We start from the raw sequence: 72,089 nt of genomic DNA, 5'->3' as shown, positions 1-72,089 counted from the left end.
TTGCACATTGTTGCATAGTTTGTTGTCTATAACAGTTCCCAAGTCCTTTTCGTGTGTTGTTATCCCTAATTTGCTTCCATTAAGGGTATATGTTGCTTGTGTATTCTTTGCGCCGAAGTGCATAACTTTGCATTTTTCAACATTAAATTTCATCTGCCATTTGAGTGCCCAGTCCCCCAGTCTAAAAAAACAAACAAAATGCATATCTAAAAGTAAAATACATAAAAACACTTTTTTTTTTTTTTGAGATATTTACTTTGACAGGTCAAGGATGGCAGGCAATAGTGAAGATTTTGATACCCAAGCTAAAAAGTTCTCTTCAGAAATGGATTCTCAACCTAATGTTCCTTTAGAAAGGAGTCCATTAAGTGGCACAAGGGTTGGGGGGGGGATAGCTGAAAACATTTTGACATCGTGAAGATATGAAGGCTGTCAGAAGAATCATTGCAGTATGTCCTCAATATTTACTACCAGAAGATTCTTCGACAGCGAGGTACAGTGTTCCATCAAGAACAATGAGACTGTCAAGATTTTACCAGGTTTTATGGAGTGGGTATACAATACAGGAACTGGCCATTACATTACTAGGATGCCTTGGGACAGCCATGGTTGAATCAATTTGATGGAATAAAGTATGAAAGTATGACACCATGCAATAAATAGGAATCTGGGCTTGGGAAATCTCTTGATAGATTTGGTATAAAGAAAGAACCATATCCATACCCAGCTCAACTTGGGATCCATTTCAGAAGGACTGCTATAGGTTAGATGTCAGCCTCCACAATCAGAGATTTGGCTGAGATCTGAGTGGTAGCAAATCTGCCCTTGCAAAGCCTAAAGGACACGTTGTGCCTATACATGCTAACTCTTGGTGTTGGCCCATTTCTTATTATGTGTGATGTTATTCATAAGAAGTTTATTATACACAATTTTGAATACAACTATACATGTTTTTATGTGTGACTAAACACGTTTCATCTAAATGTGATATTATGGCACATGTTTGTATTAAAATTGTATATTCTTTTATTTCCACAAACTATTAAACACATTTTTTTTTCATATTTAATTATTTTCTAACTCTAGGGAATTATGTCAGCCATTAATATATTATATAGTTTTCCATCAGCAGCCCAACAGAAAATACAGAGATCATTTTCCGAGGACTTTTCTAACAATTACAATTTTATAACATGACAGGAGGCTTCGTATTTGCTTAAGTCTCTCTTTACTAGAACTCCACAGCAGCACAGAAAACAACCAATCAGAAAAAAGTTAGGTACTATAAAACTCCCCTCCCCATGCATCATTTCCTCTTTCTTTGCTGCTCCGCATCAGTACAGGTCAGAGTACCTCTGCCTCCTGCTAATATTAGTTGGTGGCTTTGGGTTTTATTATGATTTATTTAGGGTATATATTTGTTATTTTAGTCATGTTGTTTTGCTTATATATATATTGTATTTTCATATATTTATTTTTATGTTATAGCATTTAGTTATACCTAGGTTATGTACATTTTTTGGTCATATAATTATTTTGAATCCATATTTTATTGATTATACATATTGTTTTTATATTATTTTTTCGTTTTTGCTTTTATTTCTGCTTCATGATTTCTGCATGTTTTTTTGCTCGTTTCCCCTGTGTCATTGGGGATGTTTGTGGTATCGGGGGAGCCCCTGGGGATTCCTGTTGTTTGTTTCCCCCTCCTCTCCACTCCCTGGCGCCATTCTACTAGTTTCCCTCCCCTGTGGGGATGCGGGCGCTCCGCTCGGGGTGTCAGGAGACTAGCCGTTTGTCTGCCTCCTCTGACTCCCCGAGCTCTGGTGTGAGACTGCCGGCGCCCGGGGTTCCTCGCGGTCAGACGCGAGCACCCCGCGACCGGGTCTGCTCACGCACGTGGCCGCCTCGCCGCGGCCGGGTTTTCTCTCAGCCTCGTGGATCCGACCGGCTGGAGAAAGGGGTGCCTGCTCACGGCTCCTCCTCCTTCCACGGTCGGATCTCTGCGTTTGTTGCCCTGCTGAGATTCCCCGGCGGGTCTCAGCAGGTTTTTCCACATTTCCACATATATCACTATAGTTATTTAGTGTAGATCTCACAGCTTGCTGTGAGCTTTAGGGCTTTTTATAGGTCAGACTCCTGATTTTCTATGACAGTTCTTATCTTCTGGCTGTGTACTTGTCTCACAGTGTATATGAGATTGCTATGCGTTTTTCTCACAGTGTATATGAGATTACTATGCGTTTTTCTATCAGTGTATTTGAGATTACTATGTGTTTTTCTGACAGTGTATATCAGATTACTATGTGTTTGTCTGACAGTGTATATCAGATTACTATGTGTTTGTCTGACAGTGTATATGAGATAGCTGTGTGTTTTCTGACTATATATATCAGATTACTATGTGTTTTTCTGACAGTGTATATATGATAGCTGTGTGTTTTTCTGATTATGTATATCAGATTATTATGTGTTTTTCTCACTGTGTATATGAGGTTGCTAGGTGTTTTTCTGACTGTGTATACGAGATTTCTGTGTGTTTTTCTGACTGGGTATATGAGATTATTAAGTGTTTTTCTGACAGTATATAGGTGACTACTGTGTGTTTTTCTGACTGGGTATGTGAGATTATTATATGTTTTTCTGTCAGTGTATGTCAGATTACTATGTGTTTTCTGACAGTGTATATCACAGATTGCTGGGTGTTTTTTACTGACAGTGTATATCGCAGATTGCTGCGTGTTTTTACGGACAGTGTATATCACATATTGCGGTGAGTTTGACTGCTGTGTATATCTCAGGATACTGTAGTTTTGCTGACAGTGTATATCGCGGTTTCCTGTGAGTTACAGGTATTGTGAGCTTGCATTAGTGTGCCTCGCAGTATATACCCTTTCGGGTCCAGCTATGGGGTCTCTGAGGAGACTACTCTGGTATGAACTCACTGTCCATGGCATACATATAGTGTTAACAGAACTGGATCTGGAATACCAGTCTACACTGATTCTATTCAATATTTTCAGAGATGATGATGATGGTATCTATATTTACGAGTCATCAAACAGTTCTATGTGAGCTTGTGCATACCAATTCACAGTTTAAGGTGAGTATCGCTCTATGTATCTTACTTTCAGGGACATGGTAATCACTGTGACAACTTCCGCTTATACCAATACAGCTGGGATACCGCTGTTTGCCTGCTGGGCATTTAGGGGCTGCCAGTCCCGGTTCAAGTTACTCAGACAGCATTACGCTGCCTAAAAGGGTTGTTTGCCTAAGGGCCCTATGTCACAAGATGCCCTGAGGATCTACAATTTTGGGGACCTCTACCCGAACTCGGAGGTCCTCGTTACTCATTCGATACCCACCGTAAAGCGCTACGGAATTGGAAGACGCTGTATATAAATACATGTTATTAATAATATTGGTATCACTCAGCCCATTGATTGGCCTGCTATGTCTGTGCCCCATTGATTGGCCTGCTATGTCTGTGCCCATAAGATTGGCCTGCTTTGTCTGTGCCCATAAGATTGGCCTGCTTTGTCTGTGCCCATAAGATTGGCCTGCTTGGTCTGTGCCCATAAGATTGGCCTGCTATGTCTGTGCCCATAAGAATGGCCTGCTATGTCTGTGCCCACAAGAATGGCCTGCTATGTCTGTGCCCACAAGAACGGCCTGCTATGTCTGTGCCCATGAGAATGGCCTGCTATGTCTATACCCATAAGAACGGCCTACTATGTCTGTGCCCATAAGAACGGCCTACTATGTCTGTGCCCATAAGAACGGCCTACTATGTCTGTGCCCATAAGAATGGCCTGCTATGCCTGTGCCCATAAGAACGGCCTGCTATGTCTGTGCCCATAAGAACGACCTGCTATGTCTGTGCCCATAAGTACGGCCTCTGTGCCCATAAGTACGGCCTGCTATGTCGGTGCCCCAATTATTGGCCTCCTATGTCGGTGCCTATTTGTATGGCCTACTATGTCGGTGCCTATTTCCTTGGCCAACTATTCTGTGTCCATTAGTTGGCCCGCTGGGCCTGCTCTATCCCTTTTGGCCGCAGGCCTGGGGGAATACCACTGAGGAGAAACCAGTGCCCACCAGTGACATGGAAATAGGCAGGTGTCCGGACAAGCACCATTGCCATACTATCCAAGAGGACACCAATATACGGCCATCTGGATATGACAGGTAGGGTGAAGGCCCTAAACCTCAGACCTGAAGGGCAAGTTTTTTCCTATGAAGACCCCGGACACACATCCGCGGTTTGCGCCAATCCGGCGACGGCACATCTCCAAGGAGAACTTTGCACAGGCAAGGACCGGTACTCAGACACCTACAGGAGAACGCAGTGTTTTTTCCTTGTCTTTATCAACTAACTTCGTATCTGCCTCCCGGTATCCGGATAGCTATCGGTAGTTATCCCTGCGCGAGGTTAGCTTCTGGCCCTGTTCAGTGGGGCTTACTTGTCTTGCCTTCTGGCCTGCCTTTTTGCCTTCTAGCTGAGATAGAATTTGCGTTTTTTCTCGTATCTACGTTTTTGTTGTCTTTTTTGTTTTCGTGACTTCCTTTTCCTTTCGCTCGGGTCGTCGAGAGGCCGGACTCGACCTCCTCCGACCTCCTGGGTACTCGTGGATTGCGGAGAACGTCTCCAGCTTTCCCCAGACTACCAACGGTCCGCCTGGACCCCGCGCGCGCGCACGGGATCTGGACGGTCAGTTGATAGTTTTTCCAGTGTTTTTCCCTTAGATTTCCCTCAGCCTTATGCTGATACTCGTTTTTGGTGTACCCTATAGTTGGTCACCCTGAGTCTCTAGGGACTCTAGCTTGGATCACAGGAGGGTGCGGCCCTCCATCTCTTCGATCCGAGAATATTTTATCTTCTGGAGCAGAGAGCGAACCCTCTCAGATACGGAACCGGTCACTGATTTGTTATTGGAGGGCGCTCCCTCAACCTCAGCCAGAGACTGAGCTGGATACAGGGGTCATGTTTGGAGGAAACGTTTTCATAGAGAGGAACGGTCACGGATGCAGACTCTACTGTTTGGTTATTTACAGGTGCGGCCCGCTCAGGCTATCAGCCGGACGTTGGCACGTTATTTGATCACATTAGTAGAGAGCGCGGCTCTCTCATACACTCAACGCTCTACGGTGCCATCCATTTGTTCAGCACACAGACTTGTACCTGTGCCAGACGTCGATGACTACATGGAGGGGCGTCCCTCCTGCATTCCAGTAGATCTGACGTCCGTGCTCCTGATTTCGATATAGAGAACTGCCTGGTCATGCGAGATATCCATATTTAGACTGGATTCCTCTAGTCTATCTACTGTAATGGAGGGATATTCTCACAGAGGTATAACGAGGGGTGACTCCCTCTTATTTATACACACTCCTGGAGATGGTACGGCTATCGGATGGAACTCAGGTATTATGTGAGTGCAGGTTTTGGGAATATTCTGCACCATAAAAAAACGGAGGATTGCTTTCTGTTTTTGGATATCCAGACCATTGTGAACAACTGCTCAGACAGTTTCTCCCATAATTGAGTGGCAGGAGATATGGGGACCTTCATGGAGCAAACGGGCTCTGCCCAACTCGGATAACAGGATTAGGAGGGCCCATTACCCGCTCTGAGGGTAAAAATCGTACGTATGTTCACATGGTAAGACCGGATAACCCGGTTTGTCTTGACCTTCCCGGTCATCAGATCTTGGGATAAGTTGGCAGGACTGCCCCGTCTTCTCGAATAAGAATCCTGGTGATCTGGGATCGGAGATGGAGGACCCCCGTCTATACTCTAGTTATTCCTCAAGGGAGCCGTTTTTGTTGGATTCGCGCTTCCCTACTTTTCAACTATCGTCGAGGAGACCTACGAGACCTTATGGTGGTACCTGGTATACCCCGACTCCTACACAGACATCTTTCACTCTTGGACGGGGGCATTTCTGGATGGGAAGCTGCGTTCCTGTTTGCACTCCCCATTCCTTTGAAGATTTCCGGGATTCCCTATCCCCAGAATAGTCGACCACCGTTCCTCCACTCAAGTTCAGTTCGGAACCCTGAATGGACGTCCTTTGGAGCCTTTTCTCTACGACGTCCGAAGTTTACTCAGTCCGTTTGGAATGTTGGAATCACTTAGTATACGGCTGGTTTGGCCACACTCTCGCCTGCATTATGAATTTATGCTTGGTTGAGACACCCCACCGGGTAGGACAGGAAGGTACGAAAGTTCCTCCTCGGTTACTATTGCGATTTTGGTGGTGGTCTTCGGTGCGTTCCTTGAGATTGGAGATCTCCCTGCAAGGCCGCATCGCCGAATGGCCCTGGCACGATCGGAGGAACCGCCTTACGGATCATGAGTTGTGACTTGGTGTCAGTTTTCTTCTCGCGACCCTAAGTCCTAGATCGGATTTCGAAGTTATACTACTACAGGAAGGTAGCTGATAGGTCAGCTTACCAGCTCATGGACCGACTTCTAGAAAACAGGTTGCTACACCACGTACAATGGATTTACCGGCGGAGGGTGCTTTTTTCCGTATTTGAGATACTTCGTCGGTTGACATCTTCTTTGACCCGTCGGCTGTCATTTATCGTATTTGGAATGTCCGATTAGGATTACTCTGATATTTCCTGGAATAATTACCAGCGACACAAACAGCGTTGGATTGGTGAACTGAGCGTTGAAACAGCAAATACGAAGCCTCCTGTCATGTTATAAAATTGTAGATTATGCTAGCTTTAGTGTACCTATAATCTTAATTTTATTAATGACAGGAGGCGAGTATTTCCCACCCATTCTTGTCCCTCCCTTGTTTAATGTTATGGTTTAGATTATCAGGTAAGTATGCAACTCTGTTTGTTGTCTCTGCTACCTGTCGCTTGTTCCTTATGTCTGTTTTTTTCCATAAGTAGGGTTGGGATATTTACATATTAGGTTAATTTGGTTGCTACTTTGGGTACCTACATGTTTATTCAGAGTACATTTCATTGGATAATCAACCTGTTCGATTCTGTTTTTCTCTCGTTTCAGTTTACAGTCCATCTACACTATCTAGATTGACGGTTACACTTGGATGGTGGACATCGTTATATTCATCGTACCTAGGACTTCGTTTCTTCCCCATGATGTTCTCTGCCTTTTATTCTGTTTTGTCGCAGCTTGAAAGAGGAAATGATGCATGGGGAGGGGAGTTTTATAGTACCTAACTTTTTTCTGATTGGTTGTTTTCTGTGCTGCTGTGGAGTTCTAGTAAAGAGAGACTTAAGCAAATACTCGCCTCCTGTCATTAATAAAATTAAGATTATAGGTACACTAAAGCTAGCATAATCTACAATTATAGCTTGTGCTAAGCTCCTCTGAAAAGCTGCTCTGAAATAGTATATATTTATATTTGATGTAATACCTGAAATTTTCATTAGCTATGGAAGGATTAGCTTTAAAGAAAGTTAAGCTTTCTTTTACTGCATTATCTTACAGACATACTGTAAGTGAATTTAATCATGCTTCTGACTTTGGCAGACATGCTGAAAAACACAGATTTTTTTATTTCTAAAGAATTAACTATTTCATGACAGAAACTGCCAAAGACTGCCATGATATGAAGGAATATAACTCCCTGTCTCAAGAAAAAGAAAAGAAAAAAACTATTTAGAACATTGTAAAAGCATAGAGTTAAATATATTAGAATTTAGGGAAACCCCTTACTATATATATATATATATATATCCTGTGTGAAAGCTCTGACAAAAATGTAACTTGAAAATCTAAACTTTTATTTGTTTTTAGTTTGTGGTGTTCCAATAAGAAAAAAATATATTTAAAAAACCCTACAGCAGCTAGCTTGAGATAGTGGGAGCAGTGTCAGGGGCATATAGAGTCCATGACTAGCCTATTCTCTCTTCAGCCTGGTTTCTATGTAGTTTCTTTCAGGGAAGGCCTTGAGTCTCAATTATTTCACATGACTTCATGTTTATTACGAAAGAGGTACCTTCAGTTTCTACTTTTCTGTCTATAATATTTCTTCCCCTTATTAATATTTAGCAGGCCCTCTACAAATCCAAACATAACTCACCCTGAATTCTTCCAGTGTTGGTACCACTCAAGATGACTGTATTTTAATGGCTATAATAATCCCAAAGTTGTAACAATGTACTAATTGTACAAATGTATGGCAGCCATCCCAAGAATCCATTTATCTTTTGCAGCAGCTACAGTGTCCTGATCCTACATCCTCCCTTAACTTGGATACATCCTGTATTAAACCTTATTAAGGTTAGAACCAAGCTGCAACGTCCTATGCACCATCTTCCTTTTAGCAACCAAGACTTGGCTCTTTCCTAACGTGAGCATGTGTTCTCTCTGTGGGGAGGTTTTGGAGCCAAAAACTCAACATTACTCCTTACATATCTCCTGTTCTTAACACCATGGAGCAGGTTGGATGCCTGCAGCAATTCTCAACAACGTCCTGAGTATTATAGGAACTAAATAAACAACAACATTGAGACAGTGAGTAAATATATTTAAGTTTAACCACTTAAGCACTCAGCTAAATGTTCATGTTTTGGTCAAAATAAAAGGTAAACAAAACTTGGAATTTGACTATATATCTGTTCAACCATAATTCACCTCTTTCATATTACGTGCACCCACACTTATTATATATCATTTTATTCAGGAGAAATAGGACTTTCATTTAACATCAAATATTTAGCTATGAAACATAATTCAATATGAATAAAATATAAAAAAAAATTGAGAAATGTATAAATTTTATTTTTTAGTTCTATATGACATTTTAACTGTTGATGTCATAATACGGTTTGCTTTTACTGCAATGTAATACACATATTTGTATTCAGCGATGTCTAACGTGTAAAACAATACCCCCTATGTACCGGTTATATGGTGTTTGGGAAATTACGGGGTCAAATATAGCATTTTAAATTTTTCAGCTTTTTCACATTGAATAGCATAGCACGCCCGCCATCCTTAAGGGGTTAAATGTGTAGCTGTACTTGCCTTGTGGACTAGTGGAGCTCCTATCTTTATATTTATAAATAACAATTCTCACTAGAATTTAAATCGTTCAGTGTCTCACCAACTGCATTTCTTAGAGGGAAATTTTTTTTTTTCATCATAAGACAAACCTAGATTTTGGGTTAATAAAACAAAAGAGAGTGTACGAATGCCACCTGCACCCACAATTTCTGTGGTGGAAATAATTGGCAATTGTGGCCTCCAGACTTGTAGACAAGAAAACCAACCCAACTTTATTAGCCCTCATTGCTGAAAGTAGCTTTCATCCTGTAACAAAAGACCATCAATGACAAGATGTCACAAAACAGGTGATTTGGTGATTAGAACAAAATGTCTCCTGGTTAATAAAAAGTAAACTCCATGTCAGATTGGACTTGTCATCAGCATAGAACATTGGACATAATTTACTTACAATTTAAAGCCTTATCAGTGTAACTAAAATCCCCCTTGGTGAAACCAGATGGCCATTTTGTGACACTATTTGCCTAACTAATTATCGGGGTTAGATAATAAAACACCTTCTATAACATCCCATAAAACACAAAGAGAGAGAATAAAATTATATGTTTAATGTTCAACTTCTGTCAGAAAACACACTGTATAGATAGATGCTCTATGTACCAGGTTATTCAAAGGAATAGGAATTTCAGATCTTATCCCCCCCCCCAAAATTCAACCTACAATATTCTCTCACTCAGCTATGTCCTTTAGTATTTTGGCATAAACTGTAAAATCCACATAGCCCTTGTTTGTTGCAATTTTACAGAAAAAAAAAACCCCCACACAAACACAGGCAAACTGAGATTCTATCCATTGCTGTATCACTTTTACTTTATTAAGAAGAGCAAAGTGAGAAATACAGCAGCTCACCTGAATTTCACCTTTCTCTCTGGCAGCTTCTGCCTGGGGAGAATATTTGCTGAGGTGGCCCAGCTCTGCAGTACTTTAAATAAAGAGACTGAACATGTCTGATATTACAGCTATCCACATGAATCACTCGTAATCTATATACTACTGCATACGGCAATCTAAATGGGATTTCTGTGACCTGCATAATGACAAGCATGTTGAACTTGACACTATAGCGTACAGCCTAATGTAGTGGTACAGCCTAATGTAGTGGTTCTGGGGCATACGGTATTGTCCTGCAGGGTCAGTAGTGTAAAGCTGCCTTTTTTGAGAACAGGCAGTGTTCTAAGCCACCTTTAATGGCTGTCACTCAGACAGCCAATAGAGGGACTTCCCAGAGGAAGTCCTGCAATCTTTGCATGGAGACCTTGAAAGCTCCTTATAGAGATGTACTGATTCACTGCATCTTTGTGAGAAAATGCTGATTGGTGCCGTGTGTGCGGCGCATGCACACTAGTCTCCCAAAGACTCCAGCACGCTATGGGATATAAGATGAGTCAAATTGTTTTTTTAGTTTTAGGTTTTTTTTTGGTTTTTAAAGAGCATTACTTTAAAAAAAAATTTGATTTTGAAAGCATTATTCATGCTTTTTTATGGTAGTAATCTGATTTTAGAAATATATCTATATATATATATATATATATATATATATATATATATATATATATATATATATATATATATATAGGTCTTCCCTTACCATTACACTCCCTATTTCTTCCTGCTGCTTTTAGTTTAAAAACACACATACTTTATATGCATCAATGTGCATAGAGGGTACACATGTATATTTACATATATACAAGCACCTTTTTTATTTTACAGATTTTCTTTAAGAATATATGATTAAAATCCCTTAACTAGCACTATAAATCAGCTCAGTCTTAGCAATAATGTGGATTAATAACCATATAAAATTCAAAGTCAAAGCATTTCCTAAATGTTCTCTACTCTAGGAAAGTTGGAAGAGGGTTCTGTAGGTACCTGTCAGAAAGGAACATTCACACTGCCAAGAAGCTACAAGGCTTCTGATATCACATTATAGACTGGGTGGATGCTTCTCTCTAATTACAGGATCAAATCACAAGTCTAACATGAACTGTAATTGGCTCTTGCTTGATAGGTAAACTGGTTTATAGTCACAGCAGCTCGCTATTACCTAAACACTGCTCTAGTCAGTACCCAATATTTCCAATTCTTCCACTTACAGTGAAATAGTCAGGCAATAAAACCTTCCATTCATTTGACAGAAAAATAATAATAATTAAATTAACAATTATAAATCTGTTTGAAATAATCCTGTAGTTTAAGATCATTTTACTAATCAACTGAACTCTGTTTGAGAGCTTTAAGAAAAGGCTGGTATCTAAAAAAAAAATCCCTATTGATTTTTATATTAGTTATAAAACAAGCTACATAAATGTCAAAATATACATAATGAGCAGCAAAATCGGTAGAAAGCCAGCTGCATCCTTGTAAATATTGTATGCGAATAACATGTAATGAATGTGCAAATGTGCTATTAAAATAGCTTAATCATTTATGAGCTATTTAAAAAAAGCAGCTAAAATGTTTTGTTATATTTCGCCTCTTTAAGTAGACACCTCAAGTACCATAACCACTGCTCTAAATGTCATTGTAGTGGTATAGTACAAGACGACTACTGGTACAGTTTTCATTACTTATTAATAAGTGGGCACACATGGGGTGCTCACACATTGCAATAAAATGCTTTATGCAATGAGGTATATGAGCCTGTGTAAAGGAAAGAGTCAATTACACAGCCAAATTCTCTTACACTCCCAAGGAATAGAGCCAAGCATGGCACAGGATAAACATACATTGTGTGCTCACACTGTGAAAATATGCTGGGTAGATAATAACGACAGTTAAATCACAAGCAGGAAAGGTCGGCTTTGGGTGCCAGGGAAACCTCAATTTATTGTCAAACTGCTGAAGAATGGTTTGACAAAATCCAGAAACACAGCAGCCGTAGCACTATACATATATATTTATATATATACATATACACATGCATACTACAAAGAGCAGTAGTTGTTATGGTACTCAGTGTGTCCCTTTAATGGAAATAAAATGAATGTAAGTAGCTACATGGCATTTTATCTTGTATGACAGCACTTTAATGACACAGTGTAACGTATGCAAGCTGATCTAGTCACTTACAGTAACTCACAAAAGCTTTGCAGTAAGATGTTTTATTTTATATGGATCAATAGAAAAGACTTGTACGTATCCTGTACTAATCTCCTAGTAAATCAAGGGTTACTTACAAAGAGAGGACATTACTACCTGGTCACTGCTGCACTGACAGCTGCTGACAAGCTTGATCTGTTATCAGGCAATGGTGAGCAGAGGTGACTGTAAAACGAACTGCCTGCAAAGGTTTACGCTTGTTATGTAAGATGATGCTGTCAGCCTGATTTTAACCAATGCCTTTATGCAAAAGAATACAAAATCAAAATTTATTGTAAAAGAATTGCCACAGTCTTAAAGCGGTGACAAGGTGGGGATGGAAAGGTGAGTTTTACTTACCGGAACCAATACCTCATCTTATGGACGGCCCTATTCTGCTCCCGCTAATTCGGTGCCAGGACGTCACTGCTGTACTCTAGCACATGCGCGAGAGTACAGCATTGAGGTCTATGGAAGATCTATCCAATTCCCTGCAGCCATGACTTCTTGCCAGTGTCAAAAAGTGACAAGCGGAGGAAAATACTGAGACAAAGTAGTCCTTTGACTGGGTTGATATTTCAGTAAAATTCCAACATAGTCAATATGAGTATTTCAACAATCGTTTATCTTTATGAAATACTCATTTTGCAGTGGGGTGGGTGACAGGTAAAGTCTAAAGCTAGATGTAAATTGGCTGTAAGTGTAATATAATGTGATGTTATTGAGACAGACTCAATTTGAAGAAGCAGCAAGGAGAAAATATTCTTGTACTATCATGTAGCATGTTAAAGTATGTCACCGGTTTCCAGGGTAACTGCTCCACTTTTAACATTTTAATTAACCTTTCTCTTAGAGGAATATGTATAAATATAGGTCTACATTTGTTGTTCACCTTTAGTACATAATCATTGTTTATTATTAAAAGGAATCTATAGTGTTAGGAATACAAAGTTGTATTGCATCCTAACACTATAGTGCCTCCCACCCGCACAGAAAAAAAAAAAAAAACGAACCTATTGCACATGATCCTATTTAACTGATTTTGGGGTATAGATGCTGCCCTGCAACCTTGCAAATGAAAGCAGTGTGGTTTCTTAGAAACTATTTACATTTTGCAATCCTCCTGTACCTACCTACTGGTACGTGTCAGACACTAGGAGCTCCGGACTTAAATAGATTCTCTTATTGAATCTTTTGATGTCGGGCATCAATATGCAAAGCAAGCTGACGCTAAACACTGTATGCTTCCAACGTTTCTCTAGGAGACACCTTAGAATTTGTGCTTCTTTTTCCTGGAATTATTAAACTTTAAAAAGCATAGGTGGAGTGCAACAAGTAGTAAAAGTTAGTCTATCTGCTGGTACAAATAAGTCAATTTGTTAGAACAAGCCCTAGTAAGTCCTACAGAATCTGAAGCCTCAAGATATCGGTCTGCAAGTGAACAGCACAGTGAACCCTAAATAATCCAAAAGAGAACTCTTGTTTATTTTTTTAATGTTTTAAGGGTGAAAGAAAATGTATCCATGAATCTAATTAAAGACGAATGAATCTTATGAAAATACGTATATATTACAGCTCAGGTTTAATAGACACACTGTGAGGCATTCTAATCTTACATACTATATAAGTGAAAAACAGATAAGAAAGAGGAAACCTAGTTATTTGCCCCCAGGCACATGTGAAGCATGTAACGAAAACTGAACATTTTAGGAGCATTCTAATTAATAATGTATATTAATATATTAATATTATATACATCATAAATTAGAATGTTTCTAAAATGTTACATTTTAGTTACATGATTCACATGTGCCTGGGGGCAAATAACTAGGTTTCCTCTTTCTTATCTGTTTTTCACTTATATAGTATGTAAGATTAGAATGCCTTACAGTGTGTCTATTAAACCAGAACTGTCACTTCTCTGGAAGTGGCAGTTCCTCATTCGCTCATATTTGTAAAAACTACTTAAAGGGACACTCCAGGCACCCAGACCACTTCTGCTCATTGGAGTGGTCTGGGTGCCAACTCCCACTACCCTTAACCCTGCAAGTGTAATTATTGCAGTTTTTCATAAACTGCAATATTTACATTGCAGGGTTAACTCCACCTCTAGTGGCTGTCTATTAGACAGCCACTAGAGGTCACTTCCTGGGTTCTAGCACAGGTTTCCTGTGCTAGAGCGTCGCTGGACGTCCTCACGCTGTGTGAGGACCTCCAGCGTCGCTCAAAACCCCATAGGAAAGCATTGAAATGATTTTTCAATACTTTCCTATGGGGAGACGTAATGCGCATGCGCGGCATTTCCGCGCATGCGCATTAGGTCTCCTCGGCCGGTGAGCGAGATTAGTCTCGCCCACCGGCCGACGTAATCATTAGGAGGAGCGTCGCGGAGGCGGAGACAGCGGCGAGGGACATCGCCGCTGTCCCAGGTAAGTGACTGAAGGGGTTTTCACCCCTTCAGTAACCGGGGATTGGTGGGTGGGAGGGAGAGGGACCCTCCAGTGCCAGAAAAACGGATCATTTTTCTGGCACTGGAGTTTCCCTTTAAGTTTTTTATTGTACTAAAAAAAAAAAAAAAAAAAAGATCACTTGCCTCCTCAATACTTGAGCGTTCAGGGCAACATCCTCACCTTATTACGCTCCAATTATGCTCATGTGTACCGTTAGAGAAATGACATACACACACACACGTGCTCTCTCATATAGTGCTGTATGAGTGAATGTACCCCATCCATATAGCACTGGAAGGGTTAAAGTAACATGGGCATGCTCAGACTGCACCAGGACAGACAGGCATGCTAGGTAAATTATAAAATATTACTAATGAGAGGGGAAAAAAAAAACCAAGCAGTAGATAATGTTAAAACGGCACTTTACAGAATTTGCAAAGATCTCCTACGGTGACCACGCCGTAGTCTGTCCGAAAAAGGAGCAGGAGGGTATAGGTGGGTTCTACTTACCTGAACCTGTCCCTTGCAGGCGCCGCCATCTTGTTCCGCTGTGTCCTGTTCAGCTCTTGGCAATTCTGGAGTCGACATCACTGCTGAAAACACTCCTGAATGTTCGTGTATTGATATCTATGAAGGATTCACAGAGCCAATTCCTTGCAGCCGCGGGAGGGGGGCACTCCAGGAGCCTATAGTGCCAAGAAAACGGGTTTGTTATTCTGGCACTATAGGATCCCTTTTAAGTTATCCCCTCTTCATTTTGCATTTACATATTTAGTAGATATACCCCTAATGAAAACATGCAAGCATTTGAATTATGCATTTTTTTCCATTGGGGGTTTATAAAAATAGACTGCAAAAGCTGAAAATCTCTTGTCTGCAGCCTTTGCAAACCCTCCACAGACTTTCTGTGTCCGTTCAATCACAGCTTATTCTGAAGTCTTTGCAGGTGATCTGAATAATTGCCTGTCTCTTGATTTTAGCTCCACTGTGCTAAGCAAACCAGGAAGTAACAGGGCAGGCTATATGAATGACAGCCTGGGGGGGTGTAACAAGATTAATTTAAATTCTACTAATATCTGAACTTTTTGTTAAAATGAAAACGGAGGACTGGCTTTTCATATATGAAGTAAACTAACATTTGGGTATATAATTAACCTTTAAAAAGATCTCCATTTAATGTCAGTAACTTCAGTTTTTTTAATCTAATATACATGACACTCCCCCCTCGATTTCTTATGGGATAAAAACTAGATATGCTTAGCTAAAAGGGAATGTAATTTATATTGTGCCGTGTATGTTTATGTGCAGAATGAACTGGTCAGGTGCAGAGATTAGTTCTGCAGTAATTTATTACATAACCGTATCTTTACTCCTTTGATTAGCAGACAGTCAGACAGTCAAAGGTTTTCAGGTGAAAGGTTCCTCACCTATAAACAGGCAGGACACATAGACTGAGTGCCTGTAATACTGTTTATCGCTGAAAAAAAATGAATTCTTTAGAAAGTCTTAGGAAATCACTACTTAAACGATATTTCCAATCTATCGTCTAAGTTATACTTAGAAACAGAGACACAGTATTGATAGATGACCTCCTATAACAGGAGCACTTACATAATTTGAAGGTTTAGCTGGCTTTAAAATTGGCAAAAAGTTGTAATATGAAACATTTATGTAGGAGAGGTGTTCCAAAATGGCACTGGGTCATGTCTCACATGGACCATGTGTAAATCTCTTAATGTTCACAATATAGGCATAGGGTGAGGTAAGACAATACAGGGACTAAAGGAAACAAATGAAAAATTATCTAAATTATATTGCTGGTTATTGGAATTTTTTTTTGTATTATTAATTTCCTTTAGTCCCTGTATTGTCTTACCTCATCCTATCCTTATATGGTGAATACTGAGAGAACATTGAGAGAATATTGAGAGAACATTGTCCAAATCGCGGGTGTGGAAGACCAGTGCCGGTAGCTGCATCCGGCACTGGATAAGGTAAGTTTTTTTGCAGTTTTTTAAGCTCCATAAGGCATTTATAATGTCAATGTTTTGTTTTGTTTTTTTTAATTAGGAGATTGTCCTAGGAAAGGGAAATTGGGCTGTTGTCTACTCTCCAACACTGATGTTACCAATTGTGGCTGCTATACACTTGCATCTTTATAGGGCGTTTCTGACACTCATTTTTAATGCATTGCTTCCAGTCTGCTTTCATGTCACACTACCTCCTTTTATTGGGAGTGGCACACCGGGCATATCATTGGCCTGTACAAGTCCTAAAGCTAGATTGGGTTCAGTGCCTGGCCATTTTGTTTGTGTGTCCCTACAGTTCAGTCCTGCTCCATTTTTTGTTTTCGCTATTTGCTTTTGCTCAGTATTTACTATAATGTTCTCTTGGTATACTGCCTTTTCTTTCTTGTGTGTTCATTGTCCATTGCTCTAAGGTGGTTGTGTTTGGGAGTCCTGAACAACAACTGTTTCAAGCTTGCTACCTTAGGTTCCGTGGCTAGATTTAGATTCCGTTTTGAAAATTCCTAATTCCTTGTCCTAGTTCCAGCCTAAAGGCTTCATGTTCTGTCAGTGATCCTATTCATTTTGCTTCTTTATGTGCACTGCCTTGTTGGGCTGATACCTGTACACCAAAATCTGTCTGGATGTCAACTATGGTCTTGCATCTGAGCTCTAGCACCACTACCCTCATTGAAACTGGCTGCAGTTATACATAAGCCAAGGCCTCAATTTAAATAAAAGGAAGTTTCCTTACTCCAGGCCTGCATTTGACTATTCTCTGCTTGATGTTCTCCTACTCTGTCATGACATATGCACACAACTGCAGCATTGACTCCTGTTTGACGGGCTAGAGTTCCAACATCACAGAAATGCAAACAAATTTTTTTTTTCTAAATACAAAAAAAAATACATATATATGTGTACCCTGGTATGTGTCCTATTAATATGTATCGCCCTTACTGGTGAAAATAACTAGTAATATTTTAAATGTAGGGAGTAAAAACAATAAATAAAGAATAAAGACAAAGGGATCTTTTACTGCATTTCCAGTGGGACAAGTATTGAGCACTAATAATACAATCTCATAAAGAACGTAACAATATATTAAGTGTAATAAAGTACCCTGTACTTAACTGCTCGAGTATAGTTCAACAGAATAACAGATGCTACATAAATCCACAAACATACCCATAAGATGTAAAAAACACACCTGAGGAAGGTCCATACAAAAATAAATCCTTCAAAATTACCCCCATCTTTTTAGCTGAAAGCATTTCTTAAAGGAACACGATAGTCACCAAAACAACTTTAGCTTAATAAAGCCGTTTTGGTGTTTAAGCATGCCCCCGCAGTCTCACTGATCAATTCCCTGCTATCTAGCAGTTAAATCACTGTTTATGCAGCCCTAGTCACAACTCCCTGCATGTGACTTGCACAGCCTTCCTAAACACTTCTTGTAAAGAGTCATCTTACATTTATACTTTCTTTATTGCAAATTCTGTTTAATTTAGAATTTCTTATTTCCTGCTCTTTTAACAGCTTGCTAGATCCAGCAAGAGCATTCTGTATGTAATTAAAGTACAATCTGCAGAGCAGAAGAAAAATACTTTTCAAGTAAATTATATCGTATTGAAAATTAAACCATTTTGCTTTCATGCAGACTGTGTCAGTCACAGCCAGGGGAGGAGTGTCTAGGGTTGCATAAACAGAAACATAAGTGATTTTACTCATAAATGGCAGTGAATGGAGCAGTGAGACTACAGGGGCACGAGCTATACACAAAACTGCTTCATTAAGCTAAAGTTATTTTGGTGACTATAGTGTCCATTTAAGGAAGGATACAGGAGAACAGCCCCCTTAACCCCTTAAGGACTAAACTTCTGGAATAAAAGGGAATCATGACATGGCATGTGTCCTTAAGGGGTTAATATATACCGTATATACTCGTGTATAAGTCGATCTCATGTATAAGTTGAGTGAAGTTTTGTGACCAACAATTGTGAAATATGCTATGCCTCGTAGATAAGTCGAGGGTAAAACTCGTGGCTATGAAATTCTGTGATTTTTATAATTATATACACACACACTCATACAAACACACACTTTGCATTACACACACACTCATACAAACAATCTGCATTATACACACACACTCATACAAACACACACTCATACAAACACACACTCTGCATTATATACGCACACTCTGTGTGCGTATAATGCAGAGTGCGTGTGTGTGTCTGTATATAATGCAGATTGTGTGTGTGTGTGTGTATTTATGAGTGTGTGTGTATATAATGCAGTGTGTGTGTTTGTATGAGTGTGTGTATATAATGCAGTGTCTGTTTGTATGAGTGTGTGTGTGTGTATATAATGCACTGTGTGTGTTTGTATGAGTGTGTGTATATAATGTAGAGTGTGTGTTTGTATGACTGTGTGTTTTTGTGTGTGTGTGTGTAGGTCTATAGTGAAATAGAAATGTTTCCATCATTTGTGTCCCAGAAGCTTCTGCACAGCAAGGCTTGGTTCAGTGGAGCTAATGGAAGGATTCTACCAGCGCCCAGAGAATCCCAAGTTAGCTCTCAAACACTTTTAGGCAGTTTGATTGCTTACCCTAGGAGAGTACATAGCACTCCTGGCACCATAGCCACTGCTGAGTGTGGTGGTTATGGTATCTGGAGTGTAACTCTAATGCAATGCATTCAGATAGTTGAAAGGACAGGGTGAAAGGAAAAAAAATATTTTAGTATTTTTTTTTTAATTATTATTATTATTTTTTTAATAATTAATTATTATTATTTAATTATATTTTCGTCCCCCCTCCCTGCTTGTTAGCTGGCCAGGCAGGGGGGCTCTCATTCCCTGGTGGTCCAGTGGATGGTCTGTGTAGGAGGGGGCTGGCAGAGAGCTCTTACTTACCTCTCCTGCAGCTCCTGTCAGCTCCCTTCTCTCACCTCCGGTTCGGTCAGCTCCTCTGTCAGCTCCCACTGTAAGTCTCGTGGCTCTCGCGAGACTTACAGTGGGAGCTGACAGAGGAGCTGACCGGACCGGAGGTGAGAGAAGGGAGCTGACAGGAGCTGCAGGAGAGGTAAGTAAGAGCTCTCTGCCAGCCCCCAGCAGGGCCGCCGGGCTTGTAATGAGCCCGGCGGTCCTGGTCTGTATTATGGCAATGTAAGTTGCCATAATACAGACATTAACTCAAGTATAAGTCGAGTTGGGGTTTTTCAGCACAAAAAAATGTGCTGAAAAACTCGACTTATACTCGAGTATATACGGTACCCATAAACTATTCAAAAACAAGGACATCTGAGTGAAATGGGCAGTCAACCTATCTCTTGTTCGCAATGATGTGAAACAAAAATATTTAAATCAATCATTATAGGATAAAAAGATCAAACCATAAAACACATCCGTATGGCAATCCCCAAAGTTCAAAAACATACTCAGAACATGAAGATCTCCATGCCATGCACAAACGTCAAGGACACATGCACAAATCATCAAAAAGAAAGGTCTGGAAAGCAAGTGCGTAAAAGAAACATGTGCAAAATACCAGAACAACGTCTGGGGAGCAAACATACTGAAGGAGATTGCACAAGACCCCAACCTTGATCCAACACACCTCCCACATGATTACAAACAGAGCAGCAATTTCATCCACCAAAACCAGATACACATTCACATGTATTCATAGATGAAAATAATAATCAGACATAGGGATGCAGCGAAATTTTGGCTGCCAACATTTTCAGGCGAAAATGAACCTATACCATTTCGGCCGAAAAAGAGTCAAATCTGCACAGATTCTCCTCTCTGATTGAGTGGCTGTGTTGGGTTTCTATGTTACTGGGTGATGCGGAAGTGAAATCTGGGAGTTGTGGAAGACGCGGACGGTGGAGTCACGAGGAGGAGAAGCGCTGCGTGTGCGTGGGTCAGGGGGGAAACAGAACCGGGAGCTTTATCCAGCCATGCTTGTTAGTGTCTGGAGAGTGAGGTTAGACTAGGTGTGTGGGAGCTGCTAGTATAATGGCCCTGTTTGTCATGGCAGAGTGTCCGGGGGTCTTACAGGCGGGTTTGGAAGTAGTCCAAGGTCCCTGGGCCGTGTGTGTGGGATGTATTCGGCTGTGAAGAATCCTGATGTGTCTGGAGAGGTCAGAATATATTTTATAGGAGGTGCGAGATGTACCAGGATTGGCTGACCTCAGTTCATGTCCTATATACCGGGGATTGATTGTACTAAAGCTGGAGTATCTTTATATTGTGAACATATTCATGAGGAAGGACAACTAGAACCAGAGCAGTGTAGGGCAATCTGTAAATAATATTATATATGTGAGATGTAAAAAGTGTTATGCATTGACTTATTAATTAATTTTACACCGGCTGTGTGTTGCCACCATAGCACGTTAGGTACTGTCCTCAAGTTGCCACAGTACCACTTTCGCTCACCATCAGCAGGTTGCCACCATACCCCTTTGCTGGTCGCAGGTTGCCACCCTGTCCCTTTGCCGGCCACATGTTGCCACCCTGCCCCTTTTAAAGCACCACCAGTGGGTTTCCACTCTACTGCTCTCGCACAGTATTAGTGTTTGTTTTGGTCTGCATTTGGCATGATGCTCAGGCAAGGGACCAATTGAAACTTATTGGCCCATGGCAATAGAGTTACATACAGTTACTGATTTTTTTTTTAATGGGAAATCGAGTTTAAGCTATGTATAATTGAAATGAATGAATTGAAATGAAATGCAAGACTATACATTGATTGGATGAGGGATTATTTAAAAAAAAATAAAAAAAATCTTCTTGTATTCTAATTAGTTATTATAGTAATGTTGATGGCTGGCACATAGAGATTTGTCTTGTATGTGAACATAAAAGGGAGCTGCTCCATTCATTGGGCAACATTGTGAAAGATTTATACGGGATTTTTGAATTAAACTACTTATTCATTGTTATAATTATTATGTATGCTGTTTGTGTTTATTGTTACTGATTTTTTTTTAATGGGAAATCGAGTTTAAGCTATGTATAATTGAAATGAATGATATGACAGGCAAGAGTGTGTTTTGAAAACTGGTATGAGTAGGATATTGGATAAGAGTGTCTAACGTTGATGCAAATAGAATGTCTGATTAGGGATGCACCAAAATGAACATTTTGGGCCGAAACCGAAAATTCAGGATGCCCTTGGCCGAAAACCAAAACCGAAAATGGCCTTTTCCCCCCCAAATGATTTTAAAAGTTTTTTTCTATAATTTTATTAATATAAAAAAAAACAAAGGAAGACAACAGCCTTACATACAGGTGATACTCGAAAAATTTGAATATAGTACAAAAGTTCATTTATTTCAGTAATGCAACGTAAAAGGGGAACTAATATGTGAGATAGACGCATTACATGCAAAGTAAGATAGTTTAAACCGTGATTTGTCATAAGTGCGATGATTATGGCTTACAGCTCATGAAAACCCCAAATCCACAAACTCCGTAAATTAGAATATTACATGCAATCAATAAAACAAGGAGTGTACATAGAACAATATCGGACCTCTGAAAAGTATAAGCATGCATAGGGACTCAGTACTTGGTTTGGGCCCCTTTTGCAGCAATTACTGCCTCAAAGCGGTGTGGCATGGAAGCTATCAGCCTGTGGCACTGCTGAGGTGTTATGGGAGACCAGGATGCTTCAATAGCGGCCTTCAGCTCTTCTGTATTGTTCGGTCTCATGTCTCTCATCTTTCTCTTGGCAATGCCCCATAGATTCTCTAAGGGGTTCAGGTCAGGCGAGTTTGCTGGCCAATCAAGCACAGTAATCCCACGGTCCTTGAACCAGGCTTTGGTGCTTTTGGCAGTGTGGGTAGGTGCCAAGACCTGCTGGAAATTGAAATTCAGCATCCCCATAAAGCTCTTCTGCGTAAGGAAGCATGAAGTGCTCTAAAATCTACTGGTAGACGGCTGTGTTGACCCTGGACTTAATGAAGCACAGTGGACCAACACCAGCAGATGACATGGCTCCCCAAATCAACACAGACTGTGGAAACTTCACACTGGACTTCAAACATCTTGCAGTGTGTGCCTCTCCATTCTTCCTCCAGACTCTGGGTCCTTGGTTTCCAAATGAGATGCAAAAGTTGCTCTTATCAGAAAAGAGGACTTTGGACCACTGAGCAACAGACCAGGGCTGTTTTTCTTTAGCCCAGGTAAAATGCTTCTGACGTTGTTTGTTGTTCAGGAGGAATACGACATCTGAAGCCCATGTCCAGGATCCGTCTGTGTGTGGTGGCTCTTGATGCACTGACTCCAGCCTCAGTCCACTCCTTGTGAAAGTCCCCAACACTTTTGAATGGCCTTTTCCTGACAATCCTCTCCAGGCTGCGGTCATCCCTGCTGCTTGTGCACATTTTTCTTCCACACTTTTCCATTCCACATAACTTTCTATTAATGTGCTTTGATACAGCACTTTGGGAACATCCAACTTCCTTCGCAATTACCTTTTGAGGCTTTCCCTCCTTATGGAGGGTGTCAATCATTGTTTTCTGCACAACTGTCAGGTCACCAGTCTTTCCCATAGTTGTGATTCTTACTAAACCAGACTGAGCGACCATTTAAAGGCTCAGGAACCCTTTGCAGGTGTTATGGCTCACTTAGAGTGGGACACTGTGAGCCTAGAATATTGCATCTTTTCACAATATTCTAATTTACTGAGATTGTGGATTTGGGGTTTTCATGAACTGTAAGCCATAATCATCGCACTTATGACAAATCACGGCTTGAACTATCTTTCTTTGCATGTAATGCGTCTATCTCATATATTAGTTTCCCCTTTTACGTTGCATTACTGAAATAAATGAACTTTTGTACTATATTCAAATTTTTCGAGTATCACCTGTATGTAAGGCTGTTGTCTTCCTTTGGTTTTTTTTATATTAATAAAATTATAGAAAAAAACTTTTAAAATCATTTGGGGGGGAAAAGGCCATTTTCGGTTTTGGTTTTCGGCCAAGGGCATCCTGAATTTTCGGTTTCGGCCCAAAATGTTCATTTTGGTGCATCCCTAATCAGACATTCTATTTGCATCAACGTTAGACACTCTTATCCAATATCCTACTCATACCAGTTTTCAAAACACACTCTTGCCTGTCATATCATTCATTTCAATTATACATAGCTTAAACTCGATTTCCCATTAAAAAAAAATCAGTAACAATAAACACAAACAGCATACATAATAATTATAACAATGAATAAGTAGTTTAATTCAAAAATCCCGTATAAATCTTTCACAATGTTGCCCAATGAATGGAGCAGCTCCCTTTTATGTTCACATACAAGACAAATCTCTATGTGCCAGCCATCAACATTACTATAATAACTAATTAGAATACAAGAAGATTTTTTTTATTTTTTTTTAAATAATCCCTCATCCAATCAATGTATAGTCTTGCAATAGTGCCCCTAGAGATAAATAGTTTAATAACACGGAATTCATCAATCATTATATGTGTAGCCGGGAGCATAAATTAAAGATTGGATAATATGGCTTGATTATAACAAGTGAAACTGGAGCATCTAAGGCTCTAATCCCAAACCATTTTAATCCAAACAGGTATACTTACATATGATTGGAATATTCTTTAATTAGTCATAAACCAATAAGTGATAATCCTTGCAGCTAACATAGCATCACTTAACAGCCACAAACATCATATATATATAAGAGACCATTTCAAGTTTTAAGTTTAGGCATAAACAAGCATTATTTACAAAGAACATGTTAATACCAGATTTTTAATGGCTACTGGGACACATGTACATACATTGCATCATGGGAATGAAAAACCTAATCTAAATCCTTAGTAGCATGCTTTCAATAAAACAAGCGTAACAGAAAGCCAAGGAAAGGCTAAAAAAAGATGGCGTCTCCTGCAGAGAAGAGATAATCTATTGGAAGATGGATAAATAAATATAGAAAGCTGTTAAAGGACCACTCTAGTGCCAGGAAAGCATACTCGTTTTCCTGGCACTAGAGTGCCCTGAGGGTGCCCCCACCCTCAGGGACCCCCTCCCGCCCGGCTCTGGAAAGGGGAAAGGGGTAAAAACGTACCTTTTTCCAGCGCTGGGCGGGGAGCTCTCCTCCTCCTCTCCGCCTCCGTTCCTCCCCGTCGGCTGAATGCGCACGCGCGGCAAGAGCTGCGCGCGCATTCAGCCGGTCACATAGGAAAGCATTCATAATGCTTTCCTATGGACGCTTGCGTGCTCTCACTGTGATTTTCACAGTGAGAATCACGCAAGCGCCTCTATCGGCTGTCAGTGAGACAGCCACTAGAGGAAAAAGGGGAAGGCTTAACTAATTGATAAACATAGCAGTTTCTCTGAAACTGCTATGTTTATAAAACAATTAGTTAACCCTAGCTGGACCTGGCACCCAGACCACTTCATTAAGCTGAAGTGGTCTGGGTGCCTAGAGTGGTCCTTTAAGCAAGTTTTGACTAACTTTTGGATACTTTTATGTACAGTATAAAGCTATACAAAGCAATAGTTTCTGTTTAAATAAATAAAAAAAAAAAAAGGTTCCTGAAGGTTTAAAACCCCTTATTCTAAAAAGCAGGATTTCAACTAGTCAATATGTACACCAATCCCCTGCTTGGGAAAAGCTGACATTTTAATGAGGAGCACAAAAAGTAAAAAGTGGAGTTCAAGCTGTGACTTGATATTCGCAAAGTGGGAGTTGTGTCTTGGAAACGTGACAAGTGGAGATCCACGACAAGGTTAAAATTAATGGAGGATAAACGTACAATAATTTCTCAGTGGCAGTAAGTTGTATGTGTTAATACCAAGAATAAAATATTAATTTCTGCAGCAGTGACCTTGAGTGACTAAGCGACAGGTTTAAAAAAAAAAAATTACAAAAAAAAGGGGAAAAAAATGTTTAAAAAATGATTTCACCTTGAACAGAATCACGGTCCATACATTAACATCAGCACCAGCAATTCATTTAACTTATTTAACCTTCACCTATTCTTCCTCCCTCAGATTTGCTTCTAACAAAATGTCAACAGTAATAAAAGGATGTTTTTTTTCTGACCACCCCCACTGAGTGCCATGGCAGCATGCCACACATTTCCACCTCTCCAGTATGCAAGGAATTTATTTAACATTGAATGATTGCAACTGAACCTTATTCATTATCGCAGGAATTATAGGCCTCTGGAGCATGATAGTGCTATGGAATTCTATACAGTATGGATAGCTAATAGGTTGACTCCCACTTGCTATAGGACTTCAAATCCCACAATGCTTTACCAGCTGGGGGTCATTTGGCTACTTCTGCTATACAGAATACATTAATACCGGAGATTTATCCTGCCATTAAGAAAAGATGCTTGTAATGCTTAATTACCTAAAAAGGGTATTCAAAATAGCTTTCTGATACACTTAGAGGGAGCAGCCATCTTTCTTCCAATCAGCACGCATAAAGGCTAACATTTGCAATAACTTTGCTTGTATAATTAAATATATAAATGAGAAAATCTTAAGATTCCCCATTACACAAGACGTTTCAAGTAGTTATCCGAAAACAGAATGATGGGTTTTAAAACAGAATAACAAGCTAGCTACCTCTTCTGCAGTATAGTAAAATATGTAGAAGGTATTCTTCGATTTGTGTGTGTTAATATATACTTATATTGTAAACGTTTTATGGCTGTTTCAGAGGCTGAGCTAACATAATGAGCTTGCGGGCAAGGCCCTCTCTGTTAGGAGGTATCGATACTAAGACTGTTGGCGTGTGGGCAGTGCCATCGAAAACAGCACTGCCTCCTACTTTACTAATAACATTTACTGTATGTATATTATGTTACAGAATTGATCGGTGCAATACAAATAAATATTAATGTGAAGGAAAGTGTGAAAATTTAGTTTTTTAGCCAATGCAATCTGCATTTGGCAAAAGTCGCCAACTACTTTTTTGTACATCACCTTCTTTATTCTATGTAGCTTAAAACTCAAATTTTTCATGCATCAAACTGATATTGTAGCTTCTGACAGCCCTGCACATCATCTAAGTACCAAGTTCATTGTCAGTGCTAAGGAAGAATATAATGTTATCACACTAAGCTAGTGTGTATGTAACAGGGATGCCACAAGAGTTACATCCCCGGATCTGTTAAAACTAAACCTCCAATGGGGCTTTGCTTTACTTCTACCACAGTTGAACATTTTTTGGCCACTCCTGATACTTAATACAGCATACAGATCCAGTAATTGAGATATTAGATAAAGTTTGTAAACGGACAATGACAAAACTTAAATTCTTCGTAAACTGACAACCTAAATATTTAGACTGCAGATGGCTTTCTCTACTTTTTTTTTTTTTTTTACATGCGTGGTAAGATTTCATGGAACACGGTATACAAATATAATGATTATTTTGTTTAACAGGATACCAAACCACAGACTTAGAATGATTCAGCAAAGAGGAGGAGACGTTAACCATTTGGTGGTCCATCTACGCGTTGCTTTTAGTTAATCTAGCTTATTGAATCATTCAAAGTAGATAATAAACACTTTGTTTTTTAAAAGGACTTTGAAATTCACCCATTCTTGCAACATAACAGTATTACATTTTTATAAATTCACATATTTTAAATAGACACGCACAATTAGCTATATTACTCACAAGCAGGTGTGTTATAGACATATGTCCCAATTAACCCTTTCTGGGAGTTTAAGGATTGTTCATTGAGAAAGCCGCATTTAAACATTTGAGTACCTGACAAGTAATGAAATATGACAGTATCTCATAATACTTCAAGGGGTTAAAATCATGTGAGTAATCCAAAATTGTATGTTTGCTGGCATGTCCTGTAAATTGCTAACTCAATGTAGATTTTTGTTTTAAACACCAAATTAGTCTTTACCCTGTTCAGATTTGCTAAATCCTTCCAACATGATTAAAATAAATTAAAATCTCTCTCTTATATTCTGGTTCAGCACAGTGTTATTCAGTCAAAATTTTTAAAAACAAAAAACAATCTGCAGCATCAGTGGATATCACTGATGTAAAATATGCATGCATCTCTGCGGACATCTGCACCAGTTAGCTCTGCATTGCAAAAGTATTCACTGACAGGCTGGAAGGGTTAATCAATTCAAGCATCACCTTAGCTAAGATCCAATTCTTTGTTTCCAGGCAGAATACAGTGCAGATGTGAGCGTGAGCCCAATACGCATGTGCATCACAACTATGCACAAAATAAAAAAAATGTCACTGTAGCAAGCAATTAGCTAGTTTCGTCTGCCTTTATGTGTGTAATCAAGTTATGCAGTAATAGAACTGCTACAAGAAATGAGACATTGACTAAGATTGGACTGCTAAGATTTTTACAGACACATCCCCAGCAACTTAGTTCCACACATACACACACAGCATGGAATAGTTAACTAAAACGAAAACGAGCAATTTAATAAATTCATAGTTTTACCATTCATTCATCCATGCATGCAATATTTTACAGATTAAAAAAATATTAAACGTACGTGCAAACAAATCCGTGTAAAAAAAAAAGGGGGGGGGGGGACCAGACTAAATCTTCTTTTACAAAAAAAAACGGTTATTGAAATAAATACACATTACAAAACCCCCCTTTTTAAACTTCTACATAAATTATCCCTTTCCATATTTTTTTTTTACAATACAAAAAAAACAACAAAAAACAAGCAAGCAAACAAAACAAAAAAGTACAAAATCCAAGATTTTAAAACACGAAAGTGAATTGGGTGTTGTAAACTCACACTTTTGTTTACGATTGTATTAAAGATTTTGATATAACACTAAAAAACACATGTATTCCGCAAAACAGACATAAAATCACCCAGACATTTTAACACCAGGCACCGTACATAGTACAAGCAGTTTTTTTTTTCGTTTAGTGTATAAAGAAGTTCAATACAGAACAGTATTATACCTTAACAGGCAAGTTATTCTCTAAATCACATCCTCTCTGTTTAAGAGAGCATGCAGCTCACGCCCTATGCATACTGTAGATGAAGACAGGGAATCAGGAGAAGCGTCAGTACAGATTATTATTTTATATAAATATATATATATATATGTATTTATATTTCTAGGAGGGATGTGAAGATTTGCTGGTGCAGATTACATGAAGTTATGGGGAGTCTTACCTTATGCTTTATGCTGATCCAGCAATCTAACAGACACAGTTTTCAGCTGCACACTGCCATGGGTAAGAAGCAGAAGCACTAAGCAGCAAAGAGAGTGCTGGGTGAGGTTTTAGTATGGGTGTATAATGAATGCCGCCATTTTAAAGCCTGGCTCTTGAAATCACTAGGCATAACCAAATTAAAGCACGCCCCACGTACACAACTTCATAGCTGGGACGTGCTACTGGGATGAAGCTATTCCACAATGGGGTGAGAAATGTCACTCCAAACAGAAGTAAATCTGGTGTGTGACCTGGACATTCAATATAACTGCAGACCTTGGCATGCTAGGGGCAGCTAGTTTGTCTGCTAATTAGCTACATTCTCGCATGTGGATTTCACAAAGGTTCTAAGAGTGGTTTTGCAAGAGCTCAAGCTACATTTATTTATATTCACTTATTTCCTGTCTCCCTCTGCCTGCACACGTTGGTACATTCCACAAAACACAGCATCTAATGGCCTTTGGGAGCTGTGTCGTAGCAGTAGCTCAGCCTGACTGCTGCCATAGCAACATAGCTAAAACCTGTGCACTTGTGCTGTACGATATATATATCTAATGTTACACTAAAAAAAAAAAAAGTGACTCAAGCCAGTCAGTGCAGGCAGATTCACCAGTTATGGTAATATCTGCAACATGTGTGTGTTCTACTGAGCATGATGTTTTCAGGAAGTCTGGAAATCAAAGGGTTAAATCCCACATTGCGTCATGCTCAAAAGAGAAAAAAATGAAATGTTTCAGATTCAAAATGTGTCAGTGAATCTGAAGGAAAACAAATAGAATGCAACTAAAATTACATGATTTTACTGTAACGCAGGATCCATACCATGTAACCTTGTCCTTATTTCACCTAGCTGCAACACATCTCTGTGGAGAAAAAATGGTTTGTACAAAAGATGATCTTTAATCATACTTGTAGTTCCTCTTGTCTAAGGTGGAGGGGACATTAGATGTCTCAAATATAAAATACATTGTAGCACTGTATACAATGTAAAAGGAAAATATAAGCAAAATAATATCACAGATCCAGACAAACATTGACAAATGAAAAAAAAAATAAGTGTTTTAAACTGCAAATCATGTCCTATTGCCATATTGATGGTCATTAAAGGTTTTCATGATCTGCAATACTGCAATCTGCAATACTGAACAGCATTAAATACAAAAGTATCCACACCCACAAATAGAGGAGTACACAGGTGACATAGGACCCGAGGCAGAAATGTATTGTGGCACCTCTACCCCGACCCCCAAACTGTGGCATTTTTTACGTGTGTCTCACTCTTCAGCCCCACATACAGTTTTCTCAGGGTAATTACATGCACATACATATACTAACACATTCATTTTCACACACTTACAATCGTATACACACCGGCACACACATAGACACCCATATTATTATTTATAAAGCACCAACAAATTCTGCATTACTGTACAATAAGTGGACTGACAGACAAGTGTTTGCAACAAGACAAAATGTACGCACAGGAACAGAGGGTGTGGAGAGTCCTACATTCTATAAATTGATATAATATATTGCTATACATACACACAGACTCAAACAAATACACACACACACACACTCACATACACACACAAACCGACTCATAAATGCATTTATATATGCAAACAGACTCGTTTACCCATTGTACAGCGCTATGGAATTTGCTGGAACTATATAAATAATAATAATAATAATAATATACTCACACACGAATCCAACTCCAGCATCAGTACAGGGCATGCAAGGGAGCTGGGCACTCACTAGACAGATCCCAGCAGCCACCTCTCTGCCCTCTCCGCAGCCCCTTCAAACACCTGTAGATCAGGCACCTGCTGTGCAGCACCCACACCAGCAGGGATAGTCCGCTGTTGCCTCCTCTGACAAGACATGGTGCTCAGTACACCCCGTTGATGCAGCCCACTCCACCAATGTTAGAAAACCCCTTCAAACAAAGCCATGAGCATGAACAGCATTTTCAATTTTGTTCTATCAGGGTTTTTTACTAAAGTGAGAACTGGTGGGAATTCAAAGTGAATTTCATATTTAGGGGAAGAGTATATGAAATGTAATCATAACTGACTATTTTTATTTATACTTTCAGCTGAATAAAAAAAATTACAAAAAAGCTAACAAACACAGTAACATTATTTAACCCCTTAACGCCGTTACGGCGTTCTATGCCGTCCCGGCTTTAAAGGGCTTTAAAGCCGTTGTGGCGGCATAGAACGTCGTAACGGCTTAAGCCCCCAGGAGGTGAGATGTACTCACCTCCGCCGCGATCCTCTTCTGCGATCCTCACAGCCCAGGCATCCCTCCATCGGCAAATCAGGCCCCCGGGGGCCATGTAATCGCTCTCAAAGAGCGATCACATGGCTCCCTATAGCTGGCTGTGGATCTGCCAGCAGGGGGACTGTCTAAAATATTAGACAGTCCCCCTGCTGGTAGGTAGTGTAAAAAAAAAAAAAATTAGACAAGTGTAAAAATAAATTAAAAGTATTTTTATATATATAATATATGTATATATAATATATATATAATATATATACATATTATATATATATATATATGTAACGTCGTACAAAGTGTATTTAAATATTAATATTAGTATATATATTAATATTAAAATACACTTAGAATGACGTTACATATATATAATATGTATATATATTATATATATAATAGATATATACACATATATTATTTATATATATACGTATAATTAAAATAATAAATTAAACTAATAAAATAAATAAAATATTGAAACAAAATTTAATATCAATTATATATTCATATGTAATTTAATTCTAACTGTATTTTGTTATTTTTATATATATATATATATATATATATATATAGGTAACAAAATACACTTAGAATGACATTCTATATATATCTATCTATACATAAAATACAAATAACCGCAAATATATATATATAGATAAATACATATAATTACATAAAAGATTACATTAGTATACACGTAGAATTTAAATACCTATAAATGGGGGGCGGAGCCGAGCAAGCGAGCTGGATGGTCGCACTTCACATGGGCTCCAGCTACACAAGCCGAAATACAATGATAAACCGAGACACAGCGTCACGACTGGCAAATAACCAAGCCCGCTGGATTGACAAGACGCTAGTGCACCCAATGACCCCATTATCGGCACCCGGCAAGCCCAGGAGGTGCCATGGCCGGCTTGGGCCTACTGGAGGAGGTGAGGGGGAAGGACGTCCGCCTTCCCGCCTGACTCTAGGGCCCTCAAGCGTACAGACGCAGCTTCCCCCCCCCCCCCCTATGGACCGGTGGGGGATATCCCGGTCCCCACCAGAAGGGAGATCTCGCACGCCGCACCAAGCGTCAGCTCCCACAGGCCCCACAAGTAACGTGGTGGCGCGGGCCTCCAAAATGGCGGCACTGAGAGACCCAGAAACTCGAGACTCACGACAAAGAGACCTCAACCCAGACTCTTACGCACATACTGGCGACCCCATCGCTACACTATTCGACCGCTTCTGGGCCAAGTGGACGAAACGACTGCAAGCAGCAATAGCCTATCCCACACTGCCCCCACGGATCAAAGTCTATGGCGGGAGAAGACTGGGGCCTCTACCTCAGGGCACGAAGAAGACTCCAACGGCGACTCCTCACGATATGGGCCCTCCCGGGCTGGGAGCAATCAGGGGTAAGCCCCGCCAGAGCCGACCCCACCAGCGGAGAGCTGCTAATCGGAAACCCATGCAAAGATGCACAGCCCACCGCTATATCCCGGCAGGGACGACATTGGGACACACAGGATCCCAGGTCAGTGGCAAGAAGGTGCTAGCTCCCGTACAGTCCCGGGGCGGAGGAGACCACCCACCACCGCAACGCCATATGACTCCAGGCATATACCGACATCTAGACAAGTGGCACCAGATGAGGACAGGGGACCTGCGGAGACGGACAAGCACACACATGCAGGGCGCAGGGCCCACAACACAAAGGGAGCAAAACTGCTGCTCCGAACTGCCCTACTAACCATGCTCACCTTCCAGGCATGTTCCCCAGCAAAAGAAAAGCAGCAAAGACACCTAAACAGGACTGTATCGTACCTCAGACAGGAATTGGCTGACCGGGACACTCACCGCCACAGATGGGAAATCAGCCCCAAATTCCTGTCTGTGACTGATTATACTCCAGTGCTACTGATGCCGCTATGCTTTACCCTTAGCTCGACACACACCTAACATATAGGGGTGAGAAATGCCCACATACATCAGGGTCAGTTACTGAAGCATATGATTGCCTTAAAAGTAGTATTGGCCTCCCGTCTAACCAATAGAAATGCAGTACAACATCACATATAGAGAACCTCTTGGCACCACACTTGTTTATTCTCTCCATTGACCACACACTCTTGATAATACTTCACTTAACCCGAGTTTGACTGTTATCGAAAATCGTGTCAAGACTGTTTAACCCCGGTTTACTCTTACCCCCTAATATCATAAAATTGTGCATGCTTAACTCGATATCCCAAATGACCTCGTGATACTCGCTTCGAGGATGGCCATTGGGGTACCTCGAAACTGTATGTTATTACTTCATATACACGATTTGCTAGCACTGTCGATGGTTCAATAGCATGTATAGATAGGCTTGTTAGCATGTTTGCCTTACCTTTATTACTGATGCATCACCGAGCAAAAACTGTTTATATAAAACTGTGTTTATTAATCCAATGTTTGAGCTAATCGAGAATATTGTTGCAATTTAATTCTTTCTAACCAAAAAAAAAAAAGTGCCTGACTATCGATTACCACAACTTGTACAGAAAATGTTTACTACCCTAATTTGATGTCGCTGTTGTGGCGCATTTTTGTTGTGTTAATTTTGTGCACAACAAAAATAAAGAATTAAATACCTATAAATGAATATATATTAAAATTCTACGTGTATATTTAAATAATCTTTTAACATAATTATGTGATTTTATTAATTAAAATTTGATTGACATGCCTGACAACACAGGGAGAAAGTGCAGAGAATTTAATTCGCAAGCACTATATTTGACCCTGTAACTCTCCAAGACACCATAAAACCTGTACATAGGGGGTACTGTTTTACTCGGGAGACTTCGCTGAACTCAAATATTAGTGTTTCAAACTGGTAAATTGTATTACAACGATGATATTTTAAGTAAAAGTGACGGTTTTCGCATTTTTTACAAACGAACAGCACTTTTATGGACTATATTATTGTTGTAATATGTTTTACTGTTTTAAAACACTAATATTTGTGTTTAGTGAAGTCTCCCGAGAATAACAGTACGCCCCATGTACAGGTTTTATGGTGTTTTGGAAAGTTAGAGAGTCACATATAAGGCTTCCTATTTATTGTTTTGACATTGAAATTTGCCAGATTGGTTATGTTGCTTTTGAGAGCGTATGGTAGCCCAGGAATGAGAATTACCCCCCATGATGGCATACCATTTGCAAAAGTAGACAACCCGAGGTATTGCAAGTGGGGTATGTCCAGTCTTTCTTAGTAGCCACTTAGTCACAAACACTGGCCAAATATTAGTTTTTTTGCTTTTTTCACACAAAAACAAATATGAACGCTAACTTTGGCCAGTGTTTGTGACTAAGTGGCTACTAAAAAAGACTAAACATACCCCACTTTCAATACCTTGGCTTGTCTACTTTTTCAAATGGTATGCCATTATGGGGGTAATTCTCATTCCTGGGCTACCACACCATCTCAAAGGTAACATTACTAATCTGGCTAATTTCAATTTGAAAATGGAACGTTCTATATTTAACCCTGTAACTTTCCAAAACACCATAAAACCTGTTAATAGGGGGTACTGTTGTACTCGTGAGACATCGCTGATTACAAATATGTGCATTTTTGTGCAGTAAAACCTGACAGTATTATGACATTTACAGCTGAAATGTGAGGCGGAACTACAATTTTTAAAAAAATTTTTACATTTCTCACAATTTTTTTTTTATTATTCATAATAAATTATGTTTCATATATAAATATTTGATATGAAATTAAAGCCCTGTTTCTCCTGAACAAAATGATATAGAATAAGTGTGGGTGCATTTAATATGAAAGAGGAGAATTAAGGGTGAACAGACATATAGCGCAAATTCCAGTTTTTGTTTACGTTTTGTTTTGATCAGAACGTGCACTATTGACTCCGTCCTGAAGGGGCTAAAGAAAGAAACATTTATTCCTGACAAAAAAATGCATTAAAAAGGTGCGCAATAAAACTTTTCAAAGTAAACGTGAATAAAAAATAAAATGTTTGGGAAAGGACATTTGAGCTTACAATTTATTCGAACAGCGGATATGTTTGGCCTTTTTGGCGCTCCCTTTTGTGATGTTTCTGCTCCTCTTTTAATCAATCTATGACTAAAGTTCAATAAATATCCTGGCGACTGGCTGTTTTTTTTTTATCTCCGATCAAGGAAGTGTTTTAGGACCCAACTTGTTAAAAGGAATTGGTTCTCCTTATGCCCGATAGTGTGGAGTGCCATGTATACCACTCCTATCTTGTGAGTTATATTCATACATTAACATTTTAATTTGTTTATTTTACTGATCACTATTTTTGTTTTAGGTCTAAAGAATCAATGTTGTTGCATAAGTAATGCCAAGTATGTTGAGCACCACTCAGTGAATAACCTTTTGTATCTGTACTTGAAAATAGTTTATTTGATTATACTTTTTTATACACATTTACTTTGAAAAGTTTTATTGTGCACCTTTTTATGCACGGTTTGTTAAACCTTTGTAGTCACAAACATTTATTGGGTTACTGCACATTGTCAAAATATTTTTTCACAAATTACATTTTGCACCCTTATCACTATACACATTTATTTTTGCATGTATTCCTGACATGTAGTTTAGTGCTGGAGTGGCTTTGGAGTTAGATATATATTATGAAGTCCCAAGAGGGACCGTATATACTCGAGTATAAGTATAAGTCGAGTTTGTCAGCACATTTTTTCTGCTGAAAAAACCCCACTCGACTTATACTCGAGTTAATGTCTGTATTATGGCAACTTACATTGCCATAATACAGACCAGGACCGCCGGGCTCATTACAAGCCCGGCGGTCCTGTTGGGGGCTGGCAGAGAGCTGTTACCTACCTTTCCTGCAGCTCCTGTCAGCTCCCTTCTCTCACCTCCGGTCCGGTCAGCTCCTCTGTCAGCTCCACTGTAAGTCTCGCGAGAGCCACAAGAGACCGCGAGACTTACAGTGGAGCTGACAGAGGAGCTGACCGGACCGGAGGTGAGAGAAGGAAGCTGACAGGAGCTGCAGGAAAGGTAAGTAAGAGCTTCCGGCCAGCCCCCTCCTATACAGCCCATCCACTGGACCACCAAGGAATGAGAGCCCCCCTCCCTGGCCAGTTAACAAGCAGGGAGGAGGGACAAAAATAAAATTAAATCATTTTAAAAAGAATTATTAACATTAAAAAATAAAATTTAAAAATAATACTAAAATAATTGTTTTTTAAATACTACAATAAAAAAATAAACATAATAAAAATGCCCTCCCCCACCCAGTTCACACACACTACACACACACAATCATACAAACACAGACTCTGCATTATATACACACACTCGTACACACACACACACACACACTCTGCATTATATACACACACTCATACAAACACACACACTGCATTATATATATACACACACACACACACTCAAACACACACTGCATTTTATACACACACTCATACAAACACACACACACACAATCTGCATTATATATACACACACACACTCTGCATTCACATAAACACACACACTCTGCATTATATACACACAGAGTGTGCGTATATACTGCAGAGTGTGTGTTTGTATGAGTGTGTGTGTATATAATGCAGAGTGTGTGTTTGTATGAGTGTGTGTATATAATGCAGATTGTTTGTATGAGTGTGTGTGTATATAATGCAGTGTGTGTATATAATGCAGTGTGTGTATATAATGCAGAGTGTGTGTTTGTATGAGTGTGTGTATATAATGCAGAGTGTTTGTATAAGTGTGTGTGTAATGCAGAGTGTGTGTTTGTATGAGTGTGTGTGTATATAATGCAGAGTGTGTGTTTGTATGAGTGTGTGTGTATATAATTATAAAAATCACATCATTTCATAGCCCCAAGTTTTACCCTTGACTTATCCTCGAGGCATAGCATATTTCACAATTGTTGGTCACAAAACTGCACTCGACTTATACATGAGATCGACTTATACACGAGTATATACGGTACCTTCTCTAGTCAGATATTTTAGCGCTTATCCTTTCCTTCCACTTCAGCAATGTAAACACAGTTTTTTCCTAGAAAAGGCAATGTTTTCAGTACTAACACTGCAGGGACATGCTATAGACACCAGAACCACTAAATTAAGCAATAGTGGTTCTGGTGATTATAGTGTCCCTTTAATTGCTCTCAGTGACAGAAGAAATTATAAATGCTATGTATAGTGCTGGAATGTCACAACAGCCAATAAGAAGCTTCAGAAGGACATAGGAATCAGGAAGTAAAAGCAGATGCTACAAAAATCTGCTTCAGAGGCAACTATATAAATAAATATACGGAGTATGGAAGGATTGTTCGAGGGAAGCACATACTTCCTCATATGAAGACAACAGTGATTAACCCTTTAAATTATTAAAAAGGGACTTTACGGACACCAATACAACTGCAATTGAGAGAGTTTATTCTCATTAAGATTCTATATTTGTGCATGCTCAACTCTTTATAGATTTTGCACACAAAAATAAAATGTATTGTAAAATGCTGTACCATAAGCCTGCCTCCTTAGCCACACCCCCTCATGACAGAAGAAAAAACATTTGATCCTTATCTAAGACCTACCTGCACTAAGTGAGCTATTTTTTTATTCAAAATCTGGATGCAGATGTCCTTCTCTTTTTAGTGCTGGTTGTTTTGTTGTTCAGATGATTCAGTACTGTCAATGACTGAGCTGTGTCCAAAAATTTGATAAGGAAGTCTTTCTGACATGAGGGTGTGTGGCTAAAAAGGGCAGGCTTATGGTGCAGCATTCTGCAAAACATTTTTTTTTTTTTTATGCAAAAACTATAAAGACTTTAGAATGCAAAATATAGCATATTAAAGGATCACTATGGTGTCAGGAAAACAAACTTGTTTTCCTGACACTATAACATCCTTAGGACCCCCCCCCCCCCCCCCACCCTCAGGGTCCCCCTCCCTTGGCACTGGGAGTTGCTTTTTTTTTTTTATTCAAGATCGGTGGTTATTAATACATGCTCATAGGCAATAGGAAATAGACAATAATAGTTGCTTACAGTTGGTTATTTCAAAACTGGTTAAACGTAAGACACAGCTAACATTCTACATGGTATTCACACAGGAGAAGCATGTACACGTGTCTAAAGTGATGATTACAGTAATAAAACGATATAAGTAAGCGCAACAACATTTCTCATGTTTCTGCTTACAATGCAAAGGAAAGGAAACATAGGCCATCTTCCTTAGCCTTACCATAAACATATATAAATGTCAGGATGATAATAAGGCTGTATATAAGTGGGGATATTCATACGTGCCCAAACTAGTAAGGCAATGGTGAGACTATGTATGGTAGGTGTGGCAAAACTAGCCACTTAAAACTGTATTTGTATTAATGTAATGCTGTAGCTTTAAGAATGTTAGAACCAAGCGTATACCTATTGTTGTATTTCAGGCAAACAAGAGCATTCGTATGCTGTCGGCATTAAAGCCACCAGCATTCATACAGTAGTTTCACGAACAGTGAATTTCAACACTGTTCGTGAAACTAACAAACTACCGAATGGGAGACCACACACAGGAGGTCGTGTGGCTCCCATTAAAGATTGCAACATTGTATCTTTCGGTAGTTATTAGAGATTCAGGGTAGCCGCCGTTCGGCTACCGACCATCTTGGGTCCTTTGTTAGCCCAGCGGTATTTTGTCGTTGAGTGCCTGGAACTAAAATCGGCTACTCGATGGCACGAATACCGCTGGACTTCCAGGCCGTTCGGGAGTACCGGGCTTTCTGTATTTTATCCCTACGGATGTATTTGTGTATTTGAGGCGAAGTGTATATTGGATTGTAATTCATGCGGCGTTCGGCTAGATGTGCTGGGATCTGAGCGGTACTTTCACGAAGTGTGCGCTCAGACCCCAGCTATCTACCGAACAGTCATTCAGTAATATAACATGAATAATGTAAAAGTTATATATATATATATATATTTTTTTTTTGTCAATCTCTTTTTATTGAAATTTTTTCATATCAATGCATTTTGGGATACAGAAGAGAAAAAGGGTTGGGGAGTACATAATCATACATTACAGGCATATGTGTGTGACTGGGTTGTTGTATGCGTCCCCGTAGCCAGTCCGAGTGCATTGGTATTCTGTCAAGTGGGTATAGTTAGCTTAGGGAGATCAGTCGCTAGCGTGTGTATGTAGGTGTGTACCCCATTCGGGGTGGTGATGGCGGGCTCTCTTCTACATGTGCCCCTAACCAAGGGGGTGTCGGGGGGTGGGGTGTTGCGTTCGGTCTGCGGTTTATGAGTGGTGTCTGCACCATTTAAGCAGGCTGCATTTTATTATGTTGTCACGTAACTGTGTCCATCTGGTGTGTGTTGTGTCGCCATGTCTGCTATGCAAAAAGAATAACTGGGGTTAACTGGGCTGAACTTTCGGTGCTTGTGCCTCATGGGGTAGGTATGTTGCCTTGAGAGTTCAGGTTTCTAGTTGCCGGGTCGGGTGTCGTTGAGGGCACTTCTGCTCTGGCTCTGGGGTGTCGCTCAGGTTGGGTCTGCGGGTTCTGGATTCCCACGGCTTTGTAAAAAGTGGATGCCTCAGCCAGCGATGAGAGTTTATGCACAGTCCCTTTATGGTTGACCACTAGGAACCTAGGGGATCTCCAGTGGTATTCCACTCCGGCTGCTCTTAGGTGGCTTGTGATCAGTTGCAGGGATCGTCGCCATTGCAATGTGGACCTGGTGAGGTCCTGGTAGAATGAGAGATTATGCCCTGCATCGCTGTCATCAGGATTCCTTTGTCATGTGAAGTGGAGCATCGGACTATCACGTCTCTCGCCACTGTAGATGATTGTGTCCGGGATCCCTCTGATTTTCAGGTGGTTGCGCCGTGACCTGTCATCAAGAGCGGTGTAATGGAGTGAGAGGGCCTGTTGGTGTGTTTGCATGGTTAGAACCGTAGCTTGGAGGTCTGAGAGCCCCTGTCTGAGTGTTGCTATGTCCTCTTCCGAGGCCTTCACCCTGGTGTCGACTGCCTGAATGTCTGCTTTGATACTTGCCACGTCTGTCGCCAGAAGCGTCTTAAGCTCTTGGACCAGATTACGGAAGTCCCGCTGTGTGACCGGTGCCAACCCCTCTGCGCTCTCTGCAGTACTAGGTACCTGTTCTGGCTGGGGGTCTGGTTGTGCAGACTCTGTTGGAGTTTGTGGTGGTCTGTGATCCGCCATTTTTGCTGCCTGGTTTCTCTGTAACAGGTCCCCTATATCCCTGGAACCTGACTGTGGCTCCAGGGGGGGCTTCTGGGTCCGTTTACCCATCTGTGCTGGGTGTGATTGAGCAGTCCAGCAGATCCGACCAGGTCGGGTTCAGAGAGAAGTTATATATTTTTATGTGAAATGTCAGTTCTGCTGCACCGAGGGATAATGCACTTAACTGGATATTCTAGTGGGAGTATCCCTCTCATACAGCAGTGCATGATGGGAGAAAGGTCTTGGTTGTTAAGTTCCCCATGTAGTCCCCTACTGTACAACCCCTGTAATGTCAGTAAGGAAACCCCTTGCATGGGGAACCACATAAATACTGTGACCTGTGATTAAAACCTCAGTTGACTCCCAGCCTATGTGTCGTCTAGTTCTTGGGAAGGAAGGATTTATACAACGCTACCGGGATTACTGTATGCTGTACTTATTTTGCTTCAATGATTTTATGCTGTTCCTGTTACCCAGCGGAGATACTGTGGATTATACTACCTGTCCGCTACAGTAGGTAGTCGCATAGGTTGATAAGGCTTCATAGTTAGGCGTATTGACTTAAATCCTGTTTCTGCATAAAAATGAGAAAATAAGTAAAATAAAAATTATAGCATTTGTCAGTCTCTGGAAGCGTATATAGGTTGCCACTGTTAGTTAAACCTGGTGTACTGTATAGTGAGGCTTATTCGGCTCACCAGTAATGGCATAGAGCTGAATTAAGAGTAGTATAAGTTACGTCAGGATATAAAAGAAATTTGTTCCAGCCTTCGAATAGACATGGCGTAGGAAAGACATGGAGTAGGAAAAAGGGCCTACGTGAGGTCCCCTGGTAAGCGCCAGTGGGAGTGTATCCCAGCGCTCCAAAGGGCCTTGTGCCATGCACGCGCAGCCGGGTATAACAGGACACCCTGAACTAAAATAATAAAGGAAAATAAAAAACAATTTAAATAAAATTAAGAAGATCACAAAGGGGATGCAGATAATAAACGGTCTCCCTCCCTCCCCCCCCGCCGCCCATCCCATTCAGTTATGGCAGTCTATAGTAGTCTGGTGAATGCAAACATTGGCAGGCTGCCTGCAATATGGTAGCTTTGGCTCCTAGAGGTTTTAGGGTCCCCTTCCAGATCCCCCTTCAGTTCCAGCCCTCCAGCAGAGTAGTCCGTGGCGAAGTGGACACTTAGAGAGTGAAACAGTCCGCTGGGCCCCCCAACTTAGGGTCCACAGACCATCCATCTTCTGCGCCTCCCCTGCACCTTCAGGGACTCAGTGAGGCATCGTCCCCTGAAAAGTCTTTCCCAGCTCCGGCCACACACTTGGTTCCGCCATGCTTCACTCGCAGCCACCGGTACACCGCTGCTCCACAGGGCTCGCGGCGTCAGGGAAAAATCTCTCCAGGCCCCCCTCAAACCTAGAGGCTGAGGACAATGGGCTATGGGGAGCAGCCAGAGGCACATTTAGGAGTAGGACGGCATACTCCACCGTTGCTGTATATCGTGGCATCGGAGTGGAGCCTGGAGATAGGCCTAAGACGTCAGCAGGCTTGATATTCCAGCGGTACAGGGCTTGGGAAAGTAGCAGAACTGAAGGTGAGAGTGGAGTGTGCCTCTTTAGGAGAGAGCAAGAGATATATTTATATAATAGAAGTTACTGGGAGACTGGGAGTTACTGGGAGACCATAAGAATTTCTGAACAGATAATTTTTGATGGGCTTCTTAGACGACGGAAGACTAGGGGAGAGTCCATGGGGTAGGCAGACTGTTCCAAAGGAAAAAAGCCACCAGAGAGAAGTCCTGCAAGTGCAGATGAGCCGTAAGGGTGCGAGCAGTGGACAGAAGAAGGTCACCAGCAGAGCGGTGATATAGAGATTATCTATATCTATGAATCAGTGAAGAAAAGGAACAGAGGCTAGAGTTGTTCAGAGCTTTATAGGCAAGGAGATATAGGTTTTAGACCACCCAGGTGCAGTATACAAAATAAATGTAATAGTTACTTCCCTTTCGTTAGGTGTAGGTATAGCAAAAGGATTCCTCTCAATCCTCAAAACAACTTTAGAAAATACAAGAAATACCTAAACCTATAAAACAAAAGAAAATACGCTCATAGGGGATTAACGTCAAAACATAAATTGCCCCTTAATAATAGGTCTCACTCACAGAATTGAAGTGGTTTTCAGGCACATCAAATATGTGGATCTTCACGTCTTTCTCGCAGTAAGAATGATGAGTGTATCATGAAAAAGACAAAAAATGGCATAGTATAGCACTGTCTTAAAGTAAAAAAATAGCTTTTAATGTTTGCACTTACAATGTAAAAGGTATAAAAAGGCCCATCAGTACAAATCTGTTTGTCCCATCGCTGTAGAGTATAGTAACCCTCAAGGAAATATCCAGCAGGAAAAAACAGGTACACAATAAAATAAAATAAATAAATAAAATACAGTGACAAGTAAACAGCTCACTCTACGCGTTTCGTCTGTCCTCCAGACTTCCTCAGGAGTGATGAGATGCTTCAAATATTCTGTGGACTCCATCTTCTTTTTATAGGGCTTCCCGCCGGTTTTTTGGATCAATTTCCTCTCTCAGCTGATTCCGATCAGCTGTGTTTTGGAAGGTCCGTTTTCACTCTCCATATATGGAGTTCCGGAAAACGTCAGTGGAACGCATATGCGTTCCACCAACCCGGAAGTGTCCTCCTTCTTGTCGGTCATGCGGAAGTCCCATATGTATCGCTGGAACGCAAATGCGTTCCACTTCATTCATCGCAGATCCCGCAGGAACCACAAAGTCCCCGGAGTGGAGAGCATACATGAACACATGAAATGAAATAATACAAAATCAGAGTATATATAAATGAGTATATATAAATGACTATCTCCCTATACATTCCCTGGACAATGTCATATAATAAATCAAGTGCCAATACATATAAGGATCGGAGTGGAACGCAAAATACAGGGTATGAGCCTATATGTTGCGTCCACATACCGTCCCCAATGTACAGAAACACCCCGCATATATATTATAATACATGGTAAATATGTGGGCAAAAAGCTAGCAAAACGAATAACATCAAAAACCCATTGGATGATAAAGAGTAACAAAAAAGGGGGGGGGGGGAAGAGATGTACTAGAAATAAGAGGCTAATCAAAGAGAAGGATTCTGGATCAAAAAATGCAAAAATACAAATGTATCAAATAAAAATGAAATAAAATGAAATAATAAAATAAATAATAATAAACTATTATAAAAATATATAAAACCTACTGAAAAAGATATTATAAAAAACAAATTAAATCAAAATCCACATTCAAACCAAACGGTTGAAGGGTTTTGAGTCTGTGGATCCAGAATCCCTCCCTTTGTCGAAGTTTAGTAGTGATATCCCCTCCTCTTGCATCTAAATACACCTGCTCAATGATGGTCCATGATAAATTGCATATTTTGAATTTTGGGCACGAATTACAATGTGTAGGAACTGAATGGTTCTGGATGCCTTTTCTTATATTATTTAGATGTTCTAAAAAGCGTACCTTCGCTTTCCGTCCTGTTCTACCCACATATTGGGCCCCGCATCCACACATGAGTAAGTATACTACATTGGTGGATAGGCATGTGGTGCATCCTTTAATTTTAAACTCCTCACCAGTTGTTGTACTTTTGAAACCCTGTATATGGCTTGGCATCAATCTGCATGCCTTGCACTTTCCGCAGGTGTAAAATCCCTTTCTGTTATTCTTCACCCCACTTTTATTCAATGTTTGAAATAAACTGGGTGCAAGATGGGTCGATAAATTTCTCCCCTTTCTATATATAATCTTGGGCATGTCCGGCAACCTACATCCCAAAAATTCGTCTTGTTGCAGGATGGACCAATGTTTCTTGATTATTTTATTGATTGAGAAGGCTTTAGAATTGTATTGTGTATTGAATGAATATTCAAATGGGTTCTTCGATCCCATTGGTTGTCTGGGTCTATCAATCAGAAGGTCCCCTCTGTTGATGTCCTTAATTTTTTTTTTATTTTTTTTTTTTTCATTCTAATTTTAACAAAAGAAAACCTGTAAAATATGATATCCGTCCCTTTGATAAAGAGAATGAGAGTCGTAGACAAAATACCCCTAATAGGAGAGACAGATATGTACCTACATATAATCAACAATCAAAATGGAAAACGAGAACACATGATGAATTTAGATTAGACAGAGCAGAGGTTCATTTGGAAAGAGAGACCCCACAGAATAGAGATTTTTTAGAGAGGGGGCAAGACCAAAGAGCAAAAAAGAAAAAAGAGATTACACAATACTTTGCTCCAAAACAAAACAGGGTAGAATTAACCAATCGATTTACCCCACTAACAAATCAGGAGACCCCAGGGAAGAGAAGGAGGGTGAGCCCAGAGAGGGAAACATAATTATTGAACAACAGGAAAAAGAGGAATCTATGGGGATTTTTAATATCTCCAAGGTACATTTGACCGAGGAGGAATGATCGATATTACGAAAAGGCCTCAAATACACATCCAAAAAATCCCCCCGGACCCATTTCAAGTGTACATAGATCTCCAGAAATTCACTAGGAAACTTGGCATAAAGAGATTTTTCATTAAAAAAGAATTGGAGGATCCATTAGGACAAAAAACCGAACCTAAACATGAAGTAGATCCCCTCAAGAAATTTAGACCTAAATCAACCTTCTGCCCTTATGATAAGGGAAGCCAAATAGAAGTATTCAATAAAATGGTAGCAAAAGATCTAGAAAAACTAACAAGTAAAAAAGAGTTTTGTAATAACATGACGAAAAAAGAAATACAAACCCTGAACGATCTGAAAAAAAGGGATGATATTATCATCAAAAATTCAGATAAAGGGGGGGGTATAGTGGTCATGTCTACGGAATTCTACTTGGGAGAGGCCTACAGACTGTTAGGTGATAGTACTACTTACATTAAACTGATGAATAACCCAAATACACAGTTTAAGAGTGAACTAAAAGACTTATTAGAAGAAGCCCTAACTAATAATATCATTGACACTAACATTTACAAATTTCTCTTCCAAGAACATCCTAGGACTCCGACTTTCTACTTTCTTCCGAAAGTACATAAGTCTAAGACGAATCCACCTGGAAGGCCTATAATAAGTGGAATAGACTCACTCACATGTAAATTATCCCAATTTATCGACCACTCATTGCAAAAGTATGCGCAAGCCGCTAAATCATATTTAAAGGACACGAAACATCTACTACAAGAACTAGATTCAATTGAGTGGCAAAAAGATTACATCTGGATAACGCTAGATGTGAGTTCATTGTACTCAGTTATAGATCATAACCAAGGGTTAGAGGCAGTAAGAAAACAACTTGAGGGAGACGACACCTTAGATTCCACTTTTAGATCTTTTCTTCTTAAAGCCATCCGGTTCATTCTAACACATAATTTCTTTATGTTCAATGATGAGTTTTTCCTACAGATCAAAGGTACGGCCATGGGCACCAGGTTTGCCCCAAGTTACGCTAACATCTTCATGGACAGTTGGGAACGGACTTTTGTCTGGGCAGACAGTCCATTTGGGGCAAACCTGGTGCTCTGGCGTCGGTACATTGATGACATCCTTGTGATCTGGAAAGGGTCTGACGAACAACTAGAGGCCTTTTTTTCTTATTTAAATAATAACACACTCTCATTGGTATTCACACCAGCCTTCAGTTCCATAACCATAGATTTTTTAGATCTAACAATTTTTATTGAAGATTCAAAAATCAAGACCAAAACCATTTTTCAAACCCACGGACATGAACAGTTTCATCCAATCCGATAGTGGTCACCACCCTAAATGGCTTGCAGGAATTCCAAAAAGCCAATACACGAGATTGAGACGGAACTGTTCTAATGAGGAATTATATGTCGAGCAAGTAGATCTTCTAACGAAAAAGTTTATAGATAAGGGGTATAAGAGAAACCAACTAGAATTGGAGGCCCAAAAAATTAAGGACATCAACAGAGGGGACCTTCTGATTGATAGACCCAGACAACCAATGGGATCGAAGAACCCATTTGAATATTCATTCAGTACACAATACAATTCTAAAGCCTTCTCAATCAATAAAATAATCAAGAAACATTGGTCCATCCTGCAACAAGACGAATTTTTGGGATGTAGGTTGCCGGACATGCCCAAGATTATATATAGAAAGGGGAGAAATTTATCGACCCATCTTGCGCCCAGTTTATTTCAAACATTGAATAAAAGTGGGGTGAAGAATAACAGAAAGGGATTTTACACCTGCGGAAAGTGCAAGGCATGCAGATTGATGCCAAGCCATATACAGGGTTTCAAAAGTACAACAACTGGTGAGGAGTTTAAAATTAAAGGATGCACCACATGCCTATCCACCAATGTAGTATACTTACTCATGTGTGGATGCGGGGCCCAATATGTGGGTAGAACAGGACGGAAAGCGAAGGTACGCTTTTTAGAACATCTAAATAATATAAGAAAAGGCATCCAGAACCATTCAGTTCCTACACATTGTAATTCGTGCCCAAAATTCAAAATATGCAATTTATCATGGACCATCATTGAGCAGGTGTATTTAGATGCAAGAGGAGGGGATATCACTACTAAACTTCGACAAAGGGAGGGATTCTGGATCCACAGACTCAAAACCCTTCAACCGTTTGGTTTGAATGTGGATTTTGATTTAATTTGTTTTTTATAATATCTTTTTCAGTAGGTTTTATATATTTTTATAATAGTTTATTATTATTTATTTTATTATTTCATTTTTATTTGATACATTTGTATTTTTGCATTTTTTGATCCAGAATTCTTCTCTTTGATTAGCCTCTTATTTCTAGTACATCTCTTTCCACCCCCCCCCCCTTTTTTTGTTACTCTTTATCATCCAATGGGTTTTTGATGTTATTCGTTTTGCTAGCTTTTTGCCCACATATTTACCATGTATTATAATATATATGCGGGGTGTTTCTGTACATTGGGGACGGTATGTGGACGCAACATATAGGCTCATACCCTGTATTTTGCGTTCCACTCCGATCCTTATATGTATTGGCACTTGATTTATTATATGACATTGTCCAGGGAATGTATAGGGAGATAGTCATTTATATATACTCATTTATATATACTCTGATTTTGTATTATTTCATTTCATGTGTTCATGTATGCTCTCCACTCCGGGGACTTTGTGGTTCCTGCGGGATCTGCGATGAATGAAGTGGAACGCATTTGCGTTCCAGCGATACATATGGGACTTCCGCATGACCGACAAGAAGGAGGACACTTCCGGGTTGGTGGAACGCATATGCGTTCCACTGACGTTTTCCGGAACTCCATATATGGAGAGTGAAAACGGACCTTCCAAAACACAGCTGATCGGAATCAGCAGAGAGAGGAAATTGATCCAAAAAACCGGCGGGAAGCCCTATAAAAAGAAGATGGAGTCCACAGAATATTTGAAGCATCTCATCACTCCTGAGGAAGTCTGGAGGACAGACGAAACGCGTAGAGTGAGCTGTTTACTTGTCACTGTATTTTATTTATTTATTTTATTTTATTGTGTACCTGTTTTTTCCTGCTGGATATTTCCTTGAGGGTTACTATACTCTACAGCGATGGGACAAACAGATTTGTACTGATGGGCCTTTTTATACCTTTTACATTGTAAGTGCAAACATTAAAAGCTAATTTTTTACTTTAACACAGTGCTATACTATGCCATTTTTTATCTTTTTCATGATACACTCATCATTCTTACTGCGAGAAAGACGTGAAGATCCACATATTTGATGTGCCTGAAAACCACTTCAATTCTGTGAGTGAGACCTATTATTAAGGGGCAATTTATGTTTTGACGTTAATCCCCTATGAGCGTATTTTCTTTTGTTTTATAGGTTTAGGTATTTCTTGTATTTTCTTTATAGGCAAGGGTTAGTATTTTGAATTGAGACCTATAGGATTCAGGAAGCCAGTGTAAGGATCGACAGAGGGGGCGAGGTGTTAGAGGAGCAACAGGAGAGAATGATCAACCTAACAGCACATTCATTACAGATTGGAGGGGGGCAGTACGGCTTCTGGGGAGATCAATTAGGAGAGATGCGAGAGGTTGCTAGAGCATGCACAGGCTCCTTTGCAGCATCTTTCATAAGAAAGGGGTGGATGCGGGTTTTTAAGGTGAAATTGACACATTTTAGCAACAGACTGGATATGAGGCCAGGATCACACCAAAACAGTGAGCTTGCAAGGATGGGATGATGCAGGTACCATCAACCTGCAGAAGGAGCGAAAGAGAAGGAGGAGGAAAAATAAGAAGCTCAGATTTAGAGATAATGAGTTTCAGAAAGCGAGAGGACATCCAGTCAGAAATGGAAGAAAGGCAAGCGGATACACGTAGGACAGTGTGGGAGGGCAGATATATCTGGGTATCATTGGCGTACAGGTGGCAGGGTAATCCAAATGGATCAGTGAGTTTGCCAAGAGAGTCAGTATAAAGAGAAAATAAAAGAGTGCCAAGAACCAAGCCTTGGGGAACTCCAACCAAGACAAGATGAGGGGAGGAGATGTCGTTGGAAAAGGAGACATTGAATGAACATTGGGAGAGAATTGTTAGGAGCACCACGCGAGGACTGTGTCACAGAGACCGAGGGACTGATGAGTTTGGAGCAGGAGGTCATGATTAACAATGTCAATGGCGGCAGAGAGGTCAAGAAGAATTTGTATGGAGTACTGGCCTTTGATTTGGTGGTGAAAGGGTTAAAGTTCACTATTTATCTGCACCAGCCTGGAAATAATGATAAAATTCCCCTTAACACCACCCACACTTAACCATAATAATATAACTATTACTATTTTTTTTTTTTCAATCTCTCTTTTATTAAGACATATGTGATGGGTATAGAATAAAGAAAGGGAAATGCATGTGTGATTTACAGGTTAGGGTTAATACAGCGAAAGCATTGTGTGATTACATTTCCAGAAAATTAATGCCTCATTTTTTATTTTTTGTATGTCGATTAAGGCTAGCGTTTTATAACAGGCTGAAATGAGATACGAGTCAAACGTGGCATATCCATTGTAACTAGTGCCTTGCTGTCTTGCTATGTCGCGCCAGACTCGTTTAGAATACAGTATGTTCTGCTGTTCTCAGTACATGTGCTTACATTAAGACATGGCTAGTATTCAACGGGCTAGTTTAGTGACTTGTTGCAGCACATCATGCCATGTAGCTATAAGACCGCACAGGCCAAATGTGTGAAGTACATGTTAGGCAGGTTCTACATTATGCATTTATACATGAACAGTGTCAGCTGTCTCTAGCTAGTAACGAAAACAAACAAATTAAACTGATAACAGGTTGATTCTAAACATACATGTGCATATAAAAACATATTATACACAGGCTTAAGTTCCCTAACATGTCATGTATGTATTCAGTTTCGGATAAGGAGACTTAATTTGCATATCATATACAAGCATAAAACATATTATAAACAGGTTTAATTCCCCTAATATGTCACAGATATAAGAAGCTGGGCGACAAGGTGAGGAGGGAATGCGTGCGTGCAAGTTTACATATGATCCTTGTGTGCAGATTATTAACAGGCTTAAACTCCCACCTTGTCACAGAAGTAAAGGGTTAATTAACAAGATGATCCGGACATGTATGTATTCAGTTTCGATTATGGAGGTTTCATTTGCATATCATATACTGGCTTAAATCACTGAACATGTATCGGGGGTAAGGAAGTCAGTGACAGGAAGAATATCATATTTGTGTGATCAGGTTTAGTTAAGTAAGTTTAATACACTTACGGGGGGCTTCATTCGTATCTCCGTGGGCGCATATTGGACGTGCATACTCGGTATGTCTGAGGGAATAGGGATGAGTCGGTCAGCGGTGGTCAATGTGGCAACGGGTGTCTTCGCCATGCGGCGAGACCGGGTGCTAGAGATTTGTTGTGGGCTGTGTGTCTCGTAGCAGTGTTAACCCTGGACTGCTCGTGCTGTGTAAGGCAGTCAAATAAGCGGTGACTCTCACAAATACACTGTGATCTAATGACGAGGTGGTTAGTTAAGCAACATTATATGGAGCAGGCTGTAGGGGAGCCCTCTATGTCAGTAGGTATATGCATAAGATAAATGTAGACATAAAATAAAATAAGTTCTGCAACATTACGGAATATCAGGTTGTATGGTGTCAGCGTCCATGTGAAACTGGGTAGAGTCTTTTAAAGGGTGTATGCGGAGACCACCCGTGGGCTGCTTGGTCACCCCTTTCCTTCAGGTGGAATCTCTGCCGGCGGCACCGGGTAGTTACAGAGGTTGGCAGACAGCCAGGAGCAAGCCAATCGTTCCCTCCAGCTCCAGGCCTGCAGCAAGGCCGGCATCTCGTTTCCACGGACCTGGGAGCTTCTCAAGACCGGGTCCTTCCCTGTTGGGACAGGTCTGGAGGCCGCGGTGTTGTTGCGCCGCCTGCGGCGCGCAGGCCTCCCCCTGTGTGGTGGATGCGCCGGGGTCGTTCCCCTGGTGGCCTTTGGCCCAGATGGGCTAGTGTAGGGAGTTGCGGTTTGCGTCGTCGGCGTATTGCCCGAGGATGTCTCAGGTTCCCTCCGGCTGCTGCCGTTCTGTCGTCCAGTCGTGATCGAATCCAATTGTAACCGCTTCTGTGTCACCGCATGTCGAGCCTCTATCTGCGCCCAAAAGGTTTCGAACAGCTCGTCCAGACGGGTGTCCAGAGGTTTGATTGCGCTGGTGACATGCTCTGGAGGTGTAGTGACCCCGTGAGGTTGCGCATCCGCCATTTTGGAGTGGCGTGCGGCCCGTGAATAGGGAACACAATTGTATCCTGTGTACGCCGTTGGCGTGCGTTCATGAGCCGGGAGAGCGGCCGTCTCTCCCGTGCTCGGCGTGGTGTAGGCCTCAAGCCTTGGTTCGTACAGTCCAGCGGGCATTTCAGGTATGCGAGGTATCCCCCGGTTCACCAGCTGTTGTAGAACAAGTTCTGGTATGTTGGGGTTCAGGATTAGGCGATGTGCCCACGGATTCAGCCTATAAACGGATCCGGGCCCGGGAGCTCACAGAAAGTATGTCTGTTCAGCTCCACAGTCAGACTCCGCCCCCATAACTATTACTATTTAATGCTGCCACCACCAAGACAATTTATAAATGCCTTGGTCCCCCAGGTAACTTAATAATAAAAACCACCAAATGTAACTTAGAACAATATCTATGTAATTGCAAAATACTAATTAGTCTCTTCAGGTAACGTGATTCTTTACCAGACAAAGGCAGAATAAAGGAATATTTATTATGAGCAAAAAATAGTCACAGTGCATTCAAAAAAATAGATAAGCAAATTATTTACACCAACAACAGATAAAAACAAAAGGGATAAAATAACAGAAGTCCTAATCACTTACTCCTTAGGTTTTCAAAGTAAAGCTTCTGCCCAGGGGGTCTCTGGTAAGGAAGATAGTGACTCAAAATTTGATTTTGGCCCCAAGCAAGTACAAAGACACATTTAAGAATCATTAGACATATACCCTGTGGATTACCAGGCCACGCCCAGAGGTGGAGATAAGGCGTACCTATAGTAACTATAAGTGACCACCCCTTGTGTTCCAGACCAACATTTATCCAAATTGAAACATTTGGTTCTATCTCCTCTTATGTACTTGTCACAGAAATAATAATTGCATCTATGAATTGGTTACCATTTCTCCATTCCATAGATATGTCACACTTCTTACTTGTAACCCAATATAGAGGACATCACAATCCCTTTCCATATGGTTAAGTTACGCAAATCATGTTTGGGCTTGATTAGAAGATTGTGCTGGTCACATTCCAAATATAACAAAAATGAGGCTTAATTATTATTCTGTGGGTAAATATTAAGGTTTCTTTCTTTTGGATACGATACTGGAACACAAAGCTTGTTTTTTTCTTTTTTCATTAACATATCAAAGAAATCCACTCATCAATTAAAAGGTAGAGTCCATATGGCTGAAGTCAGTTAGTTTACATTGGAGCTAGACTTCCATGCCTCTTATATGTGACTTCTCACACCTTACACAGCTTTTGATTAATCAAAGGATCAATGCATATGGTAAACCATCTGCTCCCTTTCACATTCCTATGCAATTCACACTACCCTTTCTGTCATCTGATCTTTACCAAGTGATCAATTCATATATGCACTACACAAATTACCTTAAAGGGCCATATTCTATTGTGCAAGAGATACAGATAATCCCAGACAATAATTTTGACCTCGGTGAGTTCTGACTGATAACCCTTTATGAACACTCGAATAACAAATGCAACCTAACTTGAACAAAATGCAACCAAACTTGAACAAAATTTATAATGTTAATGCAGGAGTGGAACTTCCACAGTAGAGATGTAGACAGGAAACTGCAGGCATAAGGGGACCTTCAGTTATTGTGCTTAGGGTGTCTCTTACCATCAAATATATATTTGCAACACTGTAGGTGCCAAATATTACTAAATATTTTTTCTCTAACTAGCCCTAGACAAACTGAATAAATGGATCCAGATCAAGGGTGAGGGATTTCACCCTGGCTCTGAAATCATGCTTAATGGCAGAGCTTTCCAAACTTTTCATTTTGGTGACACTTTTTAGACACATCATTTTGTGACAGAGCAGCGGTCGAGATGGAGTTCAATTTCTTCAGTTGCAAATCAGCACTTTCAACCTGACTACACGTATTGCACATGCGCAGTACATGTCTGAGCCCTTGATCGTATCTCTAACACTCTAGCCCCTATTCACAATATAGTAATTTAATTTGGTTCTCTGATACCCAGCCCAATTTGGCTGTTCTAACCTTCATTACTGTTGCTGGCTGGCTGCTGTGGCTGGTTGGCTGATGTGGCTGGCTGCTGTGGCTAGCTGGCAGGCCTCTTTCTTCCCCAAGCCCCTTTGTGTGTTTATTTTTTCCATTCCTCTATGTCCCCTTCCCTCCTGTATGTCTTTTATTACCAGCACTTCTGAGCATCTCTTTGTCCCACCAGCCCCTCTGTGTGTCTCCGTATCCACACAATCCCTCTGTGTGTCTCTGACCCCCCCCCCAGTCATTCTGTGTGTCTCTCTGTCCCCCCAGTCCCACTGTGTGTGTCTCTCTGTCCCTCCTCAGCCATTCTGTAGGTCTCTTTGTGACCCAAGCTCCTGTGTGTGTCTGTACCCAGTCTGACAAGAAGCAATTTGTTGCTCTCAGTGAGCACTTACTGTCAGACCGGGTGCAGATTACAGAAGCTCCTCTACTGCGGTCTGCCTGCTCTGCCACGCTTCCTGCAGTGACTGTGGATTGCGCTCCACTTCTATCAAATAGTTTTATTTTCCTTCTCCTCAGATAGAGCTAACTCACCTTCCTTATCCTTTCACTTAAGCATGGGCCTGGTCAAAAAACAAAACAAAAAAAAGCCCACAATTCCTATAAGAACATCCTCGGAATGGCCCTTTTCTTAATTGGTGGGACAAAATCAGATGTCAAAATATTCTGAAAAATTCTCTTTCAATTAAATGGCCACTGCCATGTTATCTAACCTTTATTCCGTACTTGCAAAGAATGACCGTTCTTAAATGTATAACTTCTGGGATGTATTCTAATCACTTCTTTGATATGCCCCCTGAAATTAAACTCTCGTCCTTAGACTCATTTTTGCACGTTAACCTGTTGGTCACTTTATGTTTTAGTGCTATGCAGGATGGAAAGATTTGTTTCTCTAAATGAATGAACTCAAAATACAAAGCAATTAAAGGGACACTATAGTCACCAGAACAACTACAGCTTATTGAATTTGTTCTGGCGAGTAGAATCATTACCTTCAGGCTTTTTGCTGTAAACACTGTCTTTTCAGAGAAAATGCAATGTTTACATTACAGCCTAGTGATAACTTCACTGGCCACTCCTCAGATGGCTGTTAGAGATCCTTCCTGGGTCATGGCTGCCTAAAATGCATCCAAACATTCAGTGTCTCCTCCCTCAGCATGCTGACACTGAACTTTCCTCACAGAGATTAATTGATGCAATTCATCTCTATGAGGAGATGCTAATTGGCCAGGGCTGTGTTTGAATCATGCTGGCTATGCCCCTGATCTGCCTCTTTGTCATCTCAGCCAATCCTATGGGGAAGCATTGTGATTGGATCAGACTATCACTTCTGCTGATGTCAGCAGACTGCTTGTTTTTCTGAGTCAAACAGCATGCAGAGTTACAGCTTCAGGCTTGAATACAAGTAAGATTTTGCTATATTTAGGGAGGCATGAGGGGCCCAAGGGGGCTAGATGGTGGTTTTAACACTGTAGGGTCAGGAATACATGTTTGTGTTCCTGGCCATATAGTGATCCTTTAAATATGATTATGTATGCACTATATACCACTCCCCATGCCTATTATCGTCACTACATAAACTTCTGTTGCACAGGACGAGGTGGGAATATTATACAATGCAAGACTTAGTCACATGGATCTCAGTATATCACTCACTTCACAGCAGTGGTCTTTGGCCTACCTAGAAAACGCACAAAGTCTTAAACTTCAAAACACAAACACATTATATATATTAGAGTACCTCGATAATTGCATATAATATACCAAATTGTCTCTGGATCTTTCTGGAGGTGCCACAGAATGTGTATTTCTTTTAGATCCAGTTGGATTGTAAGAGGTCTAACCATTTTAAAACCAGGTGGTCCAAAAGCTGCAGAAAGCATTTGGTGCACAACTGACAAAAATCTCTTGTTGCAGCCCTCTTTTTCCAATCTCAAAGTTTATTTTTCTAAAATAAAATTTTCTTCAAGAAGTCAATTCTTCCTTCTTTCTAGAGCAGGTGAAACACGCTCATTCCATAGCTATGATAATCAGAGCAAAAGTCAATGAGTTAGAAAAGTTACAAATGTTAGGAAATCTGAGTTGCTCATTGCTCACCACTTAGGTAGAGACCCAAAAGGTCAAACAAATGTGGTTCCATTGAGATTAATTTACTGATTCAGAGATATATAAACAATGTATGAACTCTGCATAGGGAAATAGCGGAGAACTAATGAGCACCCAAGGGATGTCACCTGTACGAATGAGTCTTATGTTAAGATGCACTCCTAAAGTTTGTTCTAGTTAAGTTTTGATTTACAATGTCTTGCTGTTCGAGTATCCCAACTTTTTCTTCTCTCCCCCATGCACCCCCCTTATCTCTTCACCTTCCTATTTCTGTGGTGACATATTAAACAGTGTTGTACAATGGGTGAAAACAAATGAGTAGTTGCAAAATGACCAGTTAAACATATAGGAAGAAAAGCCAACGAGGGCCTTGCTCAAACGAGCTTACAGAAATAAAATTGCTGTCTGTTAGCTTCTAACACAGTGCTATTTTCTTGACTAATCCAAGTGCTGGCTTCTTGTTGCTGGATATTTCAGGGCAAGTAGATTTGTGGCAAAACTTCCTTTTTGCTTTTCCTAATATATAACTACCCGTATTTATCGGCGTATAACACGCACTTTTTCTCCCTGAAAATAGGGAGAAAATCATGGGTGCGTGTTATACGCCGATATCCTACATTTACTTACCTGTCTTGAAGCGTGGGCCGGCTTCACAGCGCGCACCGCGGAACTGGAACTTAAATTTCAGGTTCCGGTTTCCAGGGGGACTGAAAGGAAGTGTGCACACTATTGTGTGCACACTTCCTTTCAGTCCCGCCGGTACTGGAACTTAAATTTCAGGTTCCGGTTTCCGGCGGGACTGAAAGGAAGTGTGCACACTATTGTATGCACACTTCCTTTCAGTCCCGCCGGAAACCGGAACCTGAAATTTAAGTTCCAGTTCCGCGGTGCGCGCTGTGAAGCCGGCCCACGCTTCAAGACAGGTAAGTAAATATGGGACAGAGGGAAAGTGCACTAGGGGACACTATGGGAGGGGGGGGGGACACACTATGGGGGGTGGAGAATACTATGGGGGGGGAGAATACTATGGGAGGGGGGAGAGAATATTATGGGGGGGAATACTATGGGAGGGGGAAGAGAATACTATGGGAGGGGGGAGAGAATACTATGGGAGGGGGGGAGATTACTATGGAAAGGGGGGGGAACACTATGGGATGAGGGGGGGGAACACTATGGGATGAGGGGGGGGAATACTATGGGAGAGGTGGAAATTTCCTGGAATTTCCTTCTGGAAATGAGGTGCGTGTTATACGCCGGGGCGTGTTATACGCCGATAAATACGGTATTTGTCATTTACCTCTCAGATTGTAAGTGACCCGTGGGGAGATTGAACGATAGCAGGGATTTCTGCATTTAGAATTCTGTAAATAACACTCCATATCCCCTAGAAATGTGTCTATCCATCACTCATTTAATGTGTGTCTCTACATCATTTCAAAATTTCTTCTCATTTCATGTCTCCATATTTTATCTCTTACTCAGTTCCCAGTTACCCTTCCAAATTCTATATCCCACCCACAATAGATTCTATATCCCACCCACAATAGATTTCTACTTTATAATTATGACTGCCGAATGACTTACACCAATGTTAGTTGAGGATGTTAGTCAAGGACACTTGTGATAGATAACCCGTTTCCGTGAATAATAATCATGAAGGCGCTCTACATCATGACTGTCTGTAACTATTTGTTTCTATAAGCCTATATTAGAAGCATATTGTCAGGAATACATGCAGTGTGTTAATCAGGGACAAGCCAGAGTCAGGGAAACCAGAAATCAGGAATAGCTGTGTACAATAGCTGAGTCAATGAGTATAGATAGCAGAATAGTCGATAATAGCCTAGATCAAAACCAGGAATGCAATGAGAGTAATATAACACGCTAATGGGAACCAAATAGTACCACAACAGGACAAGGACTTAAGTACCAGAAAATGATTTATAGTCTGGCACTTCAACTTAATAGCCACTCCCCCCAAAACTGACAAGTTCGACAATTTTGGCAGGTCGTGAGGTCATCTGTGTCATGTCAGTGCACACGCACCATGTCATAAAAAGGGGCGGAGCCACACCAGTCAGCCTTCGCACCGCTGGAGAGAAGAGGAGGACCATGAGATCACCCAGGCTGTAAATGAACAGTGAGAATATGTGTCAGGGTATCTTTGCACAATACAAGATACCCTGACACATATTCTCACTGTTCATTTACAGGCTTGTCGTCCATACCAAATGCTGCACACAGGAAGGAGCATTGACAATGCAGACGTGTTACTGTTTCCAAAAGACCATCATCCCTGCTCTACTCTATTAGTCTAATGCCCTCAGATGTTACTATGTGGTGGAAGCCTACATCTTCATAATGCAGCTAGATTCAGGGCCTCAGACACTGCAAAGGAGAGAAAGAAGAGAGTGTTAACCTTGCAGTGTTAAGACTGCTTCTTGTGACTGTCTACCAGACAGCCACTAGAGACACATCCTGCAGTTTCACGGAGTTTGACACTTTGAAACAACGCCGGACGCTATATATAAGGCGTTGAAAACCCTCCCACAGGAGAGCATTGTATCAATGCTCTCCTATGGGAAAGACCTGTTGCGTTCACGGGTCTCATGCATTAAGTTCCCGGATTGCGCTGATGACGGTGGAGGAGATCGATCCAGAGCCATGGGTTCATCGGTGCTAGAATCAAAAAGTGTTTAAAGGGTTTTTAACTGTTTACATGGCATTGGGAAAGTGTAAGGGGGTGGGGGGGACTGCAGGGGCAGAGGGACACTGTAGTGTAAGGATTACAGCTTTGTATTCCTAACACTATAGCGTTCCTTTAACTCTGTATCTGTCAAAAACATTTAGGTCTTTTTGTTATCCCTAACTTGGGGGAAACTCAGTACTTCATTGACTATGCCAGCCATTATGAAAACAAAAGTCATCTCATAGCATAATATGTTATCTATGCATTGACTTACAAAATTGCTGGAAGGTATTTAAAAAAAAAAAAAAAGTATAGAGGTTGCAGTGTATGCAAAAAGCCACAATGCCAAGCGAGCAGCCAAGAGCTCTAGAGAGATTGCAATGTCATACACTTCAATAATCTATATAGTTGCTGCTTCTCACATAAAAACATTTTTTTTCACAATCTCACACTTTTCAACAGAAAATAATCCACCCCTATCAGGTTCTCCTGATCAGCATGCACACCCACTTTCTGGCTTTTACATGTGAATAGGAGATGTAAGACAGACAAACTTACAATGTTTTACATGTGTAGGAATGCCCAATATCCGTGTCCAAATTGGCTAACAATCTTTCCCAATTTGCCCAGTAGCTATGCTCCGACACCATAACCCAGACCATGTCAGCATGCAAGCAATGAATCTCTATTTGTATACTGAATATAATTAAATAGTTACACGGATCATAACCACTACAGCCCCCTAAAGTGTTTGTGATGTGAGGAGTACCCTGAAGACATTCCCCGAAAATGGGGCAAACTTAATTGCAACAGTTTGCCCTCTTACCTGTGTACCTTACGCTGAGCATCCTATGCAGCTGGCTGTGACGACATCTGGCTTCTGCAGAGTTGCCGAAGCTGGATGCCGATCTCCTCAGTCATTCATTGGCTGAGAATATTGGCTGTTCATTCTCAGCCAATGAATGACATTCTGTGCATAGGATTATGCACAGAAATGACATTAGCCAGTCCAAAGCTCTAATTCCAGGCTGGCTCGTGCAACCCCAATGACACTACCAGAGATGGAGTTAAAGCCCCTGCAGCAAAGGGATTAAACTCAATATGTGCAGGTTTCATAGTGAAACAATACACATCCAGCCTCCAGGCACTATGACCACTTCAAATCATACATAATAAAGTTACATGCAATGATGATCCCAGAGAGAGGGCCAGCCACGGACACAGCAGAATGGCATGGGATGCAAGGTAAATTAATTCTTTAGGAGTTAACTTTTAAACCTGGGCGGTTGGGACAGCCACCTAAACAGTGACTAGAGCGCTATAGCGTTTGGAATGCATTGTTGTACGCCTAACATTGTAGTGTTCCTTTAATATGTATTACAAATGAAAATGACACTCTAGGCAACATAACTATTCGTCCCATTGAAGTGGTGATGGTGTCTTAAGTCCCATGGCACTGGATTATAGTTCAGGGTTAACACTGAATGAGGGTCCTTGGGTGCCGCAGTCCAGCCTCTCTAAACTCAGTTGGGCTGATGCTTCTGTACCTAGAGTGTCCTTTTAAGAAAACAAAAAGGGACAGGAAACAGAAAAAAGGAGGTGTTTTAGAATGGAGTAGTTGTGAGCTTATGTTAGCTCTTTTGATGCTGTCTATCTCATTGGATAAGAGCGGTAGCCGAACACTCTCAGCCAATAAGCTACGCCTTGCACGGCATGACTTAACTCAGACAGAGAGCTTCTGGCAGCTGTAGTGGAGGCGGAGAGCAATGCCAAGGAAAGCCCCATGTATAAAGTCAAAACATACTAAAACGCTCTGACTGTTTATAACGGGGGCGCCAGAGCACTCTTGGAACTTTCCTCACTACAGCAAGGTGTGGAGGTAATGGTGCTTGTAGTGTTCCCTTAAGTAGAGGTATTCTAGTGCAAGAGCTGACTAGGACTTAACTTTACCGGTTAAATACCATGTGATCAAATCCCTGTAAATAGTAAGAATTCCCCTTTAGATTTATAAAACTTCCAGTAAAACAAACTCAGTAGCAGAGTTAGCAACAACTGCATTTATCTGAAGCACCTGATCTGAGCCTGAATAAATATTGCGTAGTAGTTATCTTTTCATAGACACGTGCTTAGTAAATAAACTTGCAAAAAGTGAAACCAGCAGATTCTACACTGGCAAAGACAGAAAAAAACAAATCGGAAAAAACAATAAAAACCTCTGTATTTTCGTAGTATTAAATCAAGACTAACCAGCATAATTGTAAGTGTCTGTGAGATATACATGCTTGGGTTTTAATTTTCAGTTCCCTCAGATGGTGCTAGCAGAGCACAACAGCCCTCTCCAGCCTAGAACAATGCAGGTACACAGAATCTATTACCATCTATTTTTAGTAGCGCAAGCACATGGTGAGCAGATGACGTGGCCAAGGTCACAAGGAACGAATGCAGAATACCCAATTCGAGTATTCCACACTAAAGGCCTGTTTTTCCTTCAAAAACAAAAAGCAACATGGCTCTCTCCTGGATAAATGGATAAAACATTTTTTAAATATTAGTCTTTACCAGTAATGTTGGCATGGGTCATCTTGAGCGGCCCCTCAATGCGTGATCATTTGCTTGATATTCACTTCCCTAAAGTATAACTGCGCTGTGTGATTTAACGCAGAATCTACGTTTGAATCTACGTTTGAATCTACGTTTTATAGTACGCTGAGAATAGAAAAAAAGCTAAACTTCTGTACTCTAGAGTAGGGGAATCACAAAATGTTTATGTTAAAGTTTAGGAACCTGTCGGGCCTCTTTAGGAACCAAGTTGTTTTTTTTGGGAGCCAGAAAATAATAAAGTGATAAGAATTCTCAGTAAAAAAACTGGGCAATAAAGGTGTCAAAAGTTATAGTAGTGAAGTCACGGACAAAGCACGTGGTTCAGTCAACCTCTGATTACGTTATACAACAATGGAATATAATGCACCTCAAACTATAAAATTAAGGATTACATTAAGTAAAATCTCATATTTCCAAGCATATGTCATCTAGCAAGCCTGTCCCAGTTTTAGAACAGATTATATCTCTGGAGTTTTGGTTTTCTGGGGCACAACAAATTCACAGGTACAATGAAAGTGTACATACATGCATGCGTACATCCACTGCTGCATCCCATAAACTCTAGTTTCTCAAGGGGGTACATGCAGTAAAGGCAGAGAGTACGCCAAGAGGAGGCCAGCTGGCCACCTTAGTGCCCCCCCCAAGAGGTGGTTGGCAGGGGGAGAATGAATGATCATGATCCAACACTGCTCCCTTGCACTCTCTGCTGTGATTTTGGGAGCCAAGTTATGAAATCACTCTAGCCCTGTCATCACTAAATAGCTGGCGAAGAGCAAAGTTTACACTGGACCCAGGGAAAGGATCCCCACTGGACCCCAGGGAAAGGATCCACTCCAGCTCTCCCAAAGGTAGGGCGTATGTCTGAGAATGCAATATGTGTCTGTCAGTGTGAGTCGAATCAGTGAGTGTGTCTGTCAGTGAGTGTGTGTGTGTCAGTGTCCAATGTGTGTAAACGTGTGTGTGTCAGTGTCCTCTGTGTGTAAATTTGCATGTGTGCTCTGTGTCAGTGTACTCTGTGCCTAACCATGTGTGTGTTTCAGTGTCCTCTGTGTGTGTGTGTGTATTGTATTTTTATTTTGTGACATTTACACTTCAAATGAATAGATCATACACAATATTCACATTGTCATATTTATTTTAAAAATATTATGTACTACCTTTAATCAGGCTTGTTCTCCAATATGGGATTAACAGCTAATTGTAATTGTACGGTTGAGTATAATCATTCCCTTCAGCCTTTTTGCAGTAAACACAGTTTTTTCAGAGAAAATGCAGTGTTTACATTAAAGCCTAGGGATACCTACACTGGTCACTCTTTAGATGGCTACTAGAGTTGCTTCCTGATGCACTGTGGTACAGTGTGCAGTACTGACATTCAGTGTCTTCACACTCTGCATGGAGACACTGAACTTTCCTCAAAGAGATGTATTGATTCAATACATTTGTATGAGGAGATGCTGATTTGCCAGGGGTGTGTTTGGCTTGTGCTGGCTCTGCCCCTGATCTGCCTCCTTCACAGCAGGCCCGGACTGGCCATCGGGCACACCGGGCAAATGCCCGGTGGGCCGCGGTGGCCATGGGCCGAGGCCGGCAGGGAGATCACAGGATCTCTCCTGCCGGTCTTTTGCAGGGCCGGCACTATCCGTGCGCCGGCCCTGCAGTAGTCCATGGCGGGCCGGTGGGGAGATGTCAGGGTCCCGCGGGCGGCTGTGAGGGGAGGTCTCCCCTTCCTATGCCTGTTGGCGAGTGGCGTCCTCACAGCCTCGGAACGCCGCTCGCATCCTCCTTCTTGTCTCCCGGCGGCAGCGTGTATAACGCTGCACGCTGAGAGACCGCGCATTTATGCAAACGCAGGGGTCAGCCAGGTGACCCGGCGTTAAAGTCACAGTATGACAATCACAGTGGGAGGTATAGATATCTCCCACGTGTGATTGTTAATTCTGATTGGAAGTTATCCAATCAGAATTAACCACAGGGTTTAAATACTTACCTTTACTGTCCCTCAGTGCCCTGTTGTGGTCTTTGGTTACCTGTATTGCTGTTTGCTTGTGTTTCTCTCTGGTTACCGATTATTTGGCTTGTTTCTCCGACTCTCCTGTATTCTCCATCCCTTTGACCTCGGCTTGTTTCACGTTCTCCTGTTTTCTGGCTCCCCTTACTCGGCTTGTCTCCTGTGTGCTTAACCCGGCCATTTTCCTCTCTGTGACCTGTTAGCGTGTTAGGTTCCCCGAATCGTGACCTGAGATCAAAGATATTGAATTTGCTTGCGCTGTGCAGAACAAATACAGGGTCTTTTTCTCATGCCAGAGCTCTTCAGCAGAGCTCTGCGCATGGTCTACCCTGGAAGAGCATTGAACCAACATGCTCACTTTGTGATGGGGCGTGCTTGTCATTGGTGATGACAAAACACACCCTATCTGCCCCGCCCCCTTTTTAGTGGGCCGCTGTAATTAAAAAATGCCCGGGCCGAATTTTCTTCCCAGTCCGGCCCTGCTTGACAGTCTCAGCCAATCCTATATGAAAGCATTGTGATTGGCTCAGACCACCACTTCTGAAGATGTCAGCCATGGAGGCAGATCAGGTGCAGAGCCAGCACCAGCAGACTGGAATAAAAGTAAGATTTTACTATATTTAGGGAGGCAAGGAGGGGCTAGATTGTGTTTTTAAGACTGTTGGGTCAGGAATCCTATAGTGTTCATTTAATTATCAGTGTCTACTGCAGGGATGGTGTCAGGATTCTAACCTGACAACCAAAATATAGTTTTATTTATTCTGTTATATTTCCATATATACCAGGTTTTCACCACTAGTGGCCCCCCTAACCACTAGTCCAGTGGTTCCTAAACATTTTAGGTTCAAGTCGCCCTTAATATTTTTCCGAGGGGGCGGAGCCAACTGCCTAACTTGCCGGACGCATGCTGTGAGAGCTCCTTGGCGATTGCCCCGCAGCTACCGACCACAAAAAAACACAGTTGGTGCCCAGGTTAAGGGCTTACCTGCACCACATCCGATGGGGAAAAGCTCCAAAAAACTCTGGGCTGATAGGAGCCCAGAAACCCGAGATATCGGCACGTTTATGCAGCAGCCTGCTAGGCCTCCACATCGACCTCCTCCGATGAAGAGAGTTTACCGGAAAACCTATCCACCTTCCCAGAGGTACTTAATGCCACCCAGCAGCCCCCTATGGGGGGAGATACTGCCCCTCCGACTAAAGCAGACATTAAGGCCCTTCTATGTGAGATATGGGCCATGTTCCAAGCAGATGTGGCTGGGGTGAGGGAAGAGGTGGCCACCCTTACTGACAGGCTTGTCAGAATGGAGGATGACATGGACACGACGAAAGTGGCACAAACAGCCACAGATACTGCCCTTAGCCCACTGCAAAAGAGCAATGCGGACATGCTCAACCGCCTGGCTAACATGGAGGACAAGATGAAGGCAAGAAATTTGAGAATCAGGGGGGTCCCAGAGACCATAACTACTGGAGAACTGCCTCATTTTATCAGAAGACTCCTTTCCACACTACTTCCCCCAAAACAGATGAAACAAGTCGTTATGGACCATTGCTTTAGGTTACCTAAGGCCCCTAGAGCCCCTCCAGAAACATTAAGAGACATTCTGGTCAAGCTTGTTCGGGACTCAGACAAAGGCGCTATTCTGGCGGCGACCAGAGATACCCCCACCACCACTTTTGAGGGTCACAAACTGACGTTTTACAGGGACATATCATACAGTGTGTGTGTGTGTCTGGGCAGGTTGTATGAGGGGTACAGTGTGTGTGGGGGCAGTGTGTGAGGGGTACAGTTTGTGTGTGCAGGCAGTGTGTGTGTGTGTATGAGGGGGCAATTGTGTGTATGGGATGGCAGTGTGTGTATGGGGCAGTGTGTTTGTGTATTGGGAGTAGCGTGTTTGTGTATGGGGCAGTGTGTGTGTGAGAGGTGATGTGTGTGTGTGCGTGAGGTGTGCAGTGTGTGACGGGTGCTGTGTGTTTGTGTGTATGTGTATGTAAAGGTGATGTGTGTGTGCTCGGGTGCTTTGTGTGAGGGGTGCTGTGTTCTGGTGGTGGTGAGTTGTCACAAGCTCACTACAGACAAGCTTACTGACACACACAAGCTCACTGACACACACACACAAGCTTTCTCACTAGCAGGCACATACACACACACAAGGCTGAGTATATGAAACCTACCTGGCACTGGAGGCTGTTGCTGGAAGGTCAGGTAGCCATTTTCTGCAGCAAGGTCCTGCTTTATGTGGTGGCGGAGCTTGATGGCAGGAGGCATAGCTTGTGTGCATGGGTGGTGCTTATGGCCTGGGTCCACAAGGCAAACCACAAGCCTGTTTGCCGGGGAAGCTGCTGGGAAATCGGAAGAGAGACTGCCAGTGCTCTTTCTGGTCCCCAGCACCTCTGTCCTGAATTCCCTCGGACTGTAAAAGGCTGTTACAGTCAGAGGGAAAATAATCAAAGCACATGGCTCTGCAAATTGCCGGGACTGTCCCGGGAGAGTAAATTGCCCAGGACAGACTCTAGCTTGCCAGGACTGTCCCAGTAAAAACAGGACAGTTGGCAACTATGCTACCAACCTGCTTTGTTTCCAGTCTGCTCTTTTCCAAGAAGCTTGGCAACAAAACCTGATTATCAATACCAACCTGCTTTATTCCATACTGGACTTTGTTACCTTTCTACCTTGCTACAAACCTACTTTGCAACTACCAGGATCAACACAACCAACCTGGATAAAACAAACTATTCCATTATTTACATCTATCCTCAATAACCCTATTACAACTATCTGATATCTGCATTACTGCCTCCAAACAAAAGAGACTTATCACCTAAACGTCTAACTAACCAGAATTCCTTATTCCTTTATAATCTGTTTATTTCTGTTTTATTATGTTATATTTGCATGTAACCTGTAATTTAGCTTATAAGTTTTCCTTATCTTTATTTACCTGTAATCTGACTTTTAGGTTTCCCTTTCACCTGATAACCTGCTTGGGGTATATTGCCTAACTCTTTATTTCTGTTCTTTCTTTATACTAACCTATAATTCCGTTTATCGGTTCTCCTTCTACTTATAATTCAATTTATAGATTATTCTTCCTCCTATAATTCCGTTTATAGGTTCTCATTCTTCCTTCTGCCTATAATTTCGCTAATAGGTTTTCCTGTTAACCTGTCTGGGGCTTATTGCCTAAACTCTCTATTTTATAATCCTCATTATACTTACATGTAATCTCTCCCATGGTCCTTATTATTTTCATTCCCCTTTAAATCTTGCTACTTTTATTATTTCAAGTCAAAAACATGTCAACGATTTCCAATAAAGAACATAAAGTCAACCCCAGCATAAGTCTCTTATCTGACCTGATCAGAACCATGACAGATAGGCACTCCAAATGTTGTGGACTACATCCCCCATAGTACTTTTACACCCATAATGTTGGCAAAGCATCATGTCAGGTGTCCAAAACATCTGGAGTGCCAAATGTTGCCTGATCTACATATTTCATTTGGAATTTAAATCAATAGAAATTACTTTCTTGAAGCAAGGATACTTAGGAATATTTTTAGATCTGCAGGGTTGCTTCTCCATTGAAGGTTGAGAAACACTGCCATAAACTACAGCTCCCATACACCTCGTCTAGAGCATTTTAGGCCAAAAGCTGGAGGAAAATAGAAGTAGTTTTAGTTATTCAACAGCTGGAGAGCTCACTGTTTATGCTAGACTTTGTTATGGAGCACCATAACATGTTTCTGCGGTGGTAAGCAGAGAATTTATTTATATCTAATTACATTTTCCACTACATTCATGAAGTATTCACTCATATATAGAGGCAGGATTTAAATAAAGATAAAGATTTTTTTTAAAAAGGAGGATTAGTAAAGAAATCACCATAGAAACCAAGCCACTGGAATTGTCACTAATGGATGCATAAAAATTAGAATTTTGTTAAAGAATTGTGGTGTGTGTGCAGAATATTCAACATTGGGTGCAGCCTAGATCTCCTTATTGCAGGACATCACTGGCAATAAAGACATTCTGTTCCATTACCATGTTCTATTTTACACACACTGCAGGGCAGTCACAAAAATAAACTGAGTCAGGCTCACTGTAGTAGCTGCATGCGTTGTATCTGCATTTGAGTGGACACAGCACCATAAGGTCTCCTATTATTCTTTACAATGTATTATCTGTAAGCTGAATTATGCTGAATGATGAGCCATAAAATGCTCATCCTTCGGATATAATGCATATATTCTATGTTCTACAGAGAGTTATCTCATAGCTGATATCAAAATCCCTATTTCACACTCAAATACTATCATACCATTTGCAGTAAAGCACATATTGTAGGTTTATTGTTTTGAAGAAAACACTCCAAATTCTTTCATTAATTACAAAAATGCAGAGTTGGATTGAAACTGGCACTTTTATAAAAAAGCTCCTGCTTGCGGCCTGCCAAGTATTTTGTGTGGCCCGCACACTAAGGAGGCCCACCGGGTGGCCGGTGCACTTAGGGCCACCCAACTGGCCTTTGTCAGCAGTGGCCTGGTCGAGCATGGTGGGCCTTTAACAGCCCAACTGGGCTCCTTGTTTATTGGCATCCTGTGAGAAAGTGTGTGCCTCGAGTCATTTCCATCCAGAGACTGGATCCGCGTGGGAGGGGGGAGGTGGCTGTGAGGAGGGAGTCAGGCCGGGAGAGAGACAGGAGCCAGGAAAGGCAGGAGAGGAGGGGGTACAGGCTGCAAGGGCTAGCCCCAAACAGACTGTGCATCAGGGATGCCACTCTCCAGCAACGAAAAGGTAGGAAACCAGAGGGTGGCTATAAAAGCATATATTTTGTGTGTGTGTGTGTGTATGTCTGTCTGTCAGTATGTATAAATCTGTATGTCTGTCAGTATGTATGAATCTGTATATCTGTGTGTGTATCTGCATGTCTGTTCATGTGTGGTGTGTATCTGTATGTCAGTGTGTGTGTCTGTCAGTGTGTGTGTGTATCTGTATGTCTGTTAAAAACTCAACGCTACTAGCCATGGCAAACTTACCAGAGGTATATTTCTACTCGCCAGGGCTGCATTTACACTTGTCAATGGATATAGGAGAGTGGAAATTTAGTGCCTTGCATAAAACTATGCTTGGGAACATATTAGGAATATCATTATTAGATCTCAATTAATAGAAGACTAGATGGGCCAACTAATTTTTATCCCCTGTTACAATCTACAGTTAAGATAAGTTAAATAAAAAATGTCCTCTGCTCCATGTCCATCGGCTACATTCTGCCTACTAACTCTTAAATTATATAATTTTAATGTTCTGGGTTTTCTGCCTGTTGCCAACTACAATACCCCATTAGAGCCTTTCAGCTATATTCTAAGCTATCTTGCCTGCCAACAATTACGCAAATTAAACCTGGACAGGTTTCACTGTTACCCACATGGTACAGTAGTAAGTCCATTCATTTTCTTGAATGTCTATCTTACGTTCACAGAAAATATATCTTAAATGGTTACTCAAAGCATCATAACCACAACAACACATTGTAGTGGTTAGAATGCAGGAGTATTCTGGCACAGACCAGTAATGGGCCATGTGGTATAGCAACAGTTTGGCCCCTCCACTGAGCGCCAAGGCTCCTTCCATGTCTGGTGAAGCTTTGCCGGCTTCTCCGGAGCCACAGAAGCTGATCCAGTCACCATTCACTGGCTGAGAGTGCCAGCTTATAGCTCTCAGCCAATGAAGGACACACTGGACAAAAAAAAAAAAAAATCCACAAAATTGACATTCACCAACCTGGACCTTTTCACAGAGTTACACTTCCAGCAGCGAAGGGGTAAAATTCGGTATGTGCAGCGTTTTAAAGCATAATGCTGCACATACAGACTCCAGGCACCATGACCACTTCAAATCACTGAAGAAGGCCGAAATGATCGTCCAGGTTTCTGTATCGCTTGTGCAGAGAGAACTTGCTGGCATTTCGGTTCTGGACTGACCTTATGGGTGGGATCAGTCTGATATACAAATGGTTCTTCTTTGTAATGGCACAAACATTTTTTAAACCTAAGCAGGGACTAACCATAGGGCAAGCTACTGAGCTTCTCTAAGCTTTTGCCAATTCTCAGAGTTTATATTTGTCTTTTAACCCTTCAAGATACAATGCTTGTTGACCTTCAGAGTGCCATTTCCTGGCAAATTCTGAGTGCCTTATCTCTTGACTGTATTCTGGGCTCTCCTGAGTGATTGCCCTTGGGATGCAGCAGCTTGGCCAAGAGGCACTTTTCAGTAACTCATAAAATAAATCAAGCTTCATCAGCGTAAAGATTTTACACAATGCACTCTGTTTTTTGGATGCTACTTACATTATAAATGCTGTTTTATGCTGAACCTCCAAACTTTCAGATTTAAAACAAGCCTCGGGACCTGAAACATTTTCTTTTGCTGTCAAAGGCAAGGACACACACCTTTTAATCATAAAATAAAGCCTTTTAGACTTACAGAGCCAAAATACACATATATTAAATGGCATGTTTAAAGGGACACTATATTCACCAGAACAACTCGAGCTTATTGTATTTGTTCTGGTGAGTAGAATAATTACCTTCAGGCAGTAAACACTGTATTTTCAGAGAAAATGCAGTATTTACAGAACAGGCTAGTGATACCTGCACTGGCCACTCGTCAGATAGATACTAGAGGTGTTTCCTGGGGCAGTGCTGCACGCCCTCTGCATGGAGACACTGAACTTACCTCATAGAGATGCATTGATTTAATTAATTTCTATGAGGAGATGCTGATTGGCAGAGCTGTGTTTGACTTGTGCTGGCTCTGCCCCTGATCTGCTGTTTTGACAGTCTCAGCCAATCCTATGGGAAAGCATTGTGCTTGGTTCAGAGAATCACTTCTGAAGAGGTCAACCAAGCAGGCAAATCAGAGGCAGCAGCTGCAGACTTGATAAAAGTAAGATTTTTTTTTTTTTTCGTTTCAGACTGTACCCGCCTCTTTATAAATTCAGATTTGTCATCATATATGGCCAGGTATATTAGTCATCATGAACATTTGCTGGCTCGTCTCTAACTACTTAGTCCTCCATTAAAATAAGTTAACTATATGAACCCCCTTAACAATTTCTCCCTTCTCCTTCATCCCCCCTCTCCTTCCATTTACCTCTATCTGTCCTATTTCTCGTATTTTTCTGTGTCCTATTGTTATTCATTGGGGGGAAAAAAAAAGAAAGGGAAAAAAAAGAAAAGGGAAAAACTACCGAAAACGAAAGAAAAAACATCCTAGCTTCATTCATACCCACATTCACACAGTACTTTGCTGCTACTTTTTTTTTTCTTTTTGAGGGAGCCCTTTTCTCTCTTTTTCCTCCTCTCTCCCCCTTTCTTCCTCCTTTCCTTTTTTCTATCTTTCTATGGCGTCCATTCGGTCTCCAATTTCTCCAAATTTATGAGCCAATTTTCCCACTTGTCAAGCTCTTTATATTGGTTTTTAATTTTATTCATCCCTATTTCCATTTGAATCTGATATTTTAGTTGCTGAATAAGCTGTATCTTTGAGAAAATGTGTCTTTTTCCAGTTCCTAGCAATAATGATCTTTGCTGCTATTAGGCAACGTGTTGTCAAAATTTGGTTCATTCTGCTAAGAACAGGCCACCTTATATGTAGTAACATCATGTCTAGAGTGACTTTTATTCCTATTCCATTTAAACTGTGTAATAGTGAATTGGTCATAAACCATAGGGGAGTTACTCTTTTGCAGCTCCACCAAATGTGAAGATAATCTCCTTTCTCTTTGCCGCACCTCCAGCAAAGATCGTTATTATTATTAAAAGTTTCGATATTTTTGAAGGGACCAGATACCAGTTATTAATCACTTTAAAGTGAGTTTCTGTCAAAGAGAGACAATGTACATATTTGTTTGTTTTAGATATAGCAGCGAACCATTCTTCTAAGTCTATAGAGAATTTCAGAATTTTTTCCCAGCTTTTTATTGCCGTTGGGCGGTTCTCTGTTTTTGTTATATCGCATAGTTTTGTACATTTAGCAAAGAGGTTTTTTGAGTCTTTTTTGGTGAATATCCCTTTTAACATATTATATAATTCTCCGCTATTTATAAAAATTTTATGTTTCAAATAATTCCTAACTCTCAGATAAGAGAAGACCTCTCTATTCGGGAGGAGAAATGTACTTGTTAATAGCTCGAAAGTCTTTAACTCACCATTCAACATTAAGTCTTCGACCTTCCTGATATTTACATCTCTCCATACTTTTAGTGAGATATTAGTAATATCTATTTTAAGACTTTCTGTATTTTGAAAACCCAATACCTTGTTCTTAATATCTATTTTCTTTTTTATTTTTTCCCATATAGGTATTATTTGATTCAGCACAAATGATAATGAGTAATCATATATTTTGTTATTCCATATAATGTTAGATAAGTTTTTGGATTGGCATAAATCTGCTTCTATCCTCCCCCAAGCCTCTTTTAAATAAATCTCCCTTTGTAGCATTGCGATGTGATAGATTATTCCGGATTCATAGAATCTTTCAATATCTGGGAAGCCTAAACCCCCTCTGTCTATATTACAGCTCATAGTATTTAATTTGATTCTAGGTTTTTTTCCCCTCCACACGAAATTGGCAAAAGAAGATTTAAGGGGGCGGGGCCTGACTAGCATGGAGGACAGACGTGCCTCAACAGAGCTCCTCAGAAAACAGGGCAACTAATGTCGATTTTAGCCCTAAAAAGCCTGAAACCGACGACAAAAATCGACTTACCTGACCCACGACTGGGAAAGGAACCGATACCGTGGTTTTTGACCCATCTGAAGCCTGCAGACAGCGTTAACTGCAACATGAGGCCTAATGCCCACCGGGCGGGAGAGGCAGCCGATCTCCCGGGCCGGGGCCGCAAGATGCCGACACATGACAAGCAAGAGCCCCGTTACTCCCCCCCTGGACCGTCGGGGGTGATCGCGGTTCACACCACACGGGAGCACAGAGTAAGGCAACACATACACGCCAACAACCCAGCGCAACACCCGACATGGCGGATGCCACGAGCAACCCTGATCATACAGATCCACAGCATGGAACCCTACAAAGGCTTGACGCAATATTCGCCAATTTCTGGCGCAAGCTGGAGGCCAGAACACAGCCACTTATCTCACAACAGCCGAGAAGCCTCCCTGTCAAGAAATTGCCTTCAACCCAAAAAGAGGCTCAGCGGGTCGCAACCACGAGGAAGACCTCACCACCGCAGTGGACCTCGCTGCACCACCGACCCCAGCACAAGAGGGACAAGATAAGCTTACCACCGGATGCCGGGGGACCCCCCCAGGGTGACCCGAATAGCCCAGCTCACATCGCTCAACGAGCACGCCTGCCTGTGCAGAGTGCCGCCCAAGGAAAAACATTCTCACCTCCTCCACG

This window comes from Pelobates fuscus, chromosome 9 (assembly GCF_036172605.1).
Source record: "Pelobates fuscus isolate aPelFus1 chromosome 9, aPelFus1.pri, whole genome shotgun sequence".
NCBI lineage: Eukaryota > Metazoa > Chordata > Amphibia > Anura > Pelobatidae > Pelobates > Pelobates fuscus.
Note: the sequence above shows the minus strand (reverse complement) of the source record.